Source organism: Ailuropoda melanoleuca, chromosome 3 (assembly GCF_002007445.2).
Source record: "Ailuropoda melanoleuca isolate Jingjing chromosome 3, ASM200744v2, whole genome shotgun sequence".
NCBI lineage: Eukaryota > Metazoa > Chordata > Mammalia > Carnivora > Ursidae > Ailuropoda > Ailuropoda melanoleuca.
In genome coordinates, this window is record NC_048220.1 from 116103083 (window position 1) to 116175171 (window position 72089).

Genomic DNA, 72089 nt, shown 5'->3' on the forward strand with positions numbered 1-72089 from the left:
GCCACCATGTTACAAGTGTTAATTGTTCTGGTAATTTTTAGCAAACTTTCAGAGTGGACAGCCAAGGCACGTTGCTATTGCTGTTCCTTCCCTTCTGTAGCTGTGGGATTGAGGAAGATAAATTCCTGGAACTGCTTCAGTTCACAAAGCAGGTCAGCAAAACACCTGGAGTGGAACAAGCTGTCCTTGCCTTCTTGATTTCTCCTTGCAGAGGGCAGTGGATTTCTTATACTCTTTCAGATCTCTATCTGATTGGGAATGCCAAAGGGTGGTAATTACTCTGCCTCTTCCAGTTGTGCGGATGCTTAACCGACTGAGCCACCCAGGCGCCCCCAAAGTCACTTTTTTTAATTGGTAAAGGAATCATGGGATTTAAACCTTCTGACCTCAAAGGCTTTTCCAGCCACCATGCTTACAAGTGTTAATTGTTCTGGTAATTTTTAGCAAACTTTCAGAGTGGACAGCCAAGGCACGTTGCTATTGCTGTTCCTTCCCTTCTGTAGCTGTGGGATTGAGGAAGATAAATTCCTGGAACTGCTTCAGTTCACAAAGCAGGTCAGCAAAACACCTGGAGTGGAACAAGCTGTCCTTGCCTTCTTGATTTCTCCTTGCAGAGGGCAGTGGATTTCTTATACTCTTTCAGATCTCTATCTGATTGGGAATGCCAAAGGGTGGTAATTACTCTGCCTCTTCCAGTTGTGAAATATATTGACAGCTACTTGCTGTTAATGATTTTTCTGAGAATCTCCTTCATGCTCTGAAATTTCAGCCCCCAGCAGTTCACATCTTGTTTACTTTCTTGAGTTTATCTTAGCACATTCATACCAATTCAGCTCTTAAAGAACAGGAAACTCAAGGAAATGGCAATACAGTTTAAAGATATTTCTCAGAATTTCATATGCTAGTGGGCAAGAGGCTCGAGATTCTTTAGTTATGGTGTCTAGGAAGAAAGTATCCCATGGAAATAATTTTCCAGCTTCCACATTTACTCTGACTTCTTCAGCAGCATTTCACAGTGATTCCTACCCTCTGACACATCACGGGTCACTCTGAACTGCAGTCATTGTGCTGGCGTGCTCTGCTAGGCGATGCATTTTGATTAGTAGCAAAGGTCTATGAATAGTTTATTTGAAATTCTAATGCTGCTTTTGAAGTATTTATTTATTTATTTTTGCAGATATTTGGATTTAATACATGAGTATCTTCAAATGTTGGTGCACAAACGCCTGATATCTAACTAATCCAAACTTGCACTGATAATTCCCAACCAAACCTACTCTCATGAAACTTGGTGGTTAACAGCATTGTTTTTCTAGTCAGGAGGCAAAAAAAGTATCATTAAAAATCTTTCCTTCTCTCTCTTCCTCTGTAGGTAATTATATACTATGTTATGTTGTTTCTGCCTTCCCAATATTTCTCTAATGTTATATTTACCAAATTGGGTGCATAAAATACTAGTATAACTGTTAGAGGTTTACAAGCTTTTCATGGGATCAAATGAATTTAGAAAACGGTGTGTTAAAAAAGCTAAACATGTTTCTTTGTGGTGACCCATCTTAGGTCTTTTAGATATTTGTGTACATTTCAAATGTTCAAGAGGGGAATGTAATATATGACATTTCTAAAGTTTTTTAGATCAAAAACAATCCCCCTAATTCACCAGTTATATAAATGTTAGTAATAACACACTAATGAATAATCAAAGATGTTCACTAATAAATTCCACTGTTCTAGTTTGGGAAATACCGTTTGAATCCACTTTCTTTATTTCCTTTGATGCTTTTCTATTCAGATCCAGTCATCTTGCTCAAGATTCCTATAGTGGAAGGATAATTTAAGAGCTGTCCTTTCCAATCTCTCATCTCCAAGTGTAGGTTTTTCACTATTAACGCTGGTCTCTTTCTAAAGCATAGGTAAGATTATGTTACTTTCCTCCTGAAAACCATTTTATTTTCCCTAATATCTCCAGAATAAATTACCTATATAATAAACTCTTTGGCATGGTGTTCAAAGTCATTGATGATCAAGTCACAATATGCTTTCTGTGTAATCTCCACAAATCTATATTCTTTGCTGATGGTATTCCATTGCCCGGAGCAACCTTCTATTCATTTTTAAGATCCATCTCGAGCATTTGAAAACCCAAGCATTAGCTAGGACTTACCTGTTCCCATGTGACTTGCCTTCTCCACATGTAAGTGTAGAAGATCCATCAATTTTGAGAATTCTATCTCACTAAGTATATATTACAAAAAGAGTATTAAAGTGAAGTACAAGAAAATAAAAATCACACATAATGCTACCACCTCAAAATGACTAGTTAAAACTTGCCGTGTATCTTTATAGTAATGTATGTCAGTGTCTATGTCTGTGACTATCTCTTTTTATCTACACACACACACACACACACACACACACACACACACACAGATAGTGCTATACTACTTTGTCAGGTCAGTTGATGAATACTTTCTTTTAAAAACATTTTTTTTAAATCAAGGTATAACTGACATATACCCTTATTTGGGTTTCAGGTGTACAACATAATGATTCTAAATTTGTTTACATTGCAAAATGATCACCATAAAAGTGTAGTTAACATCCATTCTCATAAATATTTACAAATTTTTCCTTTTTTTTTCTTGTGAAGACTTTTAAGATCTACTCTTAGCAGCTTTCAAATATGCAATACAGCATTACTCACTATAGTTAACATGATGCACATTACATCCCCATGACTTATTTATTTTATAGTGGGGAGTTTGTACCTTTTGACTCCCTTCACCCATTTTGCCCTCCCACATGTCCCCTTTTTCCTGCAATCTATGATCTTGGTCTGTTTTCTGAATCTATGATCTTGGTTTTGCTTGTTTGTTTGTTTTTTAGATTCCACCTATCAGAGAGATTATGGAGTGTTTGTCTTTCTATGTCTGACTTATTTCACTGAGCATACTGCCCTCAAGGTCCATCCNTACCAGTCTGTTTTCTGAATCTATGATCTTGGTTTTGCTTGTTTGTTTGTTTTTTAGATTCCACCTATCGGAGAGATTATGGAGTGTTTGTCTTTCTATGTCTGACTTATTTCACTGAGCATACTGCCCTCAAGGTCCATCCATGTTGTCACAAATGGCAAGATTTCATCCATTTTTATGGCCAAATAATATTTCCATTGTGTATATATACCACATCTTTATCCATTCCTCCATCAATGAACGCTGAGGAATGCCAAAAACAGAATCCTAAAGAGAGATTGGAATATTGTACTGAATTTAACAAAATGCATTTAAAAATTGATAAATGTAAATGTCTACAATGAGTTAATATGCACAAAAGAGAGGTGGCTTTGTAACAATAAGTATGGAAAAGACTTAAAGGTTTTAGTTCGTAGGAAGCAGTATATATTCAAAAGTATTGTCTAAAGTGACTATCGAAAAGCAGGATTTTAGCATTACTGGAAGTAAAGTATCTAATAGAAGTGTTTGTCTCACTCTAGTCTGCTTGTCAAAACATACATAACAATGATATATTTAATTCTGGACCCCAGCACTTTAAGAGCTATAAACCAAACTAGAATGTGTTCATAGGAAGGTAATCAGATTGGTGGAAAAAGAACAGGGAAAGGAGTTGCTCAGGGAGCATAAGACACAGGGGACGTGAAAATGCCTTCTCATGTCTGAGGGACTGTCATGTAAAAGAGATATTAGGCTCGCTCTGGGCCTTCTCAAAAAATAGAAACCAAACAAATGTGTGAAAAATGCAGGAACTCGGCCTTTTGGTCAAATATACAGAATGTACCATTAAAACGTAACTATACGATTTATACTAATACAGTGACTCTTATATTTAGCTTTACATTGAGTACCAAAACCAAATGACACATTTCTTCCCCTGTAATCTTAAAGATACAATATTTCAAAATATTTTCTGTATTTATTGATTTTTAAAAATTAATATCTGAAACTTACATACAGTTTTTCAAAATGATTGTACCAGTTTACACTCCCATCTTCTATGTAAGCATATTCCTATTGTTCCATGTCATTGCCAAATTTGATATTGATAGTCTTTTTGTTNGTCATTGCCAAATTTGATATTGATAGTCTTTTTGTTTTTTACCATTCAGGACGTATGCATTGGTATCTGAAAGTGGTTATAATCTGCATTTCTTTGAGTTTCTTTTTGTATGTTTATTGACTATTTGCCAATATTTTTCTTATTTTGGAAGGCCCCATGAAACCTCTTCCCCATTTTTCTTAATGGTGGTGTTTTTCTTATTGATTCGAAGTAGTTTTTTATATATTCTGGATACAATATCTTCCAGTTATTAAATTGAAATATCATTTCCAACTTTGTGGCTTTTCTTTTTACTCTCTTTATGCTATCTTTCCAGGCACAGAAGTTCTAAAATTTAGTGTAATCATAGTGCAGTGTTATTTATGTCTTATTTCAGAAATATTTGCCTATCCCAAAGTCACAAATGTATTTTCATACATAAAAGTTTAGAGCCTCTATTGTTTTTCTTTCACATTTAGAACTTTCCACATTTATTCCACCTGGAAGTAAGTTTTATGTATGGTATGAGAAAGGGATCAAAATTTAATTTTTTTCCCTGTGGCCATCCAATTCACCCAGCATTTATTGAAAATGTGTTCTTTTTTCCAATACTCTGCAAGCATCTTCATTACAAATCAAGTGTTAAATAATGTGTGACTGCTATTTCTGGATTGTGTTATGTTCCCTAAGACTATTGCCTCTCTTTGTCTAATAGCACATAGTCTAAATTACTGTGGCTTTATTTTTAGATTGATATTTCATAGAGCAAGCCATCCATCTTTTTCTTCTTCAAGATTGACTTGATTATTCTGGGTTACTGCCATTTCCATATAAATTTTAGAATCAGCTTGTTAAATTTTGCAGGAAAAAACTGTTGGAAATTAGATTGACATTGCAGTGAATCTATAAATCCAGTGAAAACAACTGATATGTTCCAATTTTGAGTACTTTCATCTGTGAAAACAATATACCTCTCTGTTTTTTTGGTGTTAATGTCTCATTATATTATAGTTTTCTGCTTAGAAATCTGGGATGGAAGGACTTCAAGCCATGACCTATGACTTATTTATTTCCCTCTGATTACTGACCTGGTCTAGTCTCCTTACAGACGTAATAACTAGACCTCCAGACAAATAGAATAATGGCAGTTGCTAAGAGAAGAGTCCTTATCTATGGAATGATTTGAGGGGGATGTCCTTGGCTTAGGATTGCCTATTGTAAACAAAATTGCAGTTTATGGATTTATGAGACATGGCTTCTTGGAGAATGTCATATAAGCTATAAAACTCTCTGGGTTATAAAATGAGATGTTTCGTAATAAAATTTCCCCAGTGTATGAAGTGACTTACATATCTCATTAGAGAACTCGTCTATTATTCAGGACCAGAGAACTCCTGCCTGATGCAGAAGGGAAAGACTAAGGGCTTCTAAGGCTAACCTGCTACATAGGATCTTTTCCAGCTTTGCTGGTGTCTCTTGATTGCTCATGTGGTTGGCAGTATTAGTAAAGCTTGGTAAAGAGTAAGAGTTCTGATTTGTACGAGTTCGATTTGACAATCACATATGTTTGCATTAGGTCAAGATTTTACACATATTTTGTTAGTTTATTCCTAGATGCATGGTATTTTCAAACTATTTTAAATGCAGTTTTTAAATTATTATTTTCTGTTTGTTGCTGGTACATAGATTATAGTTGATTTACTTTGTATCCATCAACAATCAAAGTTTTGATTTTTAATTCTAATGATTTATTGTATATTTTTTGGATTTTCTACATATACAACCATGTTATTTTTAGATTTTGACAGTTTTATTTCTTGATTTCCATTACTTATACCTTTCAAGTTATCTTTTTGTTTTTTTGCACTAATTATAAACTTCTTGGCTTTTTGCACATTCAATGAACACCCCAATTTTAGAAGAAAAGCATTAAGTATTTTACAATTAATTATGATGTTAGCTGTAGGTTCTTCTGCAATACTCTATATCAGGTTAATAAAGTTCTTCTCTCTTTCTTGTTTGCTAATAGTTTATTTTTAAAATTATAAGTGGATGCAAAATTTTATCAAACTTTTTAAATAACTACTGAAATGATTTTTTCTTTATTCTATTATTGATATTTCGGATATTGATAATGAAAATTAAATTGATTATTTTTTAAAAACTTTTTAATGGCACTATAATTTTATCCAGAAAAGTATAACATTACAAGAATCGGAAGACCAGTAAAGTTCCAGAAACATGATGATGATGATAGATAATGATGATGTTTATCATCACCACTATAACTATCTTGGTAAAACAAACCCTTGTAAATTTGGAGGGAAGCTAGGAAAGAAGTAGACGCAGCAGAATAAAACCTTCTTCATATGGCCTGCTGATTCTGTCTCTAGCAGTCTCTGGTTGACTATAAGGAACAAGATTTCTTGTTTTTAGTCAGAAGCTTTTAAGGTACAAGTAATCCTTTAGTCATGATAACTTAATTAATCTTTCAGAAACTGAGGTGAGAAGGTTTTAAAATAAATACTATGTTAAATAGCCCCTAAGATTCAAGGACTTCCACAGAGAAATTAAATATGTTACAGGAGAGTAGGTGGGAGGGGGAACTACTAAATTCTGTATGATTTCATTTGGGGAGATTTTCACTGTTTGCATTAAAGGTATGGCATCTCCAGAACCAAGATTATTAACTGCCCTCAATTATGGATGTGGAAATGAAAGCTTAGAAAGGTTAAGTGACTGGCAGTAGCCACACATATCGTCACTGTGGTGGGGTCATCGTTGGAGCTCATGACTGACCCATTGCATGCTGTGCCAGAATGTAACCAAAAATAGGAAGCCTTGAAATCCTCAACAGGATAGGGGATTTCCTACTAGATACCTTCCTATAAAAGTCACTTAGATTAGCATAATGAAAATAAATATTCTATAAAACCCTAGGAGAAGGGCAAGATTTTTTAAGGGTATAATATTCCCTTTGCCTTTGGCATTAATCAGGCTCCCACCAGTAGTATGAGATGCTTTGTTCCCCCGTGTGTTTAGACAATCACATTATCGTGGTCCTGACAAGTTCTCTCAGTTTATCTCCAAATTGAGATTAAATTTTTTTCATTTGATTACTCTGGTTTGAATATAAGGACACTACCAGAGATAGAGACTGTCAGGCATCAATAAACCATTTGGTCCTCCCATAGAGGGCCTCTTTTGTTAGAAGAAATCTTAAGCAGCTTCTGAGGTTGGTCTTCTGCCCTTGTCTCTGTGGTTATCTATGGTCATTCCTGGTAGTTGTGATTCTGCCCGCTGAGTCATAGTGTGGACATAGGGATAGATGAAGACAGTTTATGCTGTCATTGTTCATGTCACCTGAAGGCCCGCATCATTATTCATGTCACCTGAAGGCCTGGGGCCCTAGCTGTGCCTCATCTCTGAGAATCTGTTCTTCCAGTCAAGATTTTGTGTATGAGGGAGAGAACTGGGGCTATAGTGCAACAAAACTGGTGTTCCACTCTGTTATGATGTGAATTGTGTCCCTCCCCCAATTTATATGTTGAAGCTTAGCCCCCAGTTCCTTAGAATATGACTGTATTTGGAGATAGGGTCTTTAAAGAGACGATTAAGTTAAACTGAGGCTGAAGTATGGGCTCTAATCCAATCTGGCTGGTAGCCTTATAAGAAGTGGGAATTTGAACACACAGAGGTACTAGGGCAATGCATACACACAGGAAAGACCAGGTGAGCACATAGCAAGAAGGCAAGCCCAAGGAGAGAGGCCTTAGAAGAAACCAAACCTGTGAAACCTTAATCTTGGACTTCTAGCCTCCAGAATTGTGAGAAAATAAATTTCTGTTTTTTAAGACACCCAGTCTGTAGGATTTTGTTATGGCAGCCCTAGCAGACTTAATACGCCCTCTGATCTCATTCCCTGTGTATTTTACTCCATTACTTCATAATTTCTCCCTCTCTTTCTCTTTCCTTTCCTTCCTTCTTTGTAGAGATGTTTGGAAAGCATGCACTTGTCCTAGGAATTACAAGCAGTGCCTGTTCATTCTTCATGCCTGCTGCATTGCTAGAAGCTATATTGCTGCCACGTCTCAGATGTGCTACAGCTAGACCCACTGTGGGAAGTATTGCTACTGATTATTGCCTTTTCTTCATGTGAAATATCTGGTCTTGTTTCCCACCTGCTGGAGATGTGAGGTTGGGTTCTTTCATTTCTTCCCACCTATTGCAGAGGACAAAGTTCACCTCAAACATACCAGTGGAAGAAGAGTATTTAGAATGAAGACTCTAATGTCACCATTTCTCCTTCCCACTGTTGGGATTTTACCTCTTTCAAAAGGAGGGAACTAGAAAAACCTAGCCCTACATCTATTCAGGTCCAAAGAAACCAACTATACCACCTACTTTTCAGCTCCTAACAGACATGAGTGAGGTTGGGACGTGGGAGGTGGAAATGACCATAGCCCTATTGTCACTCCTTAGTGGACAGTTTCCAGTACCTGCCCACAACTTCCAAGTCAGCTGATTTCTGGACACCTGAAAAATATATTCCTTTGACCCTTACCAGGAATACAGGCCATTCTCCCAGTCTTGCAGGGACCAATGAATCATGACCTCTTGTAGCTCTTTTGGAATCCTAGTGCAGAAGAGGAGCCACCAAGCCCCTTGAGTGGTTCTGGGCTTATGGAGTTCACATTTTGCAAAAGCTATTACAAAATATCATCTAAATGCATACTTAATCTCTGTTGGTTTTTTTTTTTTTTTCAATCAGGAGTTTAACTTGACATCAGGGGTTTTTAGCATGGGTCTTATAAGTTAACTTCAGGAGTCCGCAGCCCTCAGAATTATGTTGTGCAATAGTGCTGGGTATGTCCATTTTTTTTTTTTTACAGGAAGAGATTCAGATTCTCAAAGGGTCTCAGAGAGTGCCACAACACTATGAGTTGTTGATTTTTAATACTTTTGTACATTTGACTTAAGCAGAAAATTCTCTACCTATTTCTGTCCTTTTGTTATTGTTGTGTATGATCCAGACTCTGTTTTCACAAAGCTAACCTTGATAGAAACACACGTGGAACTACCACATTTGAGTCTGGTATTTTGGTTTTACCACATATGTTTTAAATCATTAATATAACAAAGACTATAAATCATTCTTTTGGTATTTTTTATTTTTAAATAATTCTCATGGATCACCAAATGATCCTTTGATGAATTTTAGTCTCACTGAAAAAAAAAAAAAAGATAGTATTTTCTTACCAGTATCCTTTGGTATGACTTCAGGTCTGTTACTAGAGGGAGAGTTTGTCTGAAAGAATAATTCTGGAAGAGGCTGACTCATTTTTTTAATAAGGATTTTTAGGGTATTTTCCATTTTTCAAGTTTCTGTTTGATATTTTCTATCATTCTTTGTTTCTATAACAACTGACTCTGGTTAGATTTTATAGGGATTTAGATGTGTATTTGTTAATTTCTTTTTTTCTCATGTGTGTTATCATCTACAGACTGCAAATTATTTTAAAATCAAACCAAACACTGACTGCGTAGCCCTGTAAATTATTTTATTTTCCCATAATGTTTCTGAGCACATGCAGCTTGTTTAAATAAAACTAGCAGTAGTAATTTAGATGTAGCAAAGGACACTGAGAAAATTTCAGATCGTTGTTAGGACTTTGGGTAGCTTTCATCCAAAAAGATTCTTCAAACTGTGTTGGAGAAATCTTCAAATGGAATGCCAGGTCATTTAACCAAACTTCTTTGGATCAAAACTATTGGCATCATTTATGGATCTGTGGTAACTTTTTTTTTTTTTTAATTTGCTTTCAAGGGTAAATGATTACATTCATAAGGTTATAATATATTATGTGATGAATATAAAAGATTGGAATATAATGTCAACCTCAGTTATCCCTCAAATTCAGTCTTTTTAAAGAAATGTAAACCTTCCTCTTCCTTTCTTATTTAAGGAGGAAGAAATAGAGATGGATAAGGCAAGTAAAGTTGGGGATTTAGTGTGGTTGGGTGTTCAGTGGGTTTTCTTAGTAAGTCCTTATTCTTTCCCTATCTGTAACCACCTACGAGTGTTCAGGAATTGAGCAATTTTTTAGAGGAAGGAACTCAGGAGGAACTGTAAAAGGGATAATCTTTCTCTTTCCCCTGATCTGGAACTAGCCTCCTCTCCAGAGAGTAGGTTAAAATTAGCAGCCCCAGAAAGTATGTTTAAATAGTCAATTGCTCTCTGTCGAGTCTTGAAAGAAGGGAGAAAGTGTTGATTAAGTGGAACCTCTTCCGTAGCCATCTGTGTTGTTGGATGGAAAGTGGATAAAGGAGAGAGACAGAGGGAGAGACTGTGGAGGAAAGACACTGCTAGGTTCTTCTAGTCTGACCAAAAGCAGAAGAGCCAAAATTTCAAGTATGCGGCCCAGACCCTTCAGCCTGGCCAACCACACCCCTATTTATATATTTATTTATTTATCTTTCTCTTTAAATTGAAGTACAGTTGATATACAATTAGTTTTAGTTAGTTTCAGGTGTACAACATAGTGATCAACAAGTCTATATGTTATGCTATGCTCACCATCTGTGTACAGTGTAGCTACCATCTGTCACCACATATCACTATAATAATACCATTGGCTATATTCCCTGTCCTGTACCTTTTATCCCCATGACCTGTTCATTCCATAACTGAAAGCCTGTGTCTTCCACTCCCGTTCACCCATTTTATCCATCTCCTCAACCCTGGTCTTCCCTATCAACCATCAGTTTGTTTTCTGTATTTGAGTCAGTTTTTGTTTATTTGTTCATTTGTTTTTGTTTTTTAGATCCTACACGTAAGTGAAATTATATGAATTTGTCTCTCTCTGTCTGACTTATTTCACTTAGCATAATATCCTCTAGGTCTATTCATGTGGTTGTGAATGTCAAGACCTCTTTTTTAATGGCTGAGTAATATTCCATTGTATATATACACCATATATTCTTTATTCATTATCCCCTTCTTTTAAGAATATTCTTAGGCCTCCTTTTTTCTTCACTTAAATAGCAGAATCCAGGTGTGTACACACCATGTCTTTGGTTTTCTCTATTACCTGCCTAGCCTCACCTCCATTCTTCTAGAATTTTCTGGCCTTTAATTCCCATTCTAAGTTCTTACCAATTTCCCCTTCCCACTGTCCTGGGATTTCTCTTCTTGCAGTATTCATCACTTGCTGCGAATGTCTTGTAAAAGATGTTGAAGAGACATTTGGGAGTTGGGCAGCAAGAATCCCAACAGACATGGATTATGTCTCCCAGCTACATGATGACAGATGAAAACCACCCCACTAACTGTGCAGCATTAGCACAGACCAAACAGAACGAAGTGTCATACAGCAGAGCTAGCTTTATGAGCAGAGCCTGAGCTGGGCCAACTTAATTGGCTTTTAAAATGACTTGATCTATGTTCATGAAGCCTTCTATTTTAACAGAAGAAAACACAGAGATTTTAAGTTTTCATCTTTTGCTTAGAAAGANCAGAATCCAGGTGTGTGCACACCATGTCTTTGGTTTTCTCTATTACCTGCCTAGCCTCACCTCCATTCTTCTAGAATTTTCTGGCCTTTAATTCCCATTCTAAGTTCTTACCAATTTCCCCTTCCCACTGTCCTGGGATTTCTCTTCTTGCAGTATTCATCACTTGCTGCGAATGTCTTGTAAAAGATGTTGAAGAGACATTTGGGAGTTGGGCAGCAAGAATCCCAACAGACATGGATTATGTCTCCCAGCTACATGATGACAGATGAAAACCACCCCACTAACTGTGCAGCATTAGCACAGACCAAACAGAACGAAGTGTCATACAGCAGAGCTAGCTTTATGAGCAGAGCCTGAGCTGGGCCAACTTAATTGGCTTTTAAAATGACTTGATCTATGTTCATGAAGCCTTCTATTTTAACAGAAGAAAACACAGAGATTTTAAGTTTTCATCTTTTGCTTAGAAAGACTTTATTTATATACTGAGGGCTTCAGAGGGGAGGAGGGTGGGGGAATGGGATAGACTGGTGATGGGTAGTAAGGAGGGCACGTATTGCATGGTGCACTGGGTNGCTTTCTGTGTAATCTCCACAAATCTATATTCTTTGCTGATGGTATTCCATTGCCCGGAGCAACCTTCTATTCATTTTTAAGATCCATCTCGAGCATTTGAAAACCCAAGCATTAGCTAGGACTTACCTGTTCCCATGTGACTTGCCTTCTCCACATGTAAGTGTAGAAGATCCATCAATTTTGAGAATTCTATCTCACTAAGTATATATTACAAAAAGAGTATTAAAGTGAAGTACAAGAAAATAAAAATCACACATAATGCTACCACCTCAAAATGACTAGTTAAAACTTGCCGTGTATCTTTATAGTAATGTATGTCAGTGTCTATGTCTGTGACTATCTCTTTTTATCTACACACACACACACACACACACACACACACACACACACAGATAGTGCTATACTACTTTGTCAGGTCAGTTGATGAATACTTTCTTTTAAAAACATTTTTTTTAAATCAAGGTATAACTGACATATACCCTTATTTGGGTTTCAGGTGTACAACATAATGATTCTAAATTTGTTTACATTGCAAAATGATCACCATAAAAGTGTAGTTAACATCCATTCTCATAAATATTTACAAATTTTTCCTTTTTTTTTCTTGTGAAGACTTTTAAGATCTACTCTTAGCAGCTTTCAAATATGCAATACAGCATTACTCACTATAGTTAACATGATGCACATTACATCCCCATGACTTATTTATTTTATAGTGGGGAGTTTGTACCTTTTGACTCCCTTCACCCATTTTGCCCTCCCACATGTCCCCTTTTTCCTGCAATTACCAGTCTGTTTTCTGAATCTATGATCTTGGTTTTGCTTGTTTGTTTGTTTTTTAGATTCCACCTATCGGAGAGATTATGGAGTGTTTGTCTTTCTATGTCTGACTTATTTCACTGAGCATACTGCCCTCAAGGTCCATCCATGTTGTCACAAATGGCAAGATTTCATCCATTTTTATGGCCAAATAATATTTCCATTGTGTATATATACCACATCTTTATCCATTCCTCCATCAATGAACGCTGAGGAATGCCAAAAACAGAATCCTAAAGAGAGATTGGAATATTGTACTGAATTTAACAAAATGCATTTAAAAATTGATAAATGTAAATGTCTACAATGAGTTAATATGCACAAAAGAGAGGTGGCTTTGTAACAATAAGTATGGAAAAGACTTAAAGGTTTTAGTTCGTAGGAAGCAGTATATATTCAAAAGTATTGTCTAAAGTGACTATCAAAAAGCAGGATTTTAGCATTACTGGAAGTAAAGTATCTAATAGAAGTGTTTGTCTCACTCTAGTCTGCTTGTCAAAACATACATAACAATGATATATTTAATTCTGGACCCCAGCACTTTAAGAGCTATAAACCAAACTAGAATGTGTTCATAGGAAGGTAATCAGATTGGTGGAAAAAGAACAGGGAAAGGAGTTGCTCAGGGAGCATAAGACACAGGGGACATGAAAATGCCTTCTTATGTCTGAGGGACTGTCATGAAAAGAGATATTAGGCTCGCTCTGGGCCTTCTCAAAAAATAGAAACCAAACAAATGTGTGAAAAATGCAGGAACTCGGCCTTTTGGTCAAATATACAGAATGTACCATTAAAACGTAACTATACGATTTATACTAATACAGTGACTCTTATATTTAGCTTTACGTTGAGTACCAAAACCAAATGACACATTTCTTCCCCTGTAATCTTGAAGATACAGTATTTCAAAATATTTTCTGTATTTATTGATTTTTAAAAATTAATATCTGAAACTTACAGTTTTTCAAAATGATTGTACCAGTTTACACTCCCATCTTCTATGTAAGCATATTCCTATTGTTCCATGTCATTGCCAAATTTGATATTGATAGCCTTTTTGTTTTTTACCATTCAGGACGTATGCATTGGTATCTGAAAGTGGTTATAATCTGCATTTCTTTGAGTTTCTTTTTGTATGTTTATTGACTATTTGCCAATATTTTTCTTATTTTGGAAGGCCCCATGAAACCTCTTCCCCATTTTTCTTAATGGTGGTGTTTTTCTTATTGATTCGAAGTAGTTTTTTATATATTCTGGATACAATATCTTCCAGTTATTAAATTGAAATATCATTTCCAACTTTGTGGCTTTTCTTTTTACTCTCTTTATGCTATCTTTCCAGGCACAGAAGTTCTAAAATTTAGTGTAATCATAGTGCAGTGTTATTTATGTCTTATTTCAGAAATATTTGCCTATCCCAAAGTCACAAATGTATTTTCATACATAAAAGTTTAGAGCCTCTATTGTTTTTCTTTCACATTTAGAACTTTCCACATTTATTCCACCTGGAAGTAAGTTTTATGTATGGTATGAGAAAGGGATCAAAATTTAATTTTTTTCCCTGTGGCCATCCAATTCACCCAGCATTTATTGAAATTGTGTTCTTTTTTCCAATACTCTGCAAGCATCTTCATTACAAATCAAGTGTTAAATAATGTGTGACTGCTATTTCTGGATTGTGTTATGTTCCCTAAGACTATTGCCTCTCTTTGTCTAATAGCACATAGTCTAAATTACTGTAGCTTTATTTTTAGATTGATATTTCATAGAGCAAGCCATCCATCTTTTTCTTCTTCAAGATTGACTTGATTATTCTGGGTTACTGCCATTTCCATATAAATTTTAGAATCAGCTTGTTAAATTTTGCAGGAAAAAACTGTTGGAAATTAGATTGACATTGCAGTGAATCTATAAATCCAGTGAAAACAACTGATATGTTCCAATTTTGAGTACTTTCATCTGTGAAAACAATATACCTCTCTGTTTTTTTGGTGTTAATGTCTCATTATATTATAGTTTTCTGCTTAGAAATCTGGGATGGAAGGACTTCAAGCCATGACCTATGACTTATTTATTTCCCTCTGATTACTGACCTGGTCTAGTCTCCTTACAGACGTAATAACTAGACCTCCAGACAAATAGAATAATGGCAGTTGCTAAGAGAAGAGTCCTTATCTATGGAATGATTTGAGGGGGATGTCCTTGGCTTAGGATTGCCTATTGTAAACAAAATTGCAGCTTATGGATTTATGAGACATGGCTTCTTGGAGAATGTCATATAAGCTATAAAACTCTCTGGGTTATAAAATGAGATGTTTCGTAATAAAATTTCCCCAGTGTATGAAGTGACTTACATATCTCATTAGAGAACTCGTCTATTATTCAGGACCAGAGAACTCCTGCCTGATGCAGAAGGGAAAGACTAAGGGCTTCTAAGGCTAACCTGCTACATAGGATCTTTTCCAGCTTTGCTGGTGTCTCTTGATTGCTCATGTGGTTGGCAGTATTAGTAAAGCTTGGTAAAGAGTAAGAGTTCTGATTTGTACGAGTTCGATTTGACAATCACATATGTTTGCATTAGGTCAAGATTTTACACATATTTTGTTAGTTTATTCCTAGATGCATGGTATTTTCAAACTATTTTAAATGCAGTTTTTAAATTATTATTTTCTGTTTGTTGCTGGTACATAGATTATAGTTGATTTACTTTGTATCCATCAACAATCAAAGTTTTGATTTTTAATTCTAATGATTTATTGTATATTTTTTGGATTTTCTACATATACAACCATGTTATTTTTAGATTTTGACAGTTTTATTTCTTGATTTCCATTACTTATACCTTTCAAGTTATCTTTTTGTTTTTTTGCACTAATTATAAACTTCTTGGCTTTTTGCACATTCAATGAACACCCCAATTTTAGAAGAACTCCATTAAGTATTTTACCATTAATTATGATGTTAGCTGTAGGTTCTTCTGCAATACTCTATATCAGGTTAATAAAGTTCTTCTCTCTTTCTTGTTTGCTAATAGTTTATTTTTAAAATTATAAGTGGATGCAAAATTTTATCAAACTTTTTAAATAACTACTGAAATGATTTTTTCTTTATTCTATTATTGATATTTCGGATATTGATAATGAAAATTAAATTGATTATTTTTTAAAAACTTTTTAATGGCACTATAATTTTATCCAGAAAAGTATAACATTACAAGAATCGGAAGACCAGTAAAGTTCCAGAAACATGATGATGATGATAGATAATGATGATGTTTATCATCACCACTATAACTATCTTGGTAAAACAAACCCTTGTAAATTTGGAGGGAAGCTAGGAAAGAAGTAGATGCAGCAGAATAAAACCTTCTTCATATGGCCTGCTGATTCTGTCTCTAGCAGTCTCTGGTTGACTATAAGGAACAAGATTTCTTGTTTTTAGTCAGAAGCTTTTAAGGTACAAGTAATCCTTTAGTCATGATAACTTAATTAATCTTTCAGAAACTGAGGTGAGAAGGTTTTAAAATAAATACTATGTTAAATAGCCCCTAAGATTCAAGGACTTCCACAGAGAAATTAAATATGTTACAGGAGAGTAGGTGGGAGGGGGAACTACTAAATTCTGTATGATTTCATTTGGGGAGATTTTCACTGTTTGCATTAAAGGTATGGCATCTCCAGAACCAAGATTATTAACTGCCCTCAATTATGGATGTGGAAATGAAAGCTTAGAAAGGTTAAGTGACTGGCAGTAGCCACACATATCGTCACTGTGGTGGGGTCATCGTTGGAGCTCATGACTGACCCATTGCATGCTGTGCCAGAATGTAACCAAAAATAGGAAGCCTTGAAATCCTCAACAGGATAGGGGATTTCCTACTAGATACCTTCCTATAAAAGTCACTTAGATTAGCATAATGAAAATAAATATTCTATAAAACCCTAGGAGAAGGGCAAGATTTTTTAAGGGTCTAATATTCCCTTTGCCTTTGTCATTAATCAGGCTCCCACCAGTAGTATGAGATGCTTTGTTCCCCCGTGTGTTTAGACAATCACATTATCGTGGTCCTGACAAGTTCTCTCAGTTTATCTCCAAATTGAGATTAAATTTTTTTCATTTGATTACTCTGGTTTGAATATAAGGACACTACCAGAGATAGAGACTGTCAGGCATCAATAAACCATTTGGTCCTCCCATAGAGGGCCTCTTTTGTTAGAAGAAATCTTAAGCAGCTTCTGAGGTTGGTCTTCTGCCCTTGTCTCTGTAGTTATCTATGGTCATTCCTGGTAGTTGTGATTCTGCCCGCTGAGTCATAGTGTGGACATAGGGATAGATGAAGACAGTTTATGCCGTCATTGTTCATGTCACCTGAAGGCCCGCATCATTATTCATGTCACCTGAAGGCCTGGGGCCCTAGCTGTGCCTCATCTCTGAGAATCTGTTCTTCCAGTCAAGATTTTGTGTATGAGGGAGAGAACTGGGGCTATAGTGCAACAAAACTGGTGTTCCACTCTGTTATGATGTGAATTGTGTCCCTCCCCCAATTTATATGTTGAAGCTTAGCCCCCAGTTCCTTAGAATATGACTGTATTTGGAGATAGGGTCTTTTAAAGAGACGATTAAGTTAAACTGAGGCTGAAGTATGGGCTCTAATCCAATCTGGCTGGTAGCCTTATAAGAAGTGGGAATTTGAACACACAGAGGTACTAGGGCAATGCATACACACAGGAAAGACCAGGTGAGCACATAGCAAGAAGGCAAGCCCAAGGAGAGAGGCCTTAGAAGAAACCAAACCTGTGAAACCTTAATCTTGGACTTCTAGCCTCCAGAATTGTGAGAAAATAAATTTCTGTTTTTTAAGACACCCAGTCTGTAGGATTTTGTTATGGCAGCCCCAGCAGACTTAATACGCCCTCTGATCTCATTCCCTGTGTATTTTACTCCATTACTTCATAATTTCTCCCTCTCTTTCTCTTTCCTTTCCTTCCTTCTTTGTAGAGATGTTTGGAAAGCATGCACTTGTCCTAGGAATTACAAGCAGTGCCTGTTCATTCTTCATGCCTGCTGCATTGCTAGAAGCTATATTGCTGCCACGTCTCAGATGTGCTACAGCTAGACCCACTGTGGGAAGTATTGCTACTGATTATTGCCTTTTCTTCATGTGAAATATCTGGTCTTGTTTCCCACCTGCTGGAGATGTGAGGTTGGGTTCTTTCATTTCTTCCCACCTATTGCAGAGGACAAAGTTCACCTCAAACATACCAGTGGAAGAAGAGTATTTAGAATGAAGACTCTAATGTCACCATTTCTCCTTCCCACTGTTGGGATTTTACCTCTTTCAAAAGGAGGGAACTAGAAAAACCTAGCCCTACATCTATTCAGGTCCAAAGAAACCAACTATACCACCTACTTTTCAGCTCCTAACAGACATGAGTGAGGTTGGGACGTGGGAGGTGGAAATGACCATAGCCCTATTGTCACTCCTTAGTGGACAGTTTCCAGTACCTGCCCACAACTTCCAAGTCAGCTGATTTCTGGACACCTGAAAAATATATTCCTTTGACCCTTACCAGGAATACAGGCCATTCTCCCAGTCTTGCAGGGACCAATGAATCATGACCTCTTGTAGCTCTTTTGGAATCCTAGTGCAGAAGAGGAGCCACCAAGCCCCTTGAGTGGTTCTGGGCTTATGGAGTTCACATTTTGCAAAAGCTATTACAAAATATCATCTAAATGCTTACTTAATCTCTGTTGGTTTTTTTTTTTTTTCAATCAGGAGTTTAACTTGACATCAGGGGTTTTTAGCATGGGTCTTATAAGTTAACTTCAGGAGTCCGCAGCCCTCAGAATTATGTTGTGCAATAGTGCTGGGTATGTCCATTTTTTTTTTTTTACAGGAAGAGATTCAGATTCTCAAAGGGTCTCAGAGAGTGCCACAACACTATGAGTTGTTGATTTTTAATACTTTTGTACATTTGACTTAAGCAGAAAATTCTCTACCTATTTCTGTCCTTTTGTTATTGTTGTGTATGATCCAGACTCTGTTTTCACAAAGCTAACCTTGATAGAAACACACGTGGAACTACCACATTTGAGTCTGGTATTTTGGTTTTACCACATATGTTTTAAATCATTAATATAACAAAGACTATAAATCATTCTTTTGGTATTTTTTATTTTTAAATAATTCTCATGGATCACCAAATGATCCTTTGATGAATTTTAGTCTCACTGAAAAAAAAAAAAAAGATAGTATTTTCTTACCAGTATCCTTTGGTATGACTTCAGGTCTGTTACTAGAGGGAGAGTTTGTCTGAAAGAATAATTCTGGAAGAGGCTGACTCATTTTTTTAATAAGGATTTTTAGGGTATTTTCCATTTTTCAAGTTTCTGTTTGATATTTTCTATCATTCTTTGTTTCTATAACAACTGACTCTGGTTAGATTTTATAGGGATTTAGATGTGTATTTGTTAATTTCTTTTTTTCTCATGTGTGTTATCATCTACAGACTGCAAATTATTTTAAAATCAAACCAAACACTGACTGCGTAGCCCTGTAAATTATTTTATTTTCCCATAATGTTTCTGAGCACATGCAGCTTGTTTAAATAAAACTAGCAGTAGTAATTTAGATGTAGCAAAGGACACTGAGAAAATTTCAGATCGTTGTTAGGACTTTGGGTAGCTTTCATCCAAAAAGATTCTTCAAACTGTGTTGGAGAAATCTTCAAATGGAATGCCAGGTCATTTAACCAAACTTCTTTGGATCAAAACTATTGGCATCATTTATGGATCTGTGGTAACTTTTTTTTTTTTTTAATTTGCTTTCAAGGGTAAATGATTACATTCATAAGGTTATAATATATTATGTGATGAATATAAAAGATTGGAATATAATGTCAACCTCAGTTATCCCTCAAATTCAGTCTTTTTAAAGAAATGTAAACCTTCCTCTTCCTTTCTTATTTAAGGAGGAAGAAATAGAGATGGATAAGGCAAGTAAAGTTGGGGATTTAGTGTGGTTGGGTGTTCAGTGGGTTTTCTTAGTAAGTCCTTATTCTTTCCCTATCTGTAACCACCTACGAGTGTTCAGGAATTGAGCAATTTTTTAGAGGAAGGAACTCAGGAGGAACTGTAAAAGGGATAATCTTTCTCTTTCCCCTGATCTGGAACTAGCCTCCTCTCCAGAGTAGGTTAAAATTAGCAGCCCCAGAAAGTATGTTTAAATAGTCAATTGCTCTCTGTCGAGTCTTGAAAGAAGGGAGAAAGTGTTGATTAAGTGGAACCTCTTCCGTAGCCATCTGTGTTGTTGGATGGAAAGTGGATAAAGGAGAGAGACAGAGGGAGAGACTGTGGAGGAAAGACACTGCTAGGTTCTTCTAGTCTGACCAAAAGCAGAAGAGCCAAAATTTCAAGTATGCGGCCCAGACCCTTCAGCCTGGCCAACCACACCCCTATTTATACATTTATTTATTTATCTTTCTCTTTAAATTGAAGTACAGTTGATATACAATTAGTTTTAGTTAGTTTCAGGTGTACAACATAGTGATCAACAAGTCTATATGTTATGCTATGCTCACCATCTGTGTACAGTGTAGCTACCATCTGTCACCACATATCACTATAATAATACCATTGGCTATATTCCCTGTCCTGTACCTTTTATCCCCATGACCTGTTCATTCCATAACTGAAAGCCTGTGTCTTCCACTCCCGTTCACCCATTTTATCCATCTCCTCAACCCTGGTCTTCCCTATCAACCATCAGTTTGTTTTCTGTATTTGAGTCAGTTTTTGTTTATTTGTTCATTTGTTTTTGTTTTTTAGATCCTACACATAAGTGAAATTATATGAATTTGTCTCTCTCTGTCTGACTTATTTCACTTAGCATAATATCCTCTAGGTCTATTCATGTGGTTGTGAATGTCAAGACCTCTTTTTTAATGGCTGAGTAATATTCCATTGTATATATACACCATATATTCTTTATTCATTATCCCCTTCTTTTAAGAATATTCTTAGGCCTCCTTTTTTCTTCACTTAAATAGCAGAATCCAGGTGTGTACACACCATGTCTTTGGTTTTCTCTATTACCTGCCTAGCCTCACCTCCATTCTTCTAGAATTTTCTGGCCTTTAATTCCCATTCTAAGTTCTTACCAATTTCTCCTTCCCACTGTCCTGGGATTTCTCTTCTTGCAGTATTCATCACTTGCTGCGAATGTCTTGTAAAAGATGTTGAAGAGACATTTGGGAGTTGGGCAGCAAGAATCCCAACAGACATGGATTATGTCTCCCAGCTACATGATGACAGATGAAAACCACCCCACTAACTGTGCAGCATTAGCACAGACCAAACAGAACGAAGTGTCATACAGCTGAGCTAGCTTTATGAGCAGAGCCTGAGCTGGGCCAACTGAATTGGCTTTTAAAATGACTTGATCTGTTCATGAAGCCTTCTATTTTAACAGAAGAAAACACAGAGATTTTAAGTTTTCATCTTTTGCTTAGAAAGACTTTATTTATATACTGAGGGCTTCAGAGGGGAGGAGGGTGGGGGAATGGGATAGACTGGTGATGGGTAGTAAGGAGGGCACGTATTGCATGGCACTGGGTGTTATACGCAACTAATGAATNTAACGTTATACGCAACTAATGAATAATCGAACTTTACATCAGAAACCAGGGATGTACAGTATGGTGACTAACATAATATAATAAAAAAAACATTAAAATAAAAAAAAGAAAAAAAAGAAAGACTTTATTTATTAATGTTGAAATAGGACTCCCTGAAGTTTTTGGTAGAAATATTATGTTGTCTGAATGCCTGTTTGATGCTTGGTACTATGAAAAAAAGTTGAAGGAGTCAATTTTAGGTAAGATATTTGAATACTAATCTAAGGTGGCAGATTTAAAGTGGGAATAAACAGCTACTGACTTAGCATAATTTAGGAGGAATTGGAAAAATTGTTTGTGTTCATTGAAAGTCACTAAACAGGAGACCTTGACTGCATTCTGATTTGTTTGGGGTAAATTTCTCCACTCTTAGTTTTAATTTCCTAACTATAAAATAAGGGCTGCAGGGAGAAGTAAAACTACTGCTTTCTAAGGTTTGGACTCCAAAATCCCATTCTTCTAGACAATCTTGTCAAAATTACCTCCTCCATTGGCCTGCCCGAATANATTTCCTAACTATAAAATAAGGGCTGCAGGGAGAAGTAAAACTATTGCTTTCTAAAGTTTGGACTCCAAAATCCCATTCTTCTAGACAATCTTGTCAAAATTACCTCCTCCATTGGCCTGCCCGAATAACTGAAATTCCTCAATTAGAGACTGTTTTGCAAAACTTAAGTTGAAGACGTTTTTCTCTGGGGAGCGACAATAAATTATGGGCTATTAACCACTTAGCAGAAGAATTATTTACCAGACAGCTAGCTAAGAATGTAGCAATGTACAGGAAAGGCTTGTGAAAGAATTAAAGTTCATACAGCATGTTAGCAGTGGATAATTCCTCCGTAATAACTTGGGCCTCAAGGTTCTGGGTGCTAAGGGAGGTGTAGAAGGCTGGCTAGTGTGATGGCCCCTGCTTTATAGTTTTTCAAAAGCAGACTGATGCTGGAAGAAAACAGCTCTTCCTCTAAAGGGCCTGAGATAAAGATATGGCTTAGTGACTCCCTTCAAAGGTAGAATGACCAGTTTCCATGGGGTTTATTTTACTTCTGGAAGGGTGATATTTTTTGTTCAAGAGAGTAGATGAGGACAAAGGAAGGAAGCAAAGATGCTATGTTTCTGCAAACATAGGTTACATAGATTTGAAATGTGAATCCATATCAAAGGGGCTGAAAAGAAAAATTAATCACATCAGCTCAGTCTATCATGCAGCATCTGTGCCAGCCACACCAGAAAATGAGAAACAATTCCAAGTGAGATTTTGGCAGAAGAAATTTCTTCAGTGGGAGCCAAACAGAAGAGCCTAGATCTGGTATTAGACCAGGAGTGAACCCTGGCTCTCTCCCTCCTAACTATGTGCATTTGGGTAGGTGGCTTAACCTCTGTGAGCCTCAGTTTCATTCTCTGTAAGATTGTGGTCAGCATCTATCTCTTAGAGTTGGGGAATTAAGTGAAACAACTTGTAAGAGATGAGACATCACTTGTTCTCAGTAAACAGTTGTTATTAGTATTATTAGCAATAAGACTGTCCTTAGGTGAACACATCAAATTTAAAAAATAATAAAAATTCTTCCCAATTATACTAGGTTAAGAAGACACTAAATGCCCACAATTGGCTTGGCTAGTTCCATCCATTTCACTCTCCTTGCCCTCTTGCCACTGGAAGAGGTGAGCCATCAGTAGGATTTGCCAGTGTCTAGTGTTTAAGTACAGAGAGTTCCCAGTAAGGGCTCAGGGCCTAGAAGTTTCCAGAAAGTTCTTAAAAATATTTCATGATCTCACCAGGATCCCTTGGGCACAGAATTCTCTCCCTCTCTCCCTTATTTAAGATTTTATTTATTTATTTATTTATTTATTTATTTATTTATTTATTTATTTAAGAGAGAGTGAGCAAGAGAGAGATCAGGAGCAGGGGAGAGGGAGAGGGACAAGCAGACTCCCTGCTGAGCAGGGAGCCTGATGTGGGGTTTGATCAGGTCAGGATCATGACCTGAGCTGAAGGTAGCCGCTTAACCCACTGAGCTACCCAGGCACCCTCCCCTTAGATGCATTAATGAAGTCCAAAATATGATAAAATGCCCAATACATAGAAAATTTTGTCTTGTGATTTATTTAATTAGAAGCAGCAGAGTTCTGAGGAACTGTGTTTTAGGCTGCCCACTGTTGGGTATGAGTGAGTCACATGTGACATGCAATGATATCATGTGATTTTCTATTTGTATCCTATAGTGACTTCTTTGCATTTTTGGAACCAGAATATTAAAGTGGCACTTTCTAAATTTTTTGTGTCTTAGACATAAATTATATTGTGGGTCCTTATACTTCTGAAGCAGTTTTACCCTACTCAAAAATATTTTATGCCAAGTGTTACTGACTCATTGCAAATAGGACATAGGATTTGCACAATGAGATTTTACTGCCTGGCTCACATGATTTTAGTATGCTTTAGTGTGGAGTAAGTTTTCCAAGTGAGAACATTTGGCAAGTATAAGAGGCTGAAGTTTTCATTTTAGGTACCCTCTTTCCCAAGTCTCTCCAGGGTTGAGGGAAATGGTTGGCACACTGAGAGATGTTTTATTGCTATGTGGACATCACGTTTCCAGAACTCTTCTTACACAGGCCAATTAACATTGCACCTGACTACTTGTACTTACCCTTTTCAGGTTGTAATTTCCCTTTGACCAAATCGTTACTGGCCTCAAGAGAGTTGAACTTACTCAGTTTTATGTGAAACAGAGAAGCATGCCAACAAAGAGGCAGGACATAGAGATATCCTTTCTACTCATTTAAACTTCAGTCTCTGTGGGTACCAGGTTTCATCTACAATCCAAGACACCCCCACCTTCTTGGATAAATGTGCCTGTGGCAGGGAAGCTACTGCTTTCTGTCTGTATTCCCTTCTCACTTATTTTGCTTTTTGTTGTTTCTATAGTGGACTGAAATGATAGCTCCTACAAAAGATATGTCTATGTCCTAATCCCCAGAATTTGTAATGTGACCTTGTTTGGAAAAAGGATCTTTGCAGATGTAATTAAGTTAAGGATCTTGAGAGGAGGAGCTTATCCTGTGCTCAAAATGCAATTGTGAGTATTCTGAGAAGAGAGAGACAATGAGAAGACACGCAGAGAAGAGAAGGAGGCAGTGTGACCATGAGGCAGAGACTGGAGCCATGCATCCATAAAGCAACAATTGCCAAGAGCCAGCAGAAGCTTGCAGAGGCAAGGAAGGATTTTTCCCTAAAGCCTTTGGAGGGACTGTGGCTCTGTGACATCTTGATTTTGGTCTCTTGGCTTTCAGAACTGTGAGAGAATACATTTCCATTGTTTTTAGTCTCCCAGTTTGGGAATTTGTTACAGTGGCCACAGGAAACTACTTTTCACTGTCTTTTACTCCATTTCAGTTCTTCTATACTTTAGTGCACTTGCCTGTTTATGCCATCCCTCAAAATTTCCCTCCCTCTCTTTTCGTCAGTCTCATTGTTATATCATTGCCAAGGGAAAGCATATACCCATAATGAATGCATATGGTTGTGACTGGGCTTTTGCAAAGTTGATTTGACTTTTAAGGCAAACTACCCATGTTTTAAACTTCAATGGACATAAAATGGACAATAGATCAGTTGGCGGTTTTGTTAAAAAATGCAGGTTCCTGACTTCTACCCTAAGACATTTCTGATTTTATTAATCTGGAATGGGACCTGAGAACCTGCTTTTTATAGACGACCCTGAGGGATTCTTATGTAGATGGTCATCAGTCCACACTTTGGAAAACATTAAGGCATGATTCCCTTAATCTATCAAAAACTGACGTGGATTTATGGTATGGGCCTGTCTGTGCAAAAGCCCATTACAATCTCCTAAGTTGTGTTTATGGAAATCCTGGCTCTCTGTCTGTGAAAACATAGGTAGCATCAAAGGAATTTAGTTATAGTTGCATTTAACAACACATAGGGGAAGTTCAAGGAAACATGAGTATTTCCTTAACGCTCACTAGAAAGCCAAGAGGGGCTGGCATGCCATTTTCTGGTATAGTCCTTATTGCCACTGCCTGGAAAGAGGATTGGACAAGGTTGACTGGGCCAATTTTTGGCTCTGCCTCTTGGTTGCACCGCTCAGGGTGGAAAGTGCTTTTATCACAGGTTTTGCCCCACAGTGGGGCTCTTCTCCCCATCTGCTTAGCAGTTCTTAACACAGCCCAAAGGAAGAGTGGCTGTAGAATTCTGGGAGGGTTCTGCCTGGAAGCAGCCCCAGCTTACTTTCTTCAGTTTTCCTACAGTCCTTCTCAGACTTGGGAGTTTTCTGGAGCCACTTGGTTTTGGAAGCTGTTGCCAGAGACCACCCGGCCAGAAGGTGATCAGCTTTCATTCCTTGACTGACTGTAAACTCTACTACATTGGGGACAGAAAGTAGAGGCTGAAAAGGGTTGTCAGTTTGTGCCTAGAGTAGGGCATTGTATGGATGTGATGGGGCAGAGTCATCTTTTCTTTCTTCTTTTTTTTTTTTTTTGATCTTTTTTTTTTTTTTTTTTTGGNNNTTTTTTTTTTTTTTTTTTGGATAAGTGGAGTAAGCATTCTCTCATGAATTAGAAATGCTGGTTTAATAGGCAAGTCTCCTATAAGGACCCCATCATATTACTCTTTTTGGATGCCTTCCAGATCATATTGACTTTATCGCCCTCGTGCCTCCTTGCAGTGCTCTTCAGGCATTTGGTTTGGTTCCTTGATCGCACCCTGTCTTGACCTGTTCTTTAATTGTTTTGTATGCACTGCTGAAACTGCTCCTATAGGCCAGGATTTATGCCTTTCACAGAAACAGAGTAAACACAGCAAATACTTTACAAACTGATTTGAAATCTTGGTCTTCTAACAGTTGAACTTTAAAGTATGGTGTTTGTACCTATCATTGAGCAGTGGTTCTCAAACCTTAGCTGAAGGGTTTGTTACAATAGAGATTGCTTGTTCCCACTCCTAGAGTTTCCGCTTCTGTTTCTGTTAGAATTTTCATTTTTAACAAGTTCCCAGCTAATGCTGCTGACTTGGGGACCACTCTTAGAGAACCTCCACTTTAGAGAATGTACACTTTTTCCTTTGATGCTTTCCTATTATGGAATGCAAAAGTCTGATTTTTATATTTTTGGAGAGATTAAATGGTGTCATTGTAACTCAAATACCAGACTTCAAATTAGTCAGTAAGCCAAACAAATGTGATAACACTTTTTTTAAGTGTTACGATGCTTTAAAAACAGTCAACCATGATGGAATGCTCAGTTGTAAGCTATGGTTCATTTGAAACTTGGTAGGCTGCCCAGTGTGTCATGCTCAGCTTTTCAACTCATCCTTTTTGACCTACAACCATTTCTTTACAAGCAGCCTCAACCCCAGTTTAGATGTCCTGATCATGTTTCCCCTTGTTTCGCTCCCATTCTCAGAGGGTCGCCTTCAGCATCCCCATGCCCAAGAAATCTCATGGTTTGGGGAAAAATTAAATGTGACCTCCCTTTCACCCACTACTTATTTTAAAGCACATAACTAAAATGAATGTTTTAACTGCTATCATGCACTTTTGTTTTAGCGCCATGGCCTTTGGGACTCTTCAGGTTTACATTATGTACTTATTCCTAGCCTCATAAGTACAATGAATATATTGCAGAACTTCTGACTTTTGAAAGCCCTTGCTCTTTGAAAGAGAAAAGTACTCTAAGCTGAGAAAAATGCACTTTCATTTGGATAAGTGGAGTAGAATTGGATGCTGTCAAAAGTTTTGGTAAGTCTATTCCATAGGGTAGGAGCTTCTCACAGCTTTCAAAGCTTCAGGACTAATATTTTGAAGTCTTTGTTTCTTATTTGGCTTTACAGAGCAAGCTTGATTCCCAGAGTGAGGGTAAGCCTGTCCCCAGGACTTTAAGAATGTCTTCATAATAGATCAGGTGTTGTGAGATTTCTTCTTTTACCTGACCTTCTGTTGAACCTAATACCCTTGCCACTTATTGTTCAATGTCTTCATATACTTTCTTTGTGTGTGGGAAGCTTGCTGGTCCAGCTCTCTGCACATAGTAGGCTTCATAAGGGTAAGTCTGCACATTTTTAGGTGTCCTCCCTTCCCCTATCATGAGACTAAAACAGTCAAATCATGAGACTAAAACAAATCAAAGAAAATAAGCAAAATAGTGTAAAAGACAAATACAATTATCAAGCAGAAAAGAAGCAAAAGTCTTTTAAAAAGACAACATGTTTGGAATAGGTCGTGGAAATGGACACTTCAGAAACTGCCACCCATGTACACAGAACTACTTCTCAGCTATGTTTCACTGAATAGATGAAAGGAAGAGATTGCAAAAGAAAAAAGAAACAGCAAAACAAAACTGCTCAAGTTGCTACAACAGGACAAAACTCCTGGCACTCTAAGTTCTTCAGAAGAAATATACCTTAGAAATGTTATAAACAGCCAGGTCTCCTCTCCTTGCCCTCACTCAAATTTTTTGCACTAATACAAATTTCAGAGTTGTAGTACAGGTCTTTTTGTTTTGTTTTGCTTTGTTTTAAATAATTTGTAATTAGGGAGATTTCTTTGTTTAGTACAGTCTGTCCAGCTTGTAACTTACATGTGCCAAGAGTAGCATGGCACCCTTAGGTTTTGTACTAGGGAGTAGTAATTAGAGCTGGATGAATCCCATTTGACATAGTGGTCCGATGTCAGGCCCACACCCTTGTTCTTCAAATTCAGAGAAAAGTTAAATTGGTACAAAAATAAATTCTGTTGAAACATTGCTCCCTGGACTTGACATTTTGGTGTTTTGGCTCTTTTGATCTTTAACATTGAATACTGAGGAGTAAATAACAATGGGAGCCTTTCTGAGAAAACATGGTAATTTATAAAGTAAAAGTTGCCAGATGTTCAGGAGTTTCCATTTTAGGCTCTTGGACAGCAATTCCAGTCTCCATGACCCTGGTCTGTTAAATGAGAGTCTGAACTGATGAAGCTATATCCCATCACATGTGAAGTTGTCTTCACATTGAGCAGTACTTGGAAAGTTCATTAACGGAGAGATTTAAGCTTTGTGTATGTGTGTGTATCTATATTTTTGTGCAGTTCAACAATATCAGTTACAAATGACAATGTGCTTGAAAACTTTAGAGTAAAATGCCCATAAAATAAATAAAAAAGATAAAATGCCAGACCTGAAAGTAGCCTTAGAGTTCTTTTTTTGCCCCACTCATTATAAGTTAAAAAACTGGTGTCAAGAAAGGGGAAATGATGTTTAAGACCCCACAGATTTCCGCCACTTCCTGTTTAGATCCCCAGTGGGACTTCAATGACTTTTACTCACTATACCGTTGCCAAGACTTTTTTAAAAATGAAAGCGTAGAGGGCCGAGGATCAGGCAAAGAGTGCGGATGAAGAAAATTAGTTGCTGCAGGAAGAGCACCATTTATCAGGAGAAACCCCCATAGTAGTTGGCAAGAATGTTCTTTAGCTGGCTGCCCTCCACCCCCACCCTACCCTACTCAGCTGAACTACAGAAGTGATTGCTGGTAGAGACAGTCTTTCTTGTGTCCAAGGAAGCAGTGCTGTTTGATCTCATCCTCATGCTTCTTCCCATTTACCAAGATATCTAAAGCTTTTTTTTCCTCCCAAGGGTCAGAAATGCTCACTCCCATTTAAGATGACTTTTTTTTTTTTTTTGAGGTTGGCGACTGCATGTCTGAGACTAGATAACAAAAATGCTTTCATAAGGGTCAAAATACAAAAAAGGTAAACCTATCTCATGACATAGGGAAAGATTTTGACTGCTTTTCCAAAGACATTGAACCAGGAGTGAAATGGAGGGAAAAGTCATGAAAACCAAGTACATGAGAAAATAAAGACCATCAGAAAAACAATCTGAACCTAGGACTTCATTCAGCACTTTTCTTAATCTTTTGGGCTTTTGACATCTTTTTCTCACCAAATATAAGAAAATAAGGATAGTTTTCAAGAACAGAGAATAAAGTATCTTTTCCAAAACATTAGATTATGCAGGCTAACTAGGGATCAAAGCAGTTCTTAATGGGGCACTGGATTGATGATAAACCTCCCTAGTGATTTGGGGATTACTGAGTGAAGAACTTCTTTTTGGCTCCAAAAAGTCTGACTGAACTTCTACTTGAAGTTGAACACAAGGTCAAGATAACCCAGCATCATCCTGGAGTTGAGTGAGTTTAATTCCTTCAACAGCTTTTGTCTGATAATTTAATACAGATAGCATATAATTAGTAAATAGATATTTTAGAATCCTAAAAGGTTTGGGAAACATGAAGTTTCTTAAAAGGGGAAATTTAGGAAATTAATGGAATTAAGTACCTTCACTTATAAAGAACCACAATACTACTCAGCGTTGGGAAGACAAGAATAGTGTAGAAAAAAACACTCTTAAATTTGGAAAATTTTAGTATGATGGCAAAAGAAGAATTAAATTAATCTTGATAAAGGAGATGGGAGAGAGTGTGATAAAAGAGAATACATTATTTTCCTAAGATTATAGTGCACAGAATACACCAAGCACCTGGAAGTATCTTCCAGTAAGAATTCATGGCAAGTGGGGCACCTGGGTGGCACAGCGGTTAAGCGTCTGCCTTCGGCTCAGGGCGTGATCCCGGCGTTACGGGATCGCCCCACATCAGGCTCTTCCGCTATGAGCCTGCTTCTTCCTCTCCCACTCCCCCTGCTTGTGTTCCCTCTCTCGCTGGCTGTCTCTATCTCTGTTGAATAAATAAATAAAATCTTTAAAAAAAAAAAAAAAGAATTCATGGCAAGTAGATAGCAAAGCAATTGTAGTTATAGTGAAAGGTCTCATTTACTTGGTACTTGCTATTGGCTAGACTCCGGGTGAAGAATTTTGCAAATGATGTCTAATTTAATCCTTGAGACAATCCAGTGAATTAAGCGCTTTTACATCTCTTTTACAGATAAAGAAAATGGAGGTTTACAAAGGTTGAATAAGGGTCAAGTTTTAGAACTAATTGATGTCCGAAGTGGAATTTGTAGCCTTTGCTCTGAGTCTTTACTTCAACCACTCAATTGCTCTTTCTGTATCCGTTATTTCCTTTAACTGTGTCTTAAGGAAGCTCAGTCCAAATGCCTGTCAGAAATCTCTGTAAGTGTTGGAAATTAAACCAGTTCTCCTTTTAAATGTGGGGATAGTCTAATATTTACTAATTGAAACACTATGATCCTGAAATCAGACTGAAGTTTAAAAGCAATTTAAATTAGATGAAACTATGTGAAAGTATGCATAGCTTACATTTAAAAAAAATGCCAATCATCTAAATTTTAACATTTTCTAGTACAAGTGTATTTATATGAGATTACTATTTTTAAAAATGTTGTGCTTTTTAATCTAGATTTAGTGTTTGCTAGCATAAACATACTTAGATTAGATTAGTATTCCACTGGGCTCAAATATTTGCTTTTTGCCTCAGTGAACACCTGTTAGTCGTATTAGAAATTTGTTTTTGACATTTACTATTTAACAAACCCATTTTTTGGCACCCATTCTCTTAAAAGTGACCAACTCAAGAACTGACTGTGACTTAGGTAGTTCTTCTGAACAAATGAGGTTATTAAATTCCCTGTAACTGGCTCAAAATGAAGTTGATACTTTATTTACAAAGTGGCAGTTGACACCAGTTGTTTGATAAATGTCAGTCTGATGAGAAAACTGCTGCCACCTGAAAAATGTAGGCCAAACTCCAAGAAAAGCCTGCTCTTTATACATCCTGTGACGATTCAGCTTGAACTAAAGGGCTCTCATTTGGCTCTGATGATGAGGTTCGTGATTTACTTTAAAAATGAGAAGGTCCAAACCAACTGCTCATTCTTCATGAAATCTTTTACAAGTTTGCAAACACATTGCCTACTCAAGTACATTGCTAAGTAGACAATCACACAACTATATCATAGTGGAGTAAATGTTAGAAAAATGGGCAGTGGTTTTGGGGGTCCAGAGCAGAGAGTGGCTGAGTCTTCTAGCAGGTATTGGGGAAAGGATCACAAAGGAGGATTATTTGCTCTGGGTTTGAAGACATTGGCAAAACACATAAGATCAAGGCTGCCATGCATCAGAAGAATTTGCTATTAAGAAATTTGTGTTGATAACTACTTTTTCTCTTCAAAGTTTTCTAGTGGAAATTAACCTTTATTTGTCCTTTGCACAGAGAACATTTTCACTTGCTTTTTTCCCACTTATTCCCATTGAATGTATGTTGGGCGTACCCAGTCCTCTGTCATTGCATAGATCTCTCAAGCCCCTGGGAATCAAATGAGGACCAGGTAGTGTGAATAATCTATTCCATGGCAAACATCTTCTCTTTGCATGCGCTCTTTTCAGGAGAAAAAAGGGATACTCTGGGAGACTGGCCTGAGAAGTCAGCATAATTCAAATGAAAAAATTATTAGATCAATTAAAAATAATTTAGCTCTCTGCTAACTAGCTGCTAGCTTCCTTAAATCATTTCTTATGCAAGCTAGGCTACCTCCCTAGATTATAATCAAGTTGTGCCAAATTCTGCAATTTATCTCCTTGGTTTTCTGGGTCTTAATGGGTTTTCAGGGACCATAACAAAGAAACCAGAAGGTGAGCACTAGATTACCAGTTTTGCTTGCCTTATCCGCAAAGCCAAGAGATAACTGTATACCTCTATCCTACCACTATTGTTCAGGGAGATTTTGTGGGCACACACTATACTCATTTGCTAGATTGGGAGGGGACACTAAATTCTGGACTATGATTTGAAATGGCGATCACTGTTATCTCATTAGCCTTGAACTTCATTTTTTGAGGATTTGAGAGGAGAATTATATAACTCAGAGGAACATTGGACAGTTGTTGGTAGCCTTTGTAATAAACTTTAAAAAAATAGAGGTAGAAACATTTTAATGTCGGGCCCACTCTTCCTGGTGAAACGACACTAAGAGATTTTGGAAGCAATCTAGATTTGCCTAATAATGGTGGTTCTTCACCTTTTTTCTCTTGTGATACATATGGTTACACATGAAACACTCTCATGACTAAATGCTGATTTGGAAGTTGAATTACTACTTAGATAAAATAGATTTTGAATCATGCATAAATTATGTGCTCTAATCTCTATCCTTTTTTCAAAATTCATTTGCCACACAGTTGGTGTATCTCACGATCCCAGTTCAAAAGAACTTAGTGTAGAACAGTAAAGATTTTGTTATTTCCTATCCCCCTGAGTATTTCTGGTTGAGATTAACACAGGCAAATTTTAAAATCTAAAACAGATGTCTAATGTTATTGGTGATGAGGATGGAATGGGGAGTGAGTAGGAGGACACAGTAGTCAGTATGTGTTTTCTGCTAATCCAAAAGTTCTTAAGAGGCTAAAATGGGAGATGGAGAGTATATTGTGATATGCCTCTTGTTAGGTGTGCCAATGGAATTATTCTTACACATATGTACATATGAAGCATAGCAGAATAAGAAAAAAAATATGGAAAACCATTGTTAAATGTGTTATCTTTAAAAAGATCATGAACTCAATTAAGAATATAATGATGTATAGGCCTAGACCTCTTTTTTGACCATCATTTATACATTTACCTGTGCCCAAAATCTAGGGATCAACTTGTCACCTCCCCCTAACTCCCAGCATAAATCCCATTTATCACCTAGTTCATTTACAAATAGAAATTAATTCTATGTTTCTCTGTCCAAGTCTAGTTATATCATCAGAACCTTCATTCAAGTTGTCATTTTTCTTTGCCTGGACCATTATAATTATTGCCTTACTATTAACACTAAATATATATTTAACAAGGATGTACAATGGGGCTTCTCTAACCATTTTGGAATTCTTGCTAAAACCCTAGCTGAGAAAAATAGGTGAAAAGTGCTACTTAATTTGAGTGTACTACCATTTATTTCTGTAATTTGCTAGACCATCAACTCCATGATACCATCCAGCTAACATAAGAGAATTCTCAAATTTAATAGGGAAATTCAGAAATGAAGAGGGCATTTCTAGGACCCAGATACCCTCAGCATGAGGATATTTCCGTTAGTTTTCGGAGTTCATGAATTCTTAATTTATTCAATCTGGCAATTATACTACAGATTATTAAACAACATCATGGCTATTTTACAGCTAATTTTATTTGCTACTTCTTTCCTGAGACTCTTGCCTTTACTTCTGACTGTAAGTTTTATCTGCCATTTGGAGTGGAAGTTTTCCTGCTTTTACAGCTTGGAATTATTGGCTGCTTCTTTACAGAGATTAATATACCTTTATGGGCAGAATTCTGCAGCCTCATTTCACCTTGCAGTTCCCACACCTTCCAAAAATGATGTCAGGTATTCATCTTCTAACCATAATAGTTATGTGAGGTCATGAAAGCAGCCAATGGGAAAAATTCCTTTTGAGATTTCAGTTCCTTTATACATGATCTATCTTTGGCACTTTGACCGTAAGAAATGCCAACTCAGCTTGTTTTCCAGTAAACTATAATTTCCCAGAATTATCCAACAATTATACATTTTTATAAGTCATGTTGAAATATGTTTCTTCTGTGTTTAATTGCATTCTTGTTTGTGGTTAGTGATTGTTTGACAACATCAACACATTTTTTTCTGTCATCCATCTTTCTAGCATGGTTTCCATAGTGAAGCTATGTTCTCAATTCCACAAAACTCACCTAGATAAAGGCAAAAAATGAGATAAACTGAGTAAGCATGGGAAGATAGAAATTTAATGCTGATTCTTTCAGATTGTCTGCTCTTTTTGATTTTCTCTACTAAGCTAAATGGCATTTAGTATCTGAATTTTTCAAAAAGTCAGGTATCAAAGACATCTGCAGATATGGGAAGCTATGAAATGAGTGTACATGCCTTTTTTTCCAACCTTAAGTGATTCATAAATTATAATAAAATAACCATGGAGTGTATTTTCCTGGAATATGTAATGTTTCTGAGAGTTGGTTTGATGAATTGGACCCTATAGACCGCATTGTAAGAGACAACAGAGAGTAAATTGCAGTGTCATTGTGGTTACGTGAAGGTTTTGTCGGAAACACATAAAAATTAAAACTTAAGGAATTATTTCTTTTTTTCATGAAATTCATCATATGATGGCATTAAGTCTCAGAAGAGGGAAGGGTAAATAAGAGAAGGTACTGGGGAATTTCACAGCAACAAGTGTTGCCTGAATAAGATGCATCAAGTCACAACTTACTTAATTGAAAGTAATTCAAAGGTGAGTCAATATGAAATGTAGCATATTTATAATTTCAACAAATGATTTATTTTGAGGTCTCTCATTACTTAAAAGTGCCAATTGAAATAGAATATTGGATTTTTAAGACAAAGAAAATCATTCTATCAGTTAGGTTTTGTTTTTATTAAAGAAAAAACTGTTGACCCTTGAACAATGTGGGGGTTAAGAGAAGTGACACCCCATGCAGTCGGAAATCTGTATGTAACATTTAACTCCCCCAAAACTTAACTACTAATAGCCTACTGTTGACCAGAAAGCTTACTGATAAGATAAACAGCTAACATGTATTTTGTATGTTATATGTATTATACGCTGTATTGTTACAATAAAGTGAGTTAGAGAAAAGAAAATGTTATTAAGGGAATTATAAGGATGAGAAAATACATGATAATATTGTACTGTATTTATCAAAAAATATCTGACTATAAGTAGACCTGTTCAGTTCGAAACTGTATTTTCAAGGGTCAACTATATATAAATTATTTCTATTAATATTTTAAAATAGCATTTATGTTCTTGTTTTTTGTAACTCCAAAGAGATTATACTTCAGACACAATCTCCATAAACTATGTAGCTCATGCCGGGTGCACAGTGAGTTATTAACTAGAGATTTCTACAAAATCAATCACAACAATAATTCATATCTAGAAGGGGAAGGAAAAATCCTTTTTGTCAACAATCAAAAAATTTTAGAATGGGGCAATATGATTTTAACCTGAATTATCTAGATAATCGGGCACATTAAATCGATTTGTAAGATTTAGTGAAAATGGCAAATTAAAGACTTTTGAAAATTCTCTCCTTCATAAAAGCAATGAGAAAACTGGCAAAAATTGTCAGAAACAGAATTTTCAGAACTCTGGAATTTGATAAAGGCTGGTAGCAATCTGGAGAGCATTTACTCAAGGAAAGTGGCTGAATCTCAGTAAGAACAGGGAGCTTTGTGATGTTTTAATTTATCATAGCTCCATCCTATGGTCTCAGCTCTGTGGTGGACTTGAAAACTGACAGTCTGTAGTCACAGTGAAACCCAGCATCCTGGCAGCAACTGGAAGGGATAGAAGGAGGTTGAAACTTCTTTAAAGACCTGTTACTAGAGCACTGTCATTATTTGTCCTGTTTGGTGGTCCACTGGAAGACCCTACTTGCCAAGACTGTGTTTATTTGAACTCAGTCAGAGATCACCAGTGCAAAAAACCTCTTCTCTGAGGATGTTTGTCAAAAACAGTTACAGGAAATTGCTTAATTTCACAGCTGCCTGTGGCAGTGGATAACTGTTGTGGACGGGGCACCTGGGTGGCACAGCGGTTAAGCGTCTGCCTTCGGCTCAGGGCGTGATCCCGGCGTTATGGGATCGAGCCCCACATCAGGCTCCTCTGCTATGAGCCTGCTTCTTCCTCTCCCACTCCCCCTGCTTGTGTTCCCTCTCTCGCNAATCTTAAAAAAAAAAAAAACAAAACTGTTGTGGAGACTAACCATAAAACCGAAAAGGAAAACTGGGGGGATGATTTCCAAAGGGGCTTTGAANTCTTTAAAAAAAAAAAAAAACTGTTGTGGAGACTAACCATAAAACCGAAAAGGAAAACTGGGGGGATGATTTCCAAAGGGGCTTTGAAAAGTGCTAATATGTTCCTGAGAGTCTGTGAGGCCATGAACATGTATAGACATACGAGCACTCTCAGAAAAGACCCAAGAAGGCCCTCACTTTTCACCTCCCATTGTTTTGTGAGACTCTGTGTGAGCAGGAAGTGAAAGCTAAGGCAGAGTCATCAAGTGTTTGGCTAAAAGTTAGAAAGTGTTATTGAAGTTCGATGGGAACTGGAGCGAAAAAGAAGGGGTCACTCAGAGGAAGCTTTAGCTTCCCATTAGCCAAACCTAATGTTGGTAAGAGAATCCAGGATCAGTCCAAACCTAGGACAAAAGAACCCAGGAAGGTAGGTTTAGGTCTTCCCTTTGGACATTTTTCAATTAAAAGGCAATGGTGGGAAAGCTTCTTTTGGAAGATTTTTGGGGTCCAGAGGAAAATAATCAAAACCCACAAATAAACAAAATGAACAATGGTTATCAGAGACTGAAGTGGGGGAGGGGATTGCCTGCAAGTGGGGCCAAGGAACTTTTTGGGATAAGGAAAATATTTCATCCCTTGATTGTGATGTTTGTTAAAAATTTTATTATATGTAAATATACATTAATAACTAAATTTAAAAAAGAAATGTTTCCTAAACAATAAAACAAAGATAAACGACCCAACTAAAAAGGAAGAAAGAAAATAAAAAGGCAATTTATAGAAGAGACTTTTTTTTTTTTTTTTTAAAGATTTTATTTATTTATTCGACAGAGATAGAGACAGCCAGCGAGAGAGGGAACACAAGCAGGGGGAGTGGGAGAGAAAGAAGCAGGCTCCCAGCAGAGGAGCCTGATGTGGGGCTCGATCCCATAGCGCCGGGATCACGCCCTGAGCCAAAGGCAGACGCTTAACCGCTGTGCCACCCAGGCGCCCCTATAGAAGAGACTTTTATGCCTCTCCCTCTCCCACCAAAAATTAAGAAGATGCTCAAATTTTAGAATAATTAATAAAATGAAACTTTATACAACTCCGAGATAACATTTCACATCCTATTGACAAAAATTTTCAAAGTTTATTGTGTGAAATGTTGGTAGACATTTCATGGTAGAAATATAATTTGGAATAACCATGTAGAAAACCATGTAAGAGGATCTTGAAAAATTATGTGTACATTCCATATGACCCAGCAATTCCATTTCTAGCCGTTTACTCTGACAAATTCTGTTATCTTGTTAGAGAAGGGAGCCCAAATAAGGAGTTTATGGCAGACTTGCAGTTTCTGCACTTGCACTTTATTGAATCTACAAAAGATCTTCATAGGGCTGGTTCTTCTTGTCATCAATGTTAGTGCAACCATTTCTTCTACTGTGAGGCCTTCCCTAAGTATCTAATCTAAATAGGCACTTCTTCCCATCCACAGTTATTATCACAGCAGTGTTTCATTTTGCTCATAGCTATATCACTCTCTGAAATTATTTATTTGTAGCCATTTGTATTTCTGTCTCTCCCAAATAGAATGTAAACAGCCAAAGAGCAACAAACTTGTCTACCTCCTTTTATAAATAGGCCCTTTCATAGGATCTGGCATAGTAGACGCTCAAATACTTAATGTCACAATGTTGCTTGTTAAAGCAAAATACCGGAAACAACCAAAATGTGTATCAGTATTGGATATTATTATATCAGATATAAAGATAGCTAGAAATTAAAGTAAATGTACTAGTAAAAACATAGCAGTAAGTGAAAAAAATCAACTTGTCAAAATGTATATTTAATATTGAACTATTAATGTAAATTAAAAAACATCTTCTGGACACTGCTACTCAAAATATGAGGATCAGGGTAGATTTGTGCACTGTTTGTTATGGTCTATTATGAGAAAGTGGGAATGTGTTTAGAAAAATTTTTTTGAAGATTTAGTTATTTATTTGAGAAAGAGAGTGAGAGGGAGCGCAAGTGGGGGGGGAGGGGCAGTGGGAGAGGGAGAATCTTAAGCAGACTGCCCACTGAGCCTAACATGGGCTCGATCTCGCAACCCTGAGATCATGACCTGAGCTGAAATCAAGAGCTGGAAACTTAACCAATTGAGCCAACCAGGTGCCCCTGTGTTTAGAAATTTTATAGCAATTTGGTAATGCCATGATATCTAAGTAGGGACTCAGTGGATTTATTTCAATAAACAATGACATATAGATTAGTATAGGTATGACTAAATTCCCTAGTGAATTGAATGTAGTTGTATGTATCAGACAAATATAATAGCATGATATGTGGTCTGCGATAGATTGTGGAAAACACAAAATTAAAAACTAAAACACTCAGTCCTTCACTACCTATAACCTGAGAAACAGCTTCAGACAATATTTCATATTATTAAAGCTTATATAAATGTATAAGAAGTATGAACATTGATTAGAAAAATACAAAAAACCCCTAAATTCATGGCAGCAATTGTGGGTGTGTACATGCTGGGTAAAAGGATAGGATTAGGGATTGGGAATGAATGAGTTTTTATGTTTACCCAGTGTGCTTTAATGTATTTATTGAAAGAAAATAAAGCATGTTACAAATAGTTATTAATTCTAGGTGTAGGCAGTATGGGTTGTTTATATTGTTATTTATCTTTTATGTATTTTTCTTAAAATAAAACCTAATAAAAAAAGAAAGGAATTCTTCCAAATTAGAACAGGAAGTCATCTGGCTCCAAGAAGAATGTCTTCCACAAGAGGAATGGAATGGATCCTAGCAACAGAAAAATCAACTGAAAAGCTGGAAGGCATTAATGACATGGTGAAATAGCATCTGCTTCTTATCTCACGAAGGGGAGAAAAAGCCAGTTAGTTCTGGGATAAGGGGGTTACTCCATGAGAAATACATGGTTCAGAATTAAATAAAATGGTGATATGATTTTAAAGATCTAGTGCAATATAAAGAAAGAGCACTGGTTTTACCAGTACGTTAGGAACATTTGTACATGGGAAAAGATTGTGACGTTTCACACAATGAGAGGAAAAAAGGTTCCCCAAGCATATTTCTGGTTTCTGTAGTAAATATTTACATAGTCATGATAATGGAAATACCACTTACTGGTTTTTAATATTTAGAGTCACCTATAAAACAAATGTGGAATATTTACATATGGTGACAAAAGAGACTATGAATTTTATTAACCTAGGGAATATAAGAGTAGAGATATAACTTGACCTTTGTGTAATTTAGTGTTACAAGTGGATAATGTGATAATTCTATGAAAGATTTGGAGAATTAAATTTGATGTCATTTGAATATCTATAAAAATTATGGTCCTACCATATAGAAATACTTCAAAAATAGTTCAGTATAAAAGTAGACCAAAAGTAGATTAGTTAAATCCATTGAGTGATAAAACAACCTGACAGGAGGTATAGAGACTAAAATAAGACCTGAATTAATTAAGCTGTAAACTGAATCCATGGTAAATGGGTTCTAAGATCACCTCAACTGGTCTGAGATCCCCATTGACATGCAGGCTATACAATAGGGCTTTCGTTGTTCATTATTGTAGAAACATCAACCTGCATGTCTGAGTTCTGTATCTAATGTCCTGTTAAAAATCTCTTTTTGATGAACAACTCGTAGCCAAGTAAGACCACTTTTCTACATTCATGTGGGAAGACAAAGCCAAATTGCTCAAGACTATGTTTTTTGTAAGTGACTAGTAAATTTAACCCTGGGAAGATTTTACATTAAGGATGGAGATAATAGGGGCGCCTGGGTGGCACAGCGGTTAAGCGTCTGCCTTCGGCTCAGGGCGTGATCCCGGCGTTATGGGATCGAGCCCCACATCAGGCTCCTCTGCTATGAGCCTGCTTCTTCCTCTCCCACTCCCCCTGCTTGTGTTCCCTCTCTCGCTGGCTGTCTCTATCTCTGTCAAGTAAATAAATAAAATCTTTAAAAAAAAAAAAAAGGATGGAGATAATAAATAAAAACCATTTTATTATTTTTTGTGCAAATTTGAAAATATTCTATTTATTAGTTATTTCAATTTCTATTTATGTTCTAAGAGAATTAAGAATTTGAGAAGGTGTTTGATGACTCCTCATCGATTGTCCTTAAAAAATAAAATTGAATCTATTAAACTGATTTAAAATTATTCAGGGGAATTTAGTTAACTGACTGGCAATAGCCTTCTTCAAAAAATTGTTGAAATTGCTAGATTTATAAATGTAATAATGTAACCCTTATACTGGGTTAAAAAAATCCATGTAACATATTGAAGCATTAAAAATATTGTATAAAATGTTTGGAGACAAATACTAGATAAAGGTGAGAGAATTAGAAATAAACATTAAAGTTATTATATAAGGCAAAAAAATAACATATTTCTGATTCTGATAATGGCAGACTAGGTAATTTGGAACAACCTTCCCAATGAGGATAATGGGAAAATCTGGTCAAAACTTAATTAATTAATTAATTAATTAATTAATTTGGTCAAAACACATTTAAAAGTCTACCAGAAGTAACTGAAATGCTAACAAGATGGGAGAATTACTGGTCCAGTATTTGGGGGAGTTTAGAGAACATGTATGTGGGGATATTTTTCTCCTGGGGATGGTTGCTGATTTTGTGGTGGGCAAAAATGAGACTCAGCAGCACTATTGACAGTGAGGTTAATAAGAGACGCATTGGGGTTCAGTTTTGCCAAGGGGGAGTGAATCCTGATGAGTTCACTTACAATGGGTGAAGATCCCAAATATTGCTTCATCACAGGAGTAAGGGGGAATCTAGAGAGTCTTGCAAAGATAGACAAATAGACATAGGAATAGAATAGAGAGCTCAGAAACAGACCAGTGTACATAAGGACACTTGATTTATGGCAAAAGCACAAAGGATCAGTTTTCTTAACAAGTGTTGCTTGGGAAAATTGGATATTCATATGGAAAAAAAACCAACCCCAACAGATCAGTTTAATCCTTATTCACACCATACACAAAAATAAATTCCAGATGGATTTTAAATCTAAACATGAAAGGTACACCAGTAAAATTCTAGAATATAAGGTAAGACATTATTTTCATGAACTTACGCTAGGAAAATACTTAAGTAAAACACAAACCTCTATCCTTAGTGGACAAGATTGATAAATTTATCCACTTAAAAAAACAGAACTTCTGTTAAGCAAGATATTAGTAAGTGAAAAATCAAGATACAGAATTGGAGATGATATTTATAACATATACAACTGACAAAGCATTATATATGTGTGTGTGTGTGTGTATATATATATATACACACACACACACACATTTTTTAGTTTGGTTTAATCTGAAGTGGACCCTGAGAAAAGGATTTAAATATAAAGTTTATTTGTGTCCTAAGAAGCACTTGTAAGGGTCCAAAGAATGAGACAGGGAAGGAAAGAAAGGCACCCTGATAAGCAGATTATTATAGTTTTGCTCTATTACCATCCCCGTCTTCCATTTGAGTCCTTAAAGCTTACAAAGTAGGAAGACTGAGTGCAGTTACAGGGTCACCAATTCTTCTATTTTAGAATTTTGCCAGTCCACCTATGTATAAAGGAAGCACAAACAAAATACATGAGACAAAGATCAAGAAGGAAGAAAAGGGAAAAGAGGAAAGCAAATATTTCAGTTTTGAAAATCAGTAGTAGTGGGTGAAAATATCTCTTGTAGCTTGGTAGAGGCAAGGGCTCTGAAAGGTGATGCATAATCCATTCCCTTAAATATACTTTTAATTATTACCCACAAACATATCTTAAAATTACTAGGAATAAATTACTGTTGAGCGTTGAGCAGTTTTAATGTCTGTCTCCAGATTTGGGGAAAAAATTTTCCTAGATAATACCATTATCATGAAATATTTTGCTGTGAATGTTACAGCTTGCTACAAGGTTGAGTAGCTGTATGCATAAATCCAAGGCCTTCAGTGGGGAATGCGTGTTTATTGCCACCCCAGATTCATATTTTCTGCCACCTCAGAAGTTCCTAGCATGGGTTTTCATTATAGGAAGCCAAATGTCACGAAAAATAGTAAGTATTAAGTATTAGGTAGTTAAAATATGGTGCATTGGAGAGCCATAAACCAGCAGATAAGAGTAGAGCTGCATAGGGAGGTTTTCTTCCTAATGTACTGTTACAAACATGCAGTCACATAGCATGGGCGGCTACTGAGTGTATTCATTTCCCTTTGTAGCAATGACAATCTTCCATCCTTGTGTGAAGCCACAGGGGCACAGGGCTGATGCAGAGTATGCTGTTGTGGGTGTCTCTGCCCTATGACTCAAGCCCAGAGTCTCATGTAAATTTAGCTAATAGGCACAACCTGACTTCCATTAACATTTGCAAAAGGGATTGTCTCCTGAATTATGCAGTGATTTCCAACCTGCTGAAAGAACTTTGTAAAAGAAATTCTTGGGAAAGTATCATTTTGATCTGCCATTGTTTAAATGACCTTAGGAACTAAAGCCTCTAAAGACATCAATGCTGAAAAAAGTGTTGTGAATGACTTTTAAGTGAGTCATATGTGTTCATCATTAGTCAATTAGCAGAAACTACTTCTTCTGTGCCTGGGCACAGTGAATTTTAGTTAAAGGACAGTGAGTCTACTGCAAAGATTAGTTGTTCCAAAATAAATTTCCCAAGGGGCCTGTGAGCCCCAGCTGGAACAGCATGACAGTCTCACTTTATTGTGAAATAATACCCTATTAATTAAGAACTGAAGCAGAAATCAGTGTGCTATCATCCAACCGTCTCCAAACTAAACATGTTGAATAAATCAGCAGCCTAGCTTTTCCAGAATGCAATACTTGTTTTTAAAATATTTTACTTTTAAAAAGTTGTCAGGAAGTCAAAGCACGATTTGTGAGCAAACGCAGTGGGACAAACGTCAGAAGGTCTGATTCTCCGAGCGAAGTCTGGCCCCAAGCGAACTGGCTGGCTGGCAAGCTGTTTATCCCTGATAAGCTTTAGCTTCCAATAGTTTGGTTGCACCAGATAATTTTTTTTCTAATATTTATTTTTGTCACCTGCAAATGGTAGCAAAACGTGATCAACTTTATTATGCAGACAAGTATCCCTCTACATTTTTAAAGAATTTAGGTATGTATAAATAAAATATCTCTTTGGAAAGGAAAAATTCAAGACTGAATAAAACCTTCCAATTTTGACTTTGTAGTTTTCCAGCAGCAATGGTTAATATTTTAGGTCATTCATTCCAAGATATATGACAGCACTTTAAAAGTGGCTGATCTATTTCCCCAGTAACATTTCTCACATAACCATGTGTTAAAGTTACAAATCCTGATAGCCACAAATAGCTAATTTCTAAGAAAAATATATACAGTACTGCAGCAAAACCGGGGGCTCCAGTGACAACTTTTAACCTGTGAATTGGCAGAAAAAGATAGTGTATCGTGTATATTAAACATTGGCTAATACTAAGTTATTGCACCATATAATTTTTAACATCCCACCCGACTCTTAAATTCTATTAAAGTACATGGTATGAAATTGCAGTATTTGACTGATTTTGCTTAGAAATGGCTATATCATGTGGTTTGCCTAAATGATTCTAATCTTGAGAAGATTTACAGGTGCCTGTAAAAATGTTTAGTGAGACTCTTTGACATGGAAGGTTGAATATCCTAATTTATGACTACAAGTAACTTCAAAATATCTGATTGAGGTTTTGGTATATTTGCTCCATAAGGTTATTTTTAAGGGGAGAAAAGCAGTCAAAATTGCATATTATTTGGTTGCCTTCACTAAGCTTTTGGATCAAAAGTCACTTCGTACTTATAGACTTCGCAAAACAAAATATCTGACCCATATTAGGAAATAAAAGTTACATGTAGACTAAGTCTCGTATTAAACAGATTATTTATCCATTTATTACATTGCTTCAGAAGTTTTGTGTTTTATCGTTATACTTAAAAAATGCAAAGAAACATTTTTAATTGCATATATTATTTTTTCTGACTGGACTAAAGATCCATATGTATAAATGAAATTCTTTTTACTAATTTATTGCAAGTGGCTATCCTCAGGGGTGCCTCAGAAGCAGCAGTGATTTGAATGGAGTCCGTATTTCCTGCCCATTTAAAGTCATGCTACTTCAGATTAAATATGCAAACTACTTCCTGGAAACTTGTTTTTAAAATATCTATTTTTGAGGATTAAGGAAAGGTAGTCCATTTAGTTCCTAAACCTTTGGTTTGGTTTAGTTGTGGGAAACTGGGATTCAGAGGGAATTACTATGAACCAAACTTCATTCACCCTGAGAATCAAAGTCATCTACCTCCACACTGCTTGGACAATGAGGACTGAAACTTTACCGCCCCCTCCCCCCCCAAAAAAATCCCTAACGTCCACATTACTATTCTTTGAATCCCTTGTTAAAATCCTCCTTTTTGTGTTTCCATCACTGCAGAATAGTTGTCCACTTCTTACCCAATCCTAATCAAGTTCTCCTCTTCACTACTTCTCCATTGAAAAGCCCACCTTACACAAAATTTCCAATTCTTAATAAATTCCAATCTTGCCTTATCCCCCGAGGCACCACCAAAACTCTGGAGACTCGATTATGGCAATAAGCAACAAACTCAACTTTTCTTATCAACAAGTTGCATTGGTGGTCTTTGGAGAGCTGGCATTCAACAGCTTACTTCCTATATTTACCAGCACAATAAGAATTATGTGCTGAACTTTCCTGACCTCAATTTGAAAAGCCATGAAAATCAACCAGGGGTTGAAATTATAATTATAAACTATGATTTCCCTCATTTATCTTTATTTCATAGGATAATTAAGAAAAATAAGTGACTTAGGAACACTTTATATTCATTTATTCAATAAATAGTAAATATCTGATTTGAGGCAAACACTTTTCCTGATTGGGGGGATTTAGTGGTGAAAGAAGTCCTCATGGTGTTTACATGCCAGGGGATGGAGCTAGATGATTGATCATGTGAAAATCTAAATAAGCAAGACCACAACAGCCTGTAGAAGTATAGGAAGGAAATGAAAAGTCAGGACCTAGCAAAGGCGACTTAGGATCACACAGATATGACAAAAGAGGCCTAACTGAGAAGACATTTATTGTGGGGCCTGAGGGAGAGTGATCAGTCATCCATTGAGTGGCTAATGGGCCATCCTTTCAAGTAGGGAGCATTATGGGAAAAAGAGAGCTTGGGTCTTTCAAGGAATAAAGGAATTCAGCATGGCTGGAGTGCCAAGAGTAAGGAATAGAGAGAAATGTGCATTGGGATATGTTTTTGAGGCAAGCCTGGTAGGGCTAGGTGAGAGGGTGAGGGAATAATTGAGAGTCACTCCTGATGCCACCTGCCTATCACCAGGTAGAAGTCTGGAGGGAATAAAGAGTCATTACTACCCAAATCTAGTACTTTGCCACCAGATTCTCTTTCCACTCATCTCTTCCACTCATTTCTTTCCACTCACCCTCATTTTCTCCATGTTAGTTGTAATATTTTCTTCCTTGGGTCAAGTAGAAAAAAAATGATTTTTTTTTCCTCTATGGACCTTCTCTAAGAAAAAGGCTAGCTCATAAAACTGGAGATGTGAGTGCCATTTTAAAACAAGCCTGTTTTCCTAAGATGCCACTACAAAAATGCTTGTCTGTCTGATTCTAGTGAAAAATCTGGGCTATCATAGCCAAGCACTCGGGTAACTTTATCTAAAGCTCATTCCTTTCTGTGTACCCACTACTTAACTCTTCATTGCACTAAAAGCCTGGCTCCTTTGGCTTGATACTAGTAAATAGTCAAATCATATAACTAGAATTCTCAAGTTCCATCCTTCCCAAACTCACTTTCAGAGTATTATTTGGTCTCCCATGTGGAATAGCTCCTGGAAAAAGAATGTATTGGCTAGAGGATTATGGGTAGTTTTGTACATACAGAAATATACCGGCTTTCTGAATTTAGTTGCCTGTCTTGAGCCGGTTAGTGAGAGTCTATCCTTGAGAGATGGACCTGTTTCCTGTGTGGGGACAAAACATCGCTAAGTCTAGAAGGCTGATAGCAAAAATGACAGTGTCCCAACAGTAATGAGAGTATTTAGAAAACAACCAAATAACATCATCATTTACAATGCATGAATTTTCCTATTTAGTAGTTCTGTTAAGAAGCAAGGAAGGTATATGTGTATACATAGAGTTGACCTTCTTCACAGATTCCGTATTTGCAAATTTACCTACTCACTAAAATTTATTTGTAATCCAAAATCAAATTTTGTGGCCCTTCTGCCGCCATTCACCAAAATGTGCAAAGTGGCAACAAATTTGGATGGCCTGATGCACGCTTTGCCAGCTGAGGTTAAAGAAGGTAATGCTCCACCTTCTTGTTTCAGCTCAAACTATAAACAGATATCCTTCCACAATCTATTTAGTGTCCTGGTCTTGCAGTTTTGTGCTTTTAGTTGGTGATTGTGGTGTTTGAACCTGCCCCCAACTGAAGTGCTGAAGTGCTGCTCAGTGTCCCTAAGCAAAGAAAATATGTGTCTTAGGTAAGTTTCATTCAGGCAAGAATTATAATGCTGTTGGCCATGAGCTCAATGTGAATGAGTTAACAATACGCATTTCAAAAGGCGTCTTTAAACAGAAAGATACAAAAAGTAAGATTGGCTGAGGAAAATTTGATCAGAGGCTTGCTAGAGCCTAACCCTGTATTTGCCTTGGGAGCCATGGTTCAGTATTTTCTAATTCAGTGTTTGCAGCCACTTTATAGAACATAGTTACTGTGAATAATGAGAATCAACTATAGATATAAGTGAACACAACAACATAGTTTATATCCATAGATATACAGTAATTCTGTAAGTGGGAAAGAAGGCATATATAGAATATCAGGAGTAGGATTTCCCCATTAGTGGAAGCAAGGCGCGTATTTCCACGAAAGTCACTGACCGAGAGACACAACCACTGGGGTAGACTTACCATAAGGCTTAGCCAGGACCCCGTTTTCTTGTGCCTGTGTTATTTTTATTTTTTAGATGCTTTCATTGTTTGGCTTTCTGCTTTATTCCTCTCATCCTTTTCCCCCCACACCTGATCTCTTAACCAAATGTGTCCAACTGCTGCTGCCTCAGGCCGTAGAGTTTTTGGCCTCTGTGTTTGGATTATGATATTCCCTTTCCTTGAAATGCTTTGCTCATTTAACATGCATGAATCTGAACTATGTTTCCTGAAGTCTTCTCTAATTCCTACTTCCCCACCTCCGGACAGCTATAATCTCTCGTTTCTCTAAATACTTATTACAGCCTGTTCTCTGTGGCATTAACATATCATACGTTTGATTTTGATGATTCCAGTACTTGCCTCACTCATCTTGTGTTTCCCACACTGCCTAGCATAATGCTTTGAAGATGTTTAATATATGTTTATTGAATAAAAGTATTTAGTCAGTGGTCTTCAACAATTTTAGGTCACGAATCCTCTGTAGAAATCCAATGAAAACTTCTTAGAAAAAAACCCCACAACTTAAAAGTTCTATAGTATTTCCAGATGTTTGCAGCTCTCTTGCCCTCACTACCGCCTCCTCGAGTCCATAAACCATTAGTTCAAAATGTCTGATTTACTCCAATTTCCTCAGAATTGCAATGAAAATTTGACACTCCTAGAGATCAAGTTACTTGTCCCAGTCTAGTGGAAAAGCCAAGACTGGAGCTGAAGTTTTGTGGTCTTTCCATGAGGTTGCCTTCCTTAATCTGGATTACAAGAAGGTACTGTCTCTAAATGAGCAGACAGTTGCCTCAAGGAAACTTCATTCACTCTTAGCACAGACTAGTGTGCTGGTGGATATCACTGATGTCAGCAGAGGGGTAAGTACCTTGCAGTGTTGGAATAGAAAGCAATGGACAGAGAAGAAAACTGGTTAGAACTCCAAACATGCCAGTTACCATTTCTGGGTCTCAGGCTCAGCCAAAAGTTCTGGGAAATCAGGAGGCTAATGACCCCAGGGAACCTACATGTGTTCTATTCTTTAAAGGAGGCACAGGATCAAACACTAGTCTAGCTGGTTTTATTCTAGTGCGGGAAGTCAGGTACAGTCATGAGTCCTAGCATCTTGTTGTGCAGAGTCTTGAATGCTTTTTGTGTCTCAAGTGCTGACTCATTTTTATTTCCTTTGGAGGAAACTTAAACTCTGTACATCTGGTTTTTTCTATAGAAATATGATAAAGATCAGTTCTCTGGAAAGAATCATATTGCAAGGTGCCCTAAAACTTTCAGGTGAGCAAACTTTGTATAACTTAAGATAAATGTTCCTAATCCTTGTCTTAATGGTTTGGACTGTGCTTTGTTGTTGTTAAGTCAGTAGCAAAACTGTATTCAGCATTCTTTCTTAACCTAGCATATCAACTGATCCTTGATTCTAGCCATCACAAATTCTTTCTAACAGACAAATCACAAGTGCTTCCCTTTCTAGGCTTTGCTCTGAACACCAGACATCTTTCCTGTATACCCTCCAAATAGAATTCCAAAAAGATACCAATCTCAGATTTTATGGAAATGGAATGTTTTTTGAAATAGCTTTTATCTTGGCTTTAATGGTGTATATTTTTATTAAAATATTGTTTTAATTTACTTATTCATTTATGTTAGTACTAGCTGAGGACTTTGATCAGATTAGGCAAGTTTTCTCTAATTAGTTGTAGGACTAGAATTTCAGAAAGTCTTCAGCTTCTATATTCCCTTTTTTTTTCTTAATTAGGAGAACTTTTTGGTGAAAACGTTTAGGTTCTCTAGTACTCTGTGTTATAAAAATTAAAATATTTGGGTGATCTGGGTGACTCAACTTTAATTGTGGTAAAATGAGCCTTGAGTATAGTTTATTGCCTTTTCTTCTTATCCACTGACTTTTAACTTTTTCATACAAAACATATCCCCTTCTGGCTCAGAATATGCAAAATTATAGTTCTTATTAGATTGAGGAAAAGATAGATTTATTTCTTATGCCCTTTAGATTTATCTATAGATAAGAACTAGTTTCTTTTGGGATGCCTGGGTGGCACAGCGGTTAAGCCTCTGCCTTCGGCTCAGGGCATGGTCACGGCGTTGTGGGATCGAGCCCCACATCAGGCTCTTCTGCTATGAGCCTGCTTCTTCCTCTCCCACTCTCCCTGCTTGTGTTCCCTCTCTCGCTGGCTGTCTCTCTCTCTGTCAAATAAATAAATAAAATCTTAAAAAAAAAAGAACTAGTTTCTTTTGTAAAATTATGCTAAAATCGGTCCATCTTAAGGAAAAGACTAAGACTTGGCACTTAATAAAAAATTGAGAAGTAATAGAAGTCACTTAGTAGTGAAAGAAATCTGTAACAACAACGTTTGTATAGTCTGTAAGATTTGCCATATTGGATCTTACAAACTATTTCATCTTGGCAAAATAGGATGTTATTAAGAGGTCAACATTAAAACATTTGGAATTCATGATTGTTTGCTAATGTATTTATTTATTTCTATTTCAAGTTTCCAAAAGGAATTTAGGGGGTTTAAGGAAATATGTTCTCCATAGAAGGATGACAAACAAAGATAGACACAGCAGGACAGAAGGAAAAGCACGGGATAATAAGATGAATCTAAGTGTAAGTGTAGCTTATGCAGTGTTTAGAAATGCATAGTCATCTCTGTGTAACAGAAATAGACTCTAAATTTGGACCTGAATTTTTCATCTGCCAAAGTTAAGAGTCACAAAAGACACCAGAAAATGTATCAGTTCCTCAGGAGTGATGCTAAGGACTGAGACAGAACTTCTCCCCAAGTGTCTTGGTGTCTGACAGCAAATGATCTTCAACTCTTTTTAGGTTTTGCTCTGAAGTCATGGCATCTTTTCATCTCAATGAAAGAATGGTATCTTGCCATTTGTGATAGCATGAATGGACCCAGAGGGCATTATGCTGAGTGAAATAAGTCAAAGACAAATACTGTATGATTTCATACGTGGCATCTGAAAAAACCCCTAAAACCCAAAACCAAGTTTATAGATACAGAGAACAGATTGGTGGTTACCAGAGGTGAGGGTTGTGGGGTGGGCAAAATGGGTGAAAGGGCGTCAAAAGCTACAAACTTCCAGCTATAAAATAAATAAGTCATGGGGGTGTAATGTATAGCATGGTGACTATAGTTAATAATATTGTATTGCGTACTTGAAAGTTGCTAAGACAGTAGATCTTAAAAGTACTCATCATAAGAAAAAAATTCTGTAACTACTTATGGTGACATGTATTAACTAGACTTATTGTAGTGATTGTTTTGGAATATATACAAATATCTGATCATTATGCTTTCTATTTAAAATGCTTAAAAAAGTAAATTATGTAATTCTACTTAAAATATATATGTTTTTAGATGCTTCTCTGTTAGCTTCAAAAAAAAAAAAAAGTAAATTCAAACTACTTGGCATAAGAGGACTTCTGTGATTTGTCCCTACAGTCTTCTTTACCTTCTTCTGTCTCCAAACTTCTCTCCTTACCCTAATTCTGCAGATATGCTGAACTACTTGCTATTTTCTAGAACACTGTGCTCCCTCTGTCTTCATCCTTCTATCCTGTCTTACATCCTTTATGTGTTTTAGGAGCCAGTTGGGATATTTTTCTGTCAGGGAGTTTCCCTTAACCTCACAGTCTTTCTATAGCACTCCGCATGCTGGAGTGGAGTTGTCTTCTCCTTACCTCTTTGCTTCACTAGACAGTGAGTTCCCTGAGGGTCTGAGCAATGTTACTAATCTCTGTATTTTGACATGCAGTTCAATGCCTGGTATCAAGTTCGATAAATGGTCGTTGAAAAAAGAGCTGCAGGTTTTTTATAATCTGATCTTGGGGGTGACATACCATCACTTTTCTCAAGTGCTGTTGGTTACAGAGACTGGCCATGGTACAGAGTAGGAAGAGACTAAGAGCCAAGAGCAGAAGGCAGGAATTCTCGGAGACATCTTGGAGTCTGACTACATAGGCATGTAGATCAGGATCCAACGAGTAAGGAAAAGTGTTTGCTTTGCTCTTCTGCCGCATCTAAAGGCCCATGCTCTCTGCAAGAAATAGGCTTTACCAGTTTTATCTTAAATTAAAAAAGGCAACTCTTCTTGGCAAGGTAGTTCGGCTTTTAAAACAGATTACCCACTGGCTGCACAAGTTCCGTGTCACTTACTGCTTCATATTTATAGGTTTAACTGAAATCTACATGTGCCCAGTGCAAACACTATTGTAAACACACCATAGACCTGCAAATGTACAATGGCCTGCTCTTCAGGAAAAGGAAATGTAATAAAACCTGTAATAGTATTCCAAAGTATTACAGAAAATATTTTACTGCGACCATGCAAAAAAAAAAAAATAGGTTGAAATGATGCTTTTTCAACTCGTAACAAAGGTGTCAGTTTATAAAAGATAGAAAGGTTGAAGAAAATGTATGTCATTAATATTTAGATGTGGAAGAGACATTAAAGGTCATTTAGCCTGATATTACTTTAAAAATTCATTTAACTTTTCAATTGTCTTTTAATTGTTAATTTATAGACAGTAAAATTCTTTTCATGGTATATATTTCTGTGGGTTTGACAGTTACGTAGAGTCATGTATTCACCACCATGGGTTTGATACAGAACAGCTCCATCACTCCCAAAATTCCATCATGCTGCTTCTTGAGAGTTAACCCTTCTCCCACCCTCTAAGACCTGGCAACCATTTTTCTGTTCTCTGTCCCTGTAGTTTTGCCTTTTTCAGAACATCTCATGAATGAAATAACGGAAAATGCAGTATATTGTGACTGGTTTCTTCTACTTTGCAAAACATATTTAGAATTCTTCCATTTGTTGCTAAATCAATAGCTTGTTCCTTTTGTTACTGACTAGTGTTTCATTTTTAGATGTACCGTGAATGACATCTGTTTGAGTAACATCTAGGATGTTTCTAGTTTTTGATGATTTAATAAAATAGCTATAAATATTTGTGTATAGATGTTTGTGTGACTGTAAATTTTTACGGAATAGGTTGGCTGAGTCATATGCTAAGTATATGTTTAACTTTATAAACCAGCTGCCAAACCATTTTCCCAGGTGGTTGAATCATTTTTTCATTCCTAACAATAATGCGTGAGTTCCAGTTACTCCTTATCCCCATCAGTATTTGTTATCAAGGGTTTTCTGTTAGTTTGTTTGTTTGTTTTAACTTTAACCATTCTAATAGTTTTGGTATCCTATTTTGGTTTTAATTTGTATTTTTCTAGTGACTAATGATGCTGAGCAGCTTTCACGTGCTTATTGGCCATCTCTATATCTATTTAGAGCTTTTACCTACTTTTTAAAAAGATTTATTTATTTATTTGAGAGAGAAGACGGGCAGAGGGAGAGAATCGTCAAGCAGACTCCCTGCTGAGCGTGGAGCCTGACTGGGGGTTCAGTCTCACCACCCATGAGATCAGGACTTGAGTGAAAACCAAGAGTCAGACACTTAACATACTGAGCCACCCAGGTGCCCGTCTTTTGCTTACTTTTATATCAGGTTGTTTTCTTATCATTGAGTTTGAGAGTTCTTTATATATTCTGCATTTAAGAACTTTGTCAGAGATGTGATTTGCAAATACTTTCTCCTAGTGTGTGGTTTTTTTCATTCCCTTAACATTATCTTTTATAGAGCAAAAGTTTTTATTTGTTATTTTTAATAACTTTCATCATTTAAAAACTGTTTGCCTAAACCAAGGTTATAAAGATTTCCTCATGTGTTTTCTTCTAGAAGTTATATGACTTAATGTTTTTAGATTTATGCCTATGGTATGTTTATTTTTGTAAAAGTTGTGAGGTAGGTGGCAAAGTCTAACTTCACTTTATACATGAAAAAACTAAGGAATGAGCTTCAGAAAAATGTATTAATTTGCTGAGATTGTAAGATTAATGGTGGTAATGCTGAGCTGGTACTCCTCTCCTGGTCTTCGGACAGCCACTGCACCTCACTGTCACTTGAGTAGTTTTCAGTTTGACTTTTTCCCCCTCACTTGTTCCTTGTCTCTTCCTGGGTTAAAAACATATTGGCTTTGGGAAACCTATGTTCTTAGTAGCTGTACTGAAGGCCACGGTGGATAATTCCCGCCCTGGAAATTAGAGGCACATCCACTGCTTCAAAACCACATTGTTGATCAGGTATTGCCACAATAATGTTTTGTAACCAATTTAATAAAAGTGACTGTTTTAACGTTGAGTATTACAGTTGCTGCTTTCTACAGAGGTTACTGCCAATAAAGGAAATAGATCCATTAAAACTAAAACAGCAACAACAAAATAAAACAGTGGCTTACAACAAGAGTGGTTTTTTTTTCTTTTTTTAGACTTTATTCAGTGAGGTGGCACTGCTAAAGAATGCAGGTTGGGTGGGTTTATGCAAGACTGTGGCTTGGGTTCAGTTCTGTTCCTCATATGTTTTCTTCTGGAGCCCAGGCTGCAAGGAATGGCTGTCTTGGACATTCACTCTCCATTGCTGGTCCCTGGGGTTCAAAAGTCAAGTCAAGTCATGCAAATGGATGTGAGGGCTCTGCTTATGTCATGCCTCCTAACATTACATTGGCCAAAGCAGGTCTTACGGCCAAGCCTAACATCACTAGGTCAGAGAAGTATACTCTAACCACTGTGAGAAGAAGAGGTAGAATGAATTTTTTTTTTTAGATAGTCCAAGCTACTACATGTATTCAGCAGTTTACCCAACTGAATTGATACAAGACCAAAATGAAAATTCTGAATCACCCCATGAGAAAACTGTTCTGCTTCCAGATGTAACATAGATTTGATAGGTCATAAGGCAACTTCCTGACTGAAGACTGAAATATTACTCAACTATTCCAACAGTTTTTTTTTATAAGATTTTATTTATTAATTTGTCAGAGAGAGAGAGAGCACAAGAAGGGGGAGCAGCAGGCAGAGAAAGAAGCAGGTTCCTCGTCAAGCAAGGAGCCTGATGCAGGACTCAATCCCAGGGCCCTGGGATCATGACCTGAGTTGAAGGCAGACGCTTAGCCAACTGAGCCACCCAGGCATCCCTATTCCAGCAGTTTTTATTTTACCCATTGACTACCACCTTATATCAAACACAGTGAGTCTAAGCAGGTAATGGTGAGTCAGTAAAACAAGAACTCAGTCCTAAAACCAGTGGTTTCTAAGAGCCATCATTATGCTTGTACTGGACTTCCATAGGCTGCCTGATGCCAGTGCTGCAATGTTTATATAATTTAAGTTGGGAGTCATTACTGCAGAGCAGATGAAAATGCTGTTTAACTACACAGATCAAATATAAGTAGAAAATAATAGAATGTAGAGCTGGAAGGAATTTAAACCACTACCTTCGCTTCAAAGATCAGGAATCTGTGGTCCAGAAGTATTAAGTAATCTCCTGTAGGACAGAAAAAGTTGGTGAAAGATTTAAGTGTAGGATCTAGAATTTTTCATACTCGCAGTCAAAAGCTGAAAAGAGCACTCACTGTTAGCAGAATTTATTGAAAAGAAAGGAGTTTCACAGTTTTATTTTTCCTGACAGAAAAGAACTTTACAACAGCTGGAGCAGATTTCATGTAGCATGAAGGTGAAAAGAATGTGTCTGAAAATTGAGACACATTAGAACAACTCATAGGGTCATTCACTGAATGGGCATATCATTAGTCTGTAGCCATACTTTTGATCTGAATGCTAAACTTGGTCCCTAGGATACAGCTTGAAGAGAGATCACCTTTTGTCACAACAGTGACAGAGAGAAATTGAGATTTACAGTATTTTATTACGGGAATCTGATGTATCCTCCTGGTCATGAGGCATTCTTGGTTTACAGGGTGTGTGTGATTAGGCTGGGGTGCTGTTACTGTAATCACGATATTGCCAACACCTGTGTCCTTCTTTATTCCCTGCTTGCGCTAAGTGTGGGCCCCCATGTGAAGGAAACTATCCAGATCAACATCACTCTAAGAAAGACGAAGAAGAGAGATTGCTGAGCTACCCTCCTTCCGTTGAGTTGAACTTCTTTATGGATATTCCAATCCAGTCAGAAGATTACAAATAAAATAAGCACTGATGTCCGCAGGATAGAAAATCAAAAGCAATAAATATACTCCACACACTTTTGGGGGTTCTATAGTATTGGTTGTATGTCATGAAAAGTGATTGGTTCAGTTTTGCAGTTGACCATTCACAATCTGCTCTGTAAAAAGCACCAGTCCTTTGGAGCATATTTTCAGTGCTTCATTTTTCCAAAAAAAAAACACAAAAAACAAAAAAAACCTGTAGGAATTCACAAGTGTGTATATGAATTGGTCCATTTTAATTTTTTCTTAGCATTTTCCCCAATGAACTTTATAGATTATAATTCTCAAATTTAGTTCTGTCCTACATCCATCTGAGGTAAAAACTCTTCAACTTATGTGTTGTAAATAGAAGTTGTGCATTAGGTTAAAATGATCTTAAGAAGCATTTACTGTTCCTACGTGTCTCGCTGCTTTTGTTGTTTATGTCCTGTATTGGTGACTTGCTGATAATTGGAATTATTAGATATTTTACATATCACTTTATTTATTTATTTATTATTTATTTATTTAAAAGATTTTATTTACTTATTTTAGAGAGAGAGAGAAAAAAGTGCAGGGGTTGCAGAGGGAGAGGAGAGAGAGTTCTAAGTGGACTCTATGCTGAGCGTGAGTCCAATGCAAGCCTCAGTCTTAGGATCACGAGATCATGACCTGAGCCAAAACCAAGAAGTGGACACTTACCCGACCAAGCTATACAGGCACCCTATACATATGACCTTTTAAATATTATGTGATCATTATCTGATTATGCCCTGATAAGTTTTGTGGTAGACATATTTGTATGGAATACAGAAACAGATGCATGGACCAAACTCAATGAATGGTCTCTCACTTGTTCACAGAAATTGCTTCAGCAGAGTGAATTAGGGATTTGATCAAAATTAAGGTGGTAAGTCAAAAGAGATATCCAAAAGGATGTGAATTTTAAATGATTTCCCAGAGGGGAAGACCAGAGAGGCATAGAATTATAAGAATGGAAAGAAACAATGTGATAGCCCTAATTAAAGACCACATATGTGCACACACACACACACACACACACACATACACACACACACACACACACACACTCCTTCACTCACTAACACCAGAAATGAAACAAAACAAAACAAAATGCAAGGAAATAGAGTGCTTATAACTTGCAACAAAAGATTTATTTGACTTAATAAAATTCCCATTCTTTGATTAAATGCTGCCTTTATCTTGATAATAGGATCTAAATGTTGGTTAAAGTGAAATAAACACAAGTTGTTTGGGAACACGTGAGGACAAACCACAGGATCATTCATTTATATTTACCTATGGGGCTTCACTCATCACAGCATGGCTCTAGGATTTACCAGAAATGTTCTGGATTTTTTTGGGGGGTGGGGTGGGACAGAGGGAGAGAGGGAGAATCTTAAGCAGGCTCCATGCCAGCACAGAGCCTAACACGGAGCTGATCTCACAACCCTGAGATCATGACCCAAGCCAAAATCAAGAGTTGGTTGCCTAACTGGCTAAGCCACTCAGGCGCCCCGTGTTCTGGATATTTTATAGTTTTTGGCTACTCTATGGAAAAAAAAAAAAGTTTTGTCTTCAGCAAGGGATAGGCACTGTCTTCATGCCACTTTGAAATAATACTGACTTGATCATCATTGCTACTTTAACTGACTAAAGGAAACATGTCTTGGCCCCTAATACATAAAAATCATGTGATTTTGCAGACTTCGAACACGAGGAGGAAAATGGTGTACTGGGCCTGGCATTTCCTGTCTTAAAACAGTTGATTTAGGACTCTGAAGGTTAAGCTAGAGGTCACTTGAGTTTAAATATCTTAACACAAAACTCAACCTAAACACAATATGAACTCAAAGAAATCTAGGAACATTATTAAACTGTTGTTTTTAAAATGTAAAATTAGTAGATCAAATTCAGAGTTCACACAGTTTAGCATGGCATTTACTGCTGGAACGACACCACTAGAAAACCTCAGAATCACAGAGAAAAATGCATCAGAGAATCTGTTCAGAGCCAGTAACATTACTTACAAGTTCTTTACAGCTAGTATAGTATCTATTGACTAGCTTCCCTTAATCTGTCACTGAATACAAATAGGGAGGATTGTCCTTAGGGACTTAGCTCTCAGTTTTCTGAAAGCACTGAGGGAATTTACCAGAGGTGATACTGTTCTTCAGACAGGGGTGAAGAGGAGAAACCATCTTTTCTGAGCATCCAGGTCTGCTTACCGCACCTTTGCCTCATTCTCTGCTTTCTGAGTCAGATCGCAGGGAGGCTGACAAGTGGGGCTGGGATGTTCAGACTCACTGGCTACCATGTGGACAAAGGAGATATATTTAGGGTGTGTAGGGGACCAATGCCCAGATCTACCTCAGAGTTATGTGGTCCGCTCTGTAGAAGCTCAGTTTGTGAGTGTGTGTGCCAAATTCTATGATAGTACTGTCCAGTACAACTTTTGCCATGAATAGACGAAATGTTCCATAATCTGTGGTGTCTAGTAGGGTAGCCACTAATCACATGTGGCTGTTGAACACTTGAAATGTGTGACTGAGGAGCTGAATTTTTAATTATATTTAATCTTAATTTAAAATATAAATGTCCAGGGGTGCCTGGGTGGCTTAGTCGTTAAGCATCTGCCTTTGGCTCAGGGCGTGATCCCAGAGTTCTGGGATCGAGCCCTGCATCAGGCTCCCTGATCCGCTGGGAGCCTGCTTCTTCCTCTCCCACTCCCCCTGCTTGTGTTCCCTCTCTCGCTGGCTGTCTCTCTCTGTCAAATAAATAAATAAAAAATCTTAAAAATAAAATAAAATGTAAATGTCCATATTTGGCTAATGGTTATCATAGAGAAACATACAGAATTTTGTAACATCTTGACATCCATATGACCCTGACTGAAACTCATTTAATATCATGTAGTCTGAAATGTTGTGCTTTATATTAAACATACTAGTCAGATGATGACATTTGTAAAGTGATTTGGACACTGATATGAAAAGAATATTTTGGGGGGGAAACAACACCTTATCAAATAAAGAAGTCTCCAAGAACAAATCTCAAACATGAATTCATTAATATTTATTAAGAGGTCATTAAGCAAGATACAGTGGGCTATGTGTTAGGAATACAAACATGAGACACCTTTTGCTGTTAATAAGCTTATTATCTAGTGGGAGGAAAGAGACAAAGAGGTATTTAAAATGTAATGTGGTAAGTGCTTAGATGGAGGAATGAACCACACCTAAGGCATCATAAGTCACTTTTAAGACATAGGGTGTTCAAATCACCCTTTGTTTAATTATTAGCATTTTGAACATATGGTGTTATAATGCAGGGTGTTAGGTATTGAAGGTTACTAAGATGAATGAGACAATCTCTGCCTTCAAGACTTTCCACTGTAAACTTGTACACTAACTGACTCATTTGTCTTCCCCCCAATTTAGACACGTTTTGGAAATATCAGTGTAAGTTTCTTTTGTTTCCTAGCTCTAAGTAAAACCAGTGTCATTTTTTGGGACCTTTGTGATTGACCATACATTCTTAACAGTTTGTTGCCGCCCCAGCTCAAAGTCCTCTTTGGCTTGTCACCTATTGAGCTGGCCCTGTATTAAGTTGTGTGGACTGTTCACTCACCTGTGTGTCAGGTGCACAGCAGAGGGTAAGAGCGAGGATGTGGAGGGCAGGATGAACACTCTGTAGCTTGTGTTTTGGTGACTCTGCTTACCTCTGCGTCTGTGATGGACCAGCTATGCGTGATGACAACCCACCCTCATGGACCTGCTCCACTTTTCTGCCCCGGGGCCTTTTCTGGAGCTGCGGTGCACACATTCAGCACATGCGAGCGCATTAATGTCCCTTGGGGCTATCCTTTAAAAAATCGCAGACAGAAGTCAGTGTCTAAATAAATGCCCTAGTGCCAATCCTTTGGATGGACATTTATGAGAAATCTTGTGTACACTTCTCCAAGTCTCTGGAAGTTTTTCTAAAACAAAGCCAAAACAAACAAACAAACAAAAAAAACCAAATCAAAACACCCCCCAAAAGCCCAAACCAAAACCCAGAAAAGCAAAACAAAACACAAACACAGAGCGCTACCATTGTGTGTAGCAGTAGCCTTGACAACATATCTAAATATTTTGGGTTTTTTTTTCCCCCTCTGTGTCTCATTCTTCCTGCTTCTTTGTCCTACTTTTTACTTTCTCAGATCACCTTGCAGATAAACTACCCATATTCAAGTCCTTTTCTGTGAGTTGAGTAAGTTAGGTGGTTTAATCTCAAGTTAACAGTTAAGTTGTGTGTGTGTGGGGGGGGAGCACCTGAGTGGCTGGCTGACTGGATTGAGCAATTGAGCATCTGCCTTTGGCTCATTTTGTGATTCCAGAGTCCTGGGATCGAGCCCTGCATCGGGCTCCCTGTTCAGCGGGAAGCCTGCTTCTCCAGCTTCCTTTGCGGCCCCCCACGCCTGCCTGCTTGTGCTCTCTGGCTCTCTCTCTTTCCTCTGTCAAAATCTTAAAAAAAAAAAAATTGCGTGTGTGTTATCTATGCTCAGAATGATTTATCAACAATGTATCATTTGTGAATCTCAGAGTATATCCTAAATTCTTTCCTTTCTCAGTGTTCTAGATGTTCATTGTTTCCCTCCAAATCCATTTCATTTTTTTAAAAGGTAAAATTTCCATCATTGGACATGCCCTCCATCTGGGTTAATAGCATTTTAAGCTTTATCAGGCTCTTTCTTGTCTTTGGAAATCAGGAAAAAAGTCAGTCAAATGTGAATTCATCATGACCTCATTCATTCATGAGAAGACTTGACCAGAAAGGAAAACAGCAAAAACCTTTGTGACCCTTTTATTCTTTTATAAAACATTTTCTTGCTTTTATTTTGAGAGACCTATTTTTCTCTCTCTTTCCTGTTTACTCTCTTTTTTTTGAGATTATCACTCTTGCTTTTTGTTATGACTGCTGTTGTTGCTTTCCAGTAATTACAATAATCTTTCCTTTAAAATTTCTTAGTGACCCCCACACGGGTATATGACTCTGTTCCCACTTACTGTCAGCAGCCTGCACACCACGTTTCAGAAACTCTGGCACAAGCTCACTCTGTTCTTCCTCCATTAGTGTTCCTTCTCTGTTTGAACAGGGCAATGTATTAGCCAAAGCTGATAAAGTGATTCTAGCTTTACCGGGATGAGGACATGATCGTGTTGTCTGCTCCTCCTATCTATCTTTTATGTTCAGTAGCTCAAGAATTTGTTCACTTCTATTGAACTTGAAATTTGAATTTCAAAATATAAGAAATTTTTCTTGGGCAAGGTCAAGAGTTCTCACTGAGATAAAAACCATTTGGGTAGCAATACGGCTTCTGCACCAGTTTATTCCAACAATCTACAAATGCATAAAATTCATGTACCTTTCAAGCAGCAAATGATCCACACACCTTTCTTTCCTCTTCCAAAGCTGTTATTCACTGAAATGCTACCTAAAAGACAAGTCATAAATTGTCTTTTAGCAAAATCTTTTAATCATACCTCATGTTTTTCCCCTGAAAATTAAAGAATCTATTCTATGACTTATTTTCATTTTATTTTTGCCATTCTTTTATGCATTTAAATTTGCAGAAATCCTGAAGCTTAAAAAAAAAAATGAGCATAGTGAAAAATTTTATCCAAGTAAGTGGTGTAACAATTTTATGACTTAGCTTATCTGATCTAAGTGTTAGGTTTTGGCCTTGATGTTAATTTCAGAGAAATAAAACAAGGTGTAAAATGCAAACTAAATGACACTTCCCTTGAAAATGCAAGAGCTTTCCTTTCATAAAACTTGCTGAGATGGCATGAAAGGAGAGAATGAATGTGCATTCCTTTACTGGAAACATTGTTTTTCAGGTTATCTAGATAATATGCTATAAATTAAAAAAAAATTTAATTCATAAAATCCCCTCAGTAAAGATAATAACTTTCAAGTCTTTCATATATACAAAATTAGGATCATATTTAATATTTTTATGATATCATTTTTACTTAACATTAGTAGGGCATAAACTTTTTTCATGCTATTATTTTCATCATAGTTTAAAAAATATTATACAGTCTTTTAAATAATAATCTTTAAAAATATGCTATTATTATCTCCATTACATAGTCTTTATTTATTTATTAAAGATTTTATTTATTTGAGAGAGAGTGCAAGAGAACACAAACAGGGGGAGAACCAGAAAGAGAGGGAGAAGCAGGTTCCTTGCTGAACAGGGAGCCTGATGTGGTGCTTGATCCCAGGACCCTGGGACCATGACCTGAGCCGAAGGCAGACACTTAACCAACTGAGCCACCCAGGCGCCACCTCTATTACATCTTTAAAAACATCGCTTTAAATGTCTGCATAATGTTTCTTGGCACAGTTTTGTCATTTTTCATACATCATTCCCTGAATAGACACTCAGATGGCTCCTTCCTTCCACTATTTTTTCTTTATTATTAATTACATATCCATGATATCCTTTTTTTTTTTTACATAAATGTTTGAGTACATCTCAAATTATATCATTAGGGAAGATTTCTGGAACTGGGCTTCAGGAATTAAAGTGTTGAACTTTTTATGGTGGTCGGTATGCATTGCCTGATAGCTGTCCAGGAGTTCCTCGCTCCTGGTGGTGTGCTCTGTGCTCGTGTCACTGAAGCGTCAGCGGTGTTGTGTGTTATTCTTTATCATTGCCAACTTGACAGGGAACCCCCCGGAATTATTTCTCATTGGATAGCTGTAATTTCTTTGGTTACAAATGAGCTTTTAATATTTTTCATATTTCTTATGTATTCAAATCTCTATTTCTGTGAATTTTTGTTTTTGATTTCAGTCCATTTATCTGTGAGACTCTTGATACACCTCTGACTAATGTAACTCTAAGGAAACTGGTAAAAACACTGTAGTTGTGTGTCATGATTTTACATTATGATTTTAGATTTTTTATTCCTCATTGGTAGGAGTGATATTTGTTGAGACAGCCCTTTGAACCTAGGTTGTTTGGATACCTCCTCATTGAGAAGACATCGGTAATTTATAGTGCCATCACGTGAAGTACAACTGACTAGGCTTCCTGACTGAGGCACATTAAACAATATAGGCAAAGATACACAGCTAGTTTGCAGTGGATTTATGGCTAATATCCAAGTCCTCTAAGTCACCCTTGCTTCTGGGTCTGTAGCAGGTTCTAAGAAACTTCTTACGCAGATCCTACAGCTGATGAAAGAAAACGATGTCAAGAGTGAGTAGATCAAGTGAGTACTACTTTGTAATGGCGATTAACTCATCATTCCAAATGTGTGTCTTGTCTTTTTATATTAAGAAAAGATAATCATTTTTTTTCTTTTACGTAAACTATTTTAAATAGAGTGCTTTGGATACAAAGACTGTTAGGAACTCTCCATAAAGCATTAGTTTTGAGGATTGAATGGAGTTGTGAGTATATCTGTTATATTAGGTTATTGATGGCTATGTAAAAAATTACCCCAAAACCTAGTGCTTAAAATAAAAAACATTTATTATCTCACAGTTTCTATGGATCAAGAATCCGAACATGGCATAGCTGGTTGCTGCAAGGTTTCTTTGGAGGTTGCGATTAGCAGTTGGCCAAGCCTAGAGTCATTTTCAAGTCCGATCAAGGGAAAATCTTCTTCCAGAGTCACTCACATAAGACCTCCTCATGGACAGGTTTCATGAAATGGCAGCTGGTTTCCTCCAGAGTGAACCATCCAACAGAGGCAAAGAGAAGCACCTAGGATAGACGCTGCACACCTTTTGTAAGCTAATGATGGCAATTCCCATCAGGTTTTCTGTATTCCATTTATTGGTAGCTAGGCCATCAGTGCAGCCAAACTCCAGGGCATGTAAAGGACAAGGTGGAAATTACTGTAGGGACGTCATCTGAGCGGATGGTTGCCTTATCTTCTTTTACTTCACCTACAGATGGATACAAACACACACACATCCAGTGAAATGCACACAAATAATTATCTAAAAATCACATGATTTATACTTGATAGGTATCTCATACAATTTAAGAAACTGGTTTTTTTAAAAAGATTTTATTTACTTATCTGGGAGAGAGAGTGAGTGAGAGAGAGAGATGGACAGACAGACAGACTGGTAGGGGGAAGGGCAGAGGGAGAAGCAGACTCCCCACTGAGCAAAGAGCTCAATATGGGGCTTGATCCCAAGGACCCCAGGATCACGACCTGAGCTGAAGGCAGATGCTTAACTGACTAAGCCACCCAGGCACCCTTTGATAAACTGTTTTGCTTTTAAATAGTTTACATAGATCTGGGCCATTCAGATAGCCTCATTATTCATCAAGTTGCATTTGGCCTTGCTAAACAGAACGTATTTCTTGAAATATTTGGTAACTTTTCTGAACAAACAAGAAAAAATCCCAGATCCCTTAGACTCCAGATTTATTGCCTTATTTCCTATTATATTAGAGAGTGCTAGACTGATATGGTTCAGTATTTGTAATAAATTGACCTGTAGCAAGTCATGAGGTATAATGTGATGCTTCTGTTTATGAAGATAATAGCCTCTTAGGCAAATTCAGGATGTATGTTATTTTTTCTAGCCTCTTCATTTTTTTAAAGTTTTTTTTTAAATTAACATATAATGTATTATTGGTTTCAGAACTACAGGTTTATGATTCATCAGCCTTATATAATACCCAGTGTTCATTACATCACATGCCTTCCTTAATGTCCATCACCCAGTTACCCCATCCCTCCAGCTCACTCCCCTCCAGCAAACCTCAGTTTGTTTCTTCATTAAAAGCAAGTGTCAAGAGAGCTGGCTTGGTGGCGGGGGCAGGAGGGGAGGGGGGAGAATTGTTAACATACCTTGTGTAATAGTGACACTGATGTGGTACTAGGCCGTAGGGGTGCTTATAGGAACACAGGGAAACAAAGTAAATTGTGAACAGTTTGGGGGAATAGCTAATGGTATTAATACGTAGGTTGGGGTTTAAAGGGCAGAATGCTAGGAGTTCACGCAGTCCAGATCGTTTGAGAAACTCCAAATAGGAACTCTATGGGCCTTCAAACTGAGCATTAGAAGTAGCATGTGGTGGGCTGAGTAATGGTTCACCAAATGTCCGTGTCCAAATGCCTGGAGCCTGTGAATATGTCACAGGGACTTGACATACTTACACAGACCTGAAAATAGGGAGATCATCTTGGATTATTTAGGTGAGTCCAGTCTAATAACATAGATTCTTAAAAGCATACAGTTTTCTCCCGCAGAGGCAGGAAATAGATGTGATGGAAAGGGAAATCAGAAAAATTCCAAGCATGAGATGGTTTTGATGTGCTGTTGCTGGTTCTGAGAGGCAGGGGCCCACATGCAAGGCCTAGAAAGAGGCCTCCAGAAGTTGAGGATGGCCCCCAGCTAACAGCCAGCAAAGAAATAGGGCTTAGTCCTACTTGAGAAAAAAGCTGGATTCTGTCAGCCTCCATGAGCTTGGAAGCAGATTCTTTGCCAGCGCCCCCAGTAAGGGACAAAGTCCTGGTGACACCTTGACTGAGTCTGGCGAGGCCTTTGCTGGACTTCTAACCTATAGAACAGAGATAATAAATGGGTGTTGTTCTAAGATGCTAAATTAGTTGTAATTTGTTAGGACAACAATAGAAAATGAATACAGAGTTTGAGGTGCAGATCTCTTGAGGTTTTTCAAGAGTGGATGCAGGAGCAAAGCAAGAATGCTGGTTATGGGTGGTAGGTAATATCCTTTTTAGGGTACCAGTATTTGAGAGGAGTGGGGAGTCCATGGTGTTTACAAGGTTCTATCTACCGAAGGGTTTTTGTGCATAGAGAAAAGAGCATGGTGCGTCTCCGGAGAGAGAGCAAACTCACCCACCATGCAGTGCTCAAGACCAGTTTTCTAAAGTGAGCAGGCTGTTCAGCTACTCTAGTTAACACTCGCCTCCCGCCTCCTCATTGACTTGGGAGGGTTTCAGCCCAGCCCTCAGGCCCCTGCAAGGATATTGAGAGCAGCTGGGAAGAAGAAGGAGCTGACGTTTAGGTAATAAAAGAGCGTAAGGATAGAAGACAGTAAACTGAACAAGAATAAACTTCATCAGTTAACACCTACAAAAGCAGGGGCACAACATGAAAGTAGATTCATCACAGGGCTACGAATCGCGAGACAGAAAACATTCAATGAAATAAAGTAAAAACAAAAAAGAACTACCCTCTATTAAAGCAGCAAGTGCTTCAGATTAGTAGTGTAACAGATAACATTCCTTAGCAAGATGAGAATTCTCTGCTAATGTGCCCACATTTAATGGTACATCCACAAAGAGATTCTGCCCGCAAGATTCAGAGTAGGCTGGAATTTGTCTCTAATACATGACAGGGGAACTTGGAAGTTTCTGTTGCAGTGGTTCTACTGTATGTAGACTGGTGAAGACAAATGGCCCAGCAATGCTTATATTTGAAATGTTTCTCCTGAAAACTTGGCTGGTTTTTTATCTCATGGACGTTGTGAATCTTGTAACAATCATACTAACTCAGTGGGCCACTAAGATGCTCAGAGCCAAATTATCACCTATCAGCGAAGCTTGATTCCTCTCCCTGGTGTTCTTATTTTCCTACCACCATTTTGATATTGTGTTGATGTATGCATCTATTTATCTCTGTTCTGTTTTATTTTGTGTATTTGGCTATCAATTTCAGCTTCCTTTTTAGAATGAGACTAAGAAGGAAAGAGTGAGAGAGAAATTAAAAAAAAAAATGAAAAAATACCCCCACATTTATTTCCCTGAATAGGTGGCTGGGAACAGACTTAATCAGTATATATATGTCTGTTTTAGGTATAACAGGAAAGGTGTTTGAGTGAGTTAATTCCTTCATGCACAGCCACTTGTAAATGTTAAGCATCATTGACTGGGTTGAAAATTTCAGCTATGCAATTTCTGCTCCTTTGGGTGACGGATTCTTGTTTGTGCATCTGGTGGGAAGTCTTGCTTGATAAAGCAGCTGCTCATATTGGCTTCCTTCCCATGTTCTGTGTTTTGAAAGTGTACTAAGCAAATCAGGCACATCAGACGCTCCACAAATATTCATCTGTTGAGATGGAGTTCTATCTTTTTGAAATCAACAGAATTAACATATGATAACACTAGTGGAAATAGACAGCAATAACTCTCCTTTTATGGCATTTTATAGCGTATGGCATACTTTCAACTACATTATTTTGTTTGATTCAAGCATGCTTAGAATGAAATATGTTTAACAATTTATAAATCTTGATCAAAGCCAACAAAATTTCCAGCCAAATGTGTACTTATGTGTACAAATGTGTACTATGTCTTACAAACGCAAATTTCCAGTTTTTTCTCATTTTCCTTTTCTTTTACATCTTTCTTTTACATTTTTTTCGTTCACACGTTACTCATTTGCTGCTTCTTTCAGTTTTTTGGTGAACAAGATTACCATGCCTTAAAACGTGAGAGGCCACGCTCCTCTGCTTTCACTTCCTGCTTCATGAATTGCTTGGTGCAGAAATCTCTGTTCCCTCCCTTTTGTTGTGGAAGCTGGCCTGGGCGTCTGTGCTTTCACAGACCAAAGGACTGACTCTAAGAAGGGTCTAGGTGCATACAAGAGAACTCCAGAAGCAAATGCGTTCTTTCTTGCTATTTGCTGTAGTCATTACCTCTCACTGCTGATTTGCGTCAGAGCAGTCTTTCCCTAAAACGCAAGGATGAGATAGAACTCTTAATTTGAGAGGGAAAAGCAGGGAAAAAACAAGACATTTCAAATAGGTGTTCTATTGAACCCTGACAACACTAACTAGAAGACCCTGCTTTTAGAAATTTAGGGTACTTGTCTAGTGATTTTTGAGGTAGAATGGCATTTTGAGATGTTAATTGATATTTCTTCCCCATAGTTCCTTGTATCTTGTGATTTTTGTCCATAATCAGGAAACTGGCATTCCACAATTATGCCTCAGGAAATATATTACGCAGCAGAATGCAGAGAACATAAAAGGTTTTAAATATGGCTTAAAAACAAAACAGAAAACCTGGGTTTATAAGACAAAAGAGAGATGGAAATTAAAATTAGAGAGTAGGCTAGATAATGTAGGGTCACTGAAAGCAGATCCCATGCTTGCCTTCCCATTCCACCTTGCAATGGATTCAAGGTTGAGCAGAACAGATAGGAAACACACAAAACAAAATCTCACTAGCAGGATGATTTGCCAAAAAGCTATATTCTGCTTCCTAAGTGAAATCAGAGAGATGATAATATTTGTAGAAGTTTACATACTCAGAATGTCATGGAAACACTTGAGAAAACAATAGTTTTACAGAATGTCTAGGCATACAAACCTGAGGAAACTTCATAGAGTTTATCTATGTCCTGTTGACTCAAGGGAACAACCAAGTGTTTTCAGTATGACTGAGAGAGTTCCAATGTAGCCAAGATAGAATCAGACCTGGAAAGACCCAGGGGTGTGGTAAGGAGGACGCTACTGATTGTACAGACCAGTGACCCAAGAGCCAATGTTAGTGTGGTGAGCTGGAAATGACTGAGGATCAGATTTCCATCCCTGCTCCCATCTTCTGAGTGTGAAATTCACCCTTCTCCCTGTAACTTGTATGCAGCTCCACAGAAGTGATGGGACTCCCAAACTTGAATGAAATGACCTAGAATTGTTATGATGGGTTCTACCACAGAGTGGGACGTGAACATTTAAAAGACATTTAAAGCTTTGGTAGCATAACTTTCCGCTAAACATGGCTAAATAAGTGTATGAGTTTATCTCCCTATTGTCCTAAAGGGGAAAAGAAAACATTCCTATTGCAGCTTTGGAGTCTGAACGTGTGGTTTCAACACTTATCTCATTATCCTGGTCTCCTTCCTGTGGACTTCAGAGTTTACTGAGTTGTTCAAAACTCCGTGAGAAGCTGCACTGTGAGTCAATACAGTATCTGTTTCTATATTGGTACACTTATGCTTGAGGGCCACTTAACGAAGTTTTGAGGTATAGGGCGGTGACATCTGGGAAGTATAATCTAATCTGAAAATGAATAAGATTGATCTAGGTAAGAGTGGAGATGTGGGGAGTGAGATGGTATCTCTGGTAGAAAGCATAGTTTATGCAAAGACCTTGTGAGTAGGAATATGTGTGTAATTCAGTCTGACTGGAGATTAGATTGCAAGGTAGGAGGTGGTGGGTCAAGAGGTAAGACTAGGAAAGCAAGCAGGAGCAAAGCAAGAAAGCCCTTGTAATTCCATGTTTCTATCTTGAGGACAGTGAGGAGTCATTTAAGCATTTTAAGTGGGGGAATGTCTCACTGTATAAAGTGGGTAGTGGATAAGAGGGGTCAAACCTGGGAGTTGGGGATGCCATTTAGGGTACATGTAATCATCTGGGAAAGCCATGTTGATGGCTTGAATTAGGAAACCAATGATAGGAATGAAGGGAAATTGACAAATGTATAAGACGCATAGACCCCTTGATATTATAAGTCATCTTGGTGAAATTAATAATCAAGATCTCTTTTACATCAGTTCTTGGTCTTATGGGCCTTTTTGTCTCGATGTTGCTTTCAGAGCTTTCCTCTGTCCATAGGGCTCTTTGGGGTTCATGTTCACAACCTATCCTTGCTGCCTCTGGTCTCAGAGGCCAGGTGATTCAGTAGCAAAAATCTACGTGGTTCCCAAACCTCAGATCACACAGAGTCACAACTTCAAATCCAGATCTCCTAACCTGAGTATGGGTTCTTTCTGTTAGACTAAAATAGAAGTGAATACACACGTACACGCACACACACACACACACACACTCTCCAGGGCTAAAGACTCTTCCAGAATTTCACTAGATTATATGTATTAGAGTGAATCCTACAATCTAAGTATTATTATAAATGCTCTTGGAAACAGATAACACTAAAAATCCACATCCTTGGAAATACAGTAAGTGCAGTTTACTCATCCTATCCTGGTGTCCTTAGAAAGAGTGGAGAAACTAGAGAGGAGTGAGCCTCTTGGGATGGGAGGGAGGTTTTAGTTGTTCAGGAACATGACTCAGAAGTCGAGCTACGCTTTCCAAAGTGCACCTGTGACTTAACTGTGAGCCTGACACAGGGACTCTGGGGAGAGAAAAGGAAGCAGTAAATTAAATCTCTGGTTAAATATTTAATAAAATGTAATTTTCAAAAGAAGATAAAACAGTGCATCCAGGATCTCAAAGTATAAAACCAGAGAAGTCACAATACTCAAATCATGGGCTTAGATATTATTGAAAGTGTAGGGGTGATATTCCTCCTATTTAATGAAAAAGGTGTGCAGTGGATGAATAACGTGTGTTTATGCCTGATTGAGGGGCACTCCTTATAAAGATTTCAGGGAAATAACCATGAGAGTGAATTACTGGGCATATGCTGGCACTGTGTTTCCTCAGTTGCTTAAACCACATTGAGTTAATGAGATATGAGTCACCCAGCTATATAGTTGATAATCAGAAGCCTTCATGCAACAGAAGCAACGGCAGACTGAGGTTGTTTCTAAGTCAGTGGTCTAAATGGGATTGGATGCTCCAACTAAAATATGGTAAAATGTTCCACTAGTAGTGTATATTAAAGCCTCAACCAGGATGTCTAGGAAGTGGGGCAAGTCATTAGTTTCTATTTTGTGGTCAGCTGTGGCTAATGTGGAAAACCCCTTTTTTGCTTCAAAACTGTTACCCAAAGTCCTGCCTAAATGCGTGTAATCACTCTCCTGCCTGTGAAGTCTACAGATTTTAACACATAGCACTATAATGCAGAAACTTGGGAGGCTGGACTGAATGTGTTCTCATCCCCAGGTTTGTGCAGGAAACTGCTTTGTTTATGGATCTTTTAGTATACTGTGGTTTTCTCACTTTTTCATACCCCCCGTATGTAAAAAATAGAATACTAAAAATACTGCTAAAAGTTGAAAGATCCAGCAGTTTATGTACAGACGATTGAGGTTATACTATCTCAATGTATATTTTGAAATGCTTGCCATTATTTTATAGCTATGGCTTATAGGATTGCTTTTTATATTTTTATTATTTTATTATTTTTTAACTCTCCAACTTGTAATTATTTTAGAACCTTCACCAGTTTTACGCTAATAGCTTGGCTGTCTTATCCTAGACTCACCAACCAGTTTTCCCAAAGGTGATCAAATGAAAGTTAAAAAAGCAGCATGTGTGTCCATGTGGTTACACTTTTAAAAAATAACATTACGATGCTTTATGAAAATATCTAAGCATAACCATCAAAAGGGGCTATAAATGGAGAGCAAGATTTAGGGAAGTGCTGCCAACTGATAACTTATTAAAGGTCAACTTTCAAAAGTGTTACTTCATCTAACCCCTTTTCTTTTGAGCCTTAAGCAAAAACGTATCTTAGTGTGTATCCTGGCAGGGAAGGGGGGGGTGGGTAGGGAGGAGATACTTAATTCAATTATGAAACATGTTCATGTGTAGGTTTTTGTGTTTTTGTTTTGTTTTTTTTGGCTTCTAAACCCCTAATAATTCAACTTGTTTATGATTCCAACTTGTTTCCCTATTGCATGTTTAATAATGAACAGAGAGTATAACCAGAATGTCCCGTCTAGAAATGTCCTGCTCAGATGGTGCTTTTTTGTTCAAATTCTTTTAAGCACTTCCTGACAATATCTGACCTGAGTTCTATTTTCATAAGACCAGTTCTTTGCTAGTTGTAGCTAATTATAACACAAAAACAAAAACAAAACTGGGAGACATCCAAGTTAGAATATTAATAGAGGCTGGTGTACGAAGATTTTGCCGAGGTCTGGTATGATTCATTTTAACAACAGACTGTTTGGGTAACTCAAAAGTAGCAATATTGAATTAAGGAATCAAAAGGTAGGCTGGGACACAGAAGAAGTTCAAGGGCAGTAAATCCTCGAAGTATCCATTATTTCATATCTTCACATGTTGTTGACTCTCCCATACTTTCTTTGTAGTCATTTCCATGAGAGAACTATTGGAAAAAATGTTTAACCTGAAAGTAACTCTCTCCCCATATGATCACAAAACCAATCTTAGAGATAAGATAAAAAATTGGCTTTCTGATTTGAATGCTCAAAATCTCTTTGTCTGGGAGTCACAAATGAAAGCAGATTTTGATGGGTGCAAGGCTTATATGAGACCAAAATAAAGGCGCTGAGAAAAGCTTATGGGGGATGGAGAACTTTGCTTCAGGAGAGCCTCTCCTGAGGAAGAAAATAGAAGGCAGAGTTCTATAAAAAGAAAGAAGAAGAGGAAAGAGTCTTTCTGGAGATTTTCCCAAGTAAGAACCACAGCCAGTTTATGTCATCCCTTTGCAATTTCAACACCACCATCAAAGAGAAATGATTCGCCATGAAATAATAACATTTCTGACATCCGAACTTCCATGTAATACCTGAAGAATTAGGCACATGTGTCCTTGGGAGGGAGAATTTCCCAGAGAAGTGGTTAAGCAGAGCAATGGATAAATGTTGGGAAGGGCTTAAGGAATACCTGGATGCCTCTGCCCATTTATCCT